The 70,599-nt window shown below is 48.7% G+C and overlaps 1 protein-coding gene across 7 annotated transcripts; it reads left to right on the plus strand.

Moving 5' to 3' along the window:
* Positions 1 to 634: 634 nt before the first annotated feature.
* RPS6KA1 (ribosomal protein S6 kinase A1) lies at positions 635 to 37,199 on the plus strand. 7 transcript variants are annotated; one of them, XM_057701157.1, is made up of 22 exons: positions 635 to 862; positions 7,442 to 7,486; positions 15,649 to 15,765; positions 16,033 to 16,114; positions 17,934 to 18,014; positions 18,196 to 18,275; positions 19,284 to 19,390; positions 20,125 to 20,162; positions 20,509 to 20,651; positions 21,020 to 21,090; positions 21,383 to 21,471; positions 22,438 to 22,502; positions 22,760 to 22,862; positions 24,317 to 24,447; positions 26,025 to 26,150; positions 26,374 to 26,463; positions 26,839 to 26,997; positions 33,909 to 34,130; positions 34,373 to 34,449; positions 34,716 to 34,833; positions 35,754 to 35,891; positions 36,245 to 37,199. In XM_057701157.1, the coding sequence occupies exons 1-22, from the start codon at positions 800 to 802 to the stop codon at positions 36,365 to 36,367; spliced, it is 2,268 nt and encodes a 755-aa protein (XP_057557140.1). In that variant the 5' UTR covers positions 635 to 799; the 3' UTR covers positions 36,368 to 37,199. The 7 variants fall into 7 exon arrangements, with proteins under 7 accessions (XP_057557140.1, XP_057557159.1, XP_057557172.1 ...); XM_057701176.1 differs by having other exon boundaries at positions 33,969 to 34,130; XM_057701197.1 differs by lacking the exon at positions 635 to 862 and adding an exon at positions 1,549 to 1,727.
* The last annotated feature ends 33,400 nt before the right edge of the window (positions 37,200 to 70,599 follow it).

Here is a 70,599-nt window from a genome sequence, read left to right on the forward strand (position 1 = left end):
CTGCAGTTGGAGAGATTCTGAGGAGACCTTGCTTGAAAAGAGCAAACATGCGTATTAAGATATCACTCTGGAGGCACTGTGGGCCCTGATGGTGGCGAAAGATTTGTACCCTACCTGAAGCCGGGGCGCAGGGGATCCCGGTGTCGCCTTCCGTGGCGGGGGCGGGGGGTGGGTCCTAGGGACTCGTAATGAGGGGAGAAGGGCCCAGGCTCCTTTCCAGCCTCTGCCTGGGTCAGGCCCAGGAGATTCAGTGGGGGGGGGGGGAGGGGGAACCGGGGTGGGGGGCGGTGGGGGTGTGTGTGTGAGGGGAGGTAGGGGGAACAGGCCCCCTGGAGGGAGAAGGAACATCTGGGGAGCTATTCCAAACGAGCTGAGTGGGGGAGACCAGTGGCCCTGGCGTGGTCTGCTCCCGGGGACCAGGTTTGGGAGGGAGGGGCCAGGAGGGCCTTTTCTGGGCGGAGCAGAGCGCGGGCCCGGGGCTCGCGGTGGAGGCGGGGCCCGCACTCCCTTCGCGGCGGGGGCGGGGGGTCCGAGCCGGGAAAGCCGAGCCGCGGGGGCTGGGGCGGGGCTTCTTTGGCCCCGCCCTTCGCGCAGGTAGCCAATGGGCGCGGCGGCGGCCGGTGACGGAGGGAGCCGAAGTGCCAGTGCCGCGGCGGCGGCGGCGGCGGACGGCCCAGCCAGAGCAAGAGGGTCTCGGCGGGGACTAGGGGGCTAGGGGCGCAGAGCCGGGGACCTCGGGCCCCGGGAGGCGGAGCGGCCCGGGCCGCCAGTGGAGCGCGGGCGGCCCGGCGGCGGCGCGATGCCGCTCGCCCAGCTCAAGGAGCCCTGGCCGCTCATGGAGCTGGTGCCGCTGGACCCGGAGGTGAGTGAGCTGGGCGGGGGACAGGCGCCGGCGGCCAGCGAGCCCGAGTCCCCGCAGGGGCGGGGCGGCCCGCGGCGCCTGTGTAGCCTGGCGGACGCCCGCCGGGACGCGAGTGCCCTCCGATCTCTTGCCCCCTCTCCGGCTCCACCCCCTTATGTCCCGGGTGTGTGCGCGCCAGGGACAGTTCCGCCGAAGCGCCGAGAAACCCCTCAGCTTGGAGAGGGAATCCCGTGATGCTCTGAGATCTGACCCCCGCCTCACCTTACACACCTAGAACCTGTACCGGGAGCTATCGGCGTTTCCTTCATTAGGGCAGGCGGCCAAGGCCGGGGTGCCAGATGTCTCGGATTCTACAAGAGACAAGGGTCACGGGACCCCCATTTCTCCTTGATGTCTCCCAGCGCCCTACCCCAAGAGCTCCCAGCTTCTCCGCTGCTGACCCTAGAAGTATTGTCCCCCTTGATCCTAGCAGCTGCGGAATTTGGGGTGACACCGCCCGTCTGGGGCTGAAACTCCTGGTTTTCTTTGCCCCAGGCTAGGGTCAGAGGACGCCGTGTCCCCTGCCCCAGGCTAGGGAGAAGAGAACGGGGAAAAGCCCGTAGATCTTGTGAAAATTATTCCTGGAGATGAGGACGTTAGTTCCTGCCCCCCTCCCATAGGAAGGGCTGGGCCCCTGGGGAGTTTGGTCTCAGCCTGCCTAGCCTCTCCCAGAAGCAACTCCTAACCTCTGAGGATTCTGTGGTGCTAGCCCCTAAGCTTGCCGAAGGCCAGCTCTTCCTGTGCCCTTTGACCCCCAGGGTCAAGGTCAAGCCCCTGAACCAGCACATGGAGAAAACTTTTCTCTCAGCTTCATTCTGGGAAGGAGGTAGGTGATACTACCTTTCCAGAGGGGATGTGGGGATCTGCAGGAAGGGTATGGAAACCTCAGTGAGCCTGGGAACCAAGGTGATTTTCTTCTCCCTTGGGCTCGGAGCCCCCACTTAGATCCCCTCCTCTGCCCTCTCTTACCTGGGGCAACCACCAAGTGCCCTGCCTCTCAGGGCCACAAGTTGAGATCAGAGTGAGGATCTCTGTTCCCCAGCACCTAGGGTGTGCTGCCCCTTTAAAGGGATGGTCTCGGCTGATACTGGCTATTGGAGGGTGGGCGCGGCAGGATTAGGTAACCAACCTGAAGGCGCAATTTGGAGTAAATTGCTCTGGGATCCCTGCCATGGGGTTTTTATGGGCCCTGCACAGCTCAGAAGTTCTCTCGCTGACTCACTCTCCGAGGTGAGGAACACTGCCCTCTGCAGCCCCTGTCCACCGCAGCCCACCCCCCGGGACTGGGGCACAAGGTGTTGGGGAGGTGCTCAGAAGTGGATTCCTTTGCCTTGGCACACCCTTGAGACCTAGGCCTCCCTACAGGAAGGCGGACTGGGAGGGGCCAGGGAGGAACTCAACCTGAGGACTTTCCGTGGGTTATGCTAGTAGGGAACGCAGGCACCCCGGAGCTCAATTCCCAGTGCAGGGCACTACTTCCTGCTTCTCTTTGGGGAATCCTGGGGCAGGGGCCTGCTTAACCAGGCGCCAGTTTTAAACAAGAAACTCAACTCAGTTTTAGTACTACTGCACCTGAACTCTGAGAGGAAAAGACTGGCTTATTTCTTAGGATTAGGGGGTTTGTGATTTCTCCAGGAGTTTCACCTTGGAAACGCTGTGTGACCCTCAGTTAGTCCTTAGCCTCTCTAGGCCTCTGTTTCTCCAGTGGCCAGGGCTGGGTTCTGGCCTCTGCTTTCTGGGTCTGAGAGGGTGCAGAGCCCTGAGGACCGCTGCCCATTTTCCTCCTCCCCACTCCACGGAGGTGCCAGGCGACTGGGTGTTATTGTTTGGGTAACAGGAGCCATGGGGCAGCCAGAGCGCAGGTTGGGCTGTTCTCACTGGAGAACAGGGCCTCGCTGTTCTTAGCCCAGGTGACATGTAAGTGATACAGCAGCCTGACCTGCAGGTACAGGCGCTGCCGCCCGCTCCTGGCTGGGAAGGAGGCAGGCACAGGGGCTGGCGGGGGCATTTGGCAGAGGCCTGGGATCTGGACTGCCCTGCCCTCCCCATGACGCTGCTGAAAATGGGCTTTTGGGAGGCAGAGCCTTGTCTGAGGTGTGGCCCAGGTGTAGTAAACCCATTGGAAGTGTGGGTGAGGATTCTGCCAGGGCCTTCTCTGGCCCTGCTGAAAGCAGTGACCTTGGTCCCAGGCCCAGCCTCACTGTATACAGAGCTTCGCTATGTTCCACCCCCCCCCCCCATTTCACCTGTGTTACCTTATTAAAATAAAATAAATTTCAAAACTTCTCAAGGTGGGGATTATTACCTCCATTTTCATATGGAACAACTGAACTCAGAGAGGAGAACTGGCCTGTGAATTAATGTCAGAGTCAAAATTGGAACCCAGATGTCTTGCTGTCTTCTACCTAGTGGAGGGAGGCTTAGCGACAGGGAAGAGCTGGGATCAAACTGGCCCAAGTGGAAGGTACTCCAAGAGAGGCTCCGGATGTTGGCAGACTCTCCTGCCCAGCCTTTGCTGAGGGCTAGTGGTGCCAGCCGGCCCTGGCACCTGGCCCCCAGCTTCCAGCAGCATGCAGGGCTGCCAGTGCTGGGCTCTGAACCCAGCTCCTGGGGCTGCTTCCTGCCTGTGGGGCACGTGCTGTCTTTGTCCATCTGCTGCCAGGCTTCTCCAGACGCTGCCCTGGCTCCTCTTCCCGAGACAGAGCTGCTTGGGTGGGAAGGAAGGCTGCTTGTTGGAACCCATCTCTGACCTCTGGGGAGGGGGCACAGTGGTCTGGGGGCCCTCTGGGGGCCTCGGCAGCTCTCCCAATGAGTAGTGCTCTCTTAGGAAGAGGGAGGAGAATGGGTCTCCATCCTCTAAGACGCCAAAACGCCTTTCCTGTACCAGACTTTTTAGATGAGGTCTTTCATTCAGTATTCTGCAAGGTCAGTATCATTGTCCTCATTCATTCATTCATTCATTCATTCAACATTTATTGAACACTCATCATGTGACAAGTACTATGCTAAGCAGCAGGGTGCAGCTGTGAACAAGACAGACCTGCCCTCATAGTACAGATGAGGAAACTGAGGCTCAAAGAAGTAATGTGACAGACACAAGGTCACAGTGAGTGGCTGGCAGAGCTAGCATTAGCAGCTGTGTCTTTGTGGCTGCAGACCTGTGTTCTTTCCACCATCTGTGCAGCAGTCAGGCCAGAGGGGCAAATGAGCCTTGTCTTCTCAAGACCCTGACTCTAGGAGGGGAAGCTCGCCTGTGGTCCTCTTTGCACTCCCACTCCCAGCCTGTTCCCCTCTAGAGACCTTGTGCATCAGCTCTTACAGGCATGGGATTCCATGAGGATGGCACTTAGGTTCCAGAGACCCCTGGACTGGAGGCAGCCTGTAGAGCCCCCTGAGTCCTCCAAGATACTGCTCTGTAAGCGCACACCTCCGGGTATACCCACCACCTCCTCTCCTCCCTAGTCAGGGATTCAGGCTTGCAGCCACGTGACTCTAGGTCATGGTCCCATGTCTGTCACCTGCTAACTTAGGGACCACAGGTAAGTCCCTCAACTCTCTGAGCCTTGTCTGAAAAATGGAAGTAATAGAACTTTCTTTGGAGAATTCCCTGGTCCAGTGGTTAGGATCCTGCGCTTCTGCTGCAGAGGGCGCGGGTTTGATCCCTGGTCGGGGAACTAAGATCCCACAAGCTGCGCAAAAAAAAAAAAAGAACTTGCTCTGCCTCCTTGCTCTCTTTGCTGGGTTGAGCTTTCATTTGACAGGCTACGTGCTGGACCCTGAGCTGGGTGCCAAGGAGATGATGCTAGACAAGTAATGGCTCCTCCCTGAGTTAATCTGTGGTTTGCTCAGTGCTGTGAGGCCCAGAGGAGGGAGGAAAGGACTTGAGGCTGTGCAGACAGAGATGACATTTGAACTAAGTCCTGAAAGAAGACCAGCAGTTTGCCAAAGTGACCAGGTAGGAAAGGTTTTCTTGGTAGAAGGAGCCACCATGCAAATGCTTGGGGATGTGAAACAAACTGGTCTGTTCAGGGTCTCAGATTGTTCCATTTACCTCCAAAATAGGGCCTAATAATGGAGATCATTTGTGGACCAGTTATGTGCTGGGTGTATATATTTTATAGACACTATTTAGCTTGTTTCTTATAGCCACTCAATGAGGTACATTACTTTTATCCCCATTTCACAGATGAGGAAACTGAAGCCTTGAGAAATGAAGTAACCTCAGGGTCATGCAGGTGGTAGAAGCCAGAATTTGAACCCACAAGGTCAGGTTCGAGAACCCACATTAATCACCTATGTTGGGCAGTTGGAGATGGCGACTTTGAATGCCATGCCAAGGATCTGGGACTTTATCCTGCAGGCAATGAGAAGCCATGAAAGGCTTTGGGACCTGGCACATAGAAGGTTCTCAATAAGGAGTGAGTGACCAAGGGAGTCGATCACTTAAGTGTAGTGATTACAGTTGAGTTTTAGGAAGGGTGAAGATTTAGAATGGGGGACTGGTGTGTAGGCCGCTGTTAACCATCTGAGGGAATTATGTCAAGAGTCTAGAATGCTGGGTGAAGTGGCACTCCATCTGCAAATGCATTGCGCCTCCCCGTCCCCCCAGCCCTGGTCGACTGGTCCTTCTCCCCAGGCTTCTGAGACATATAACACGTATGTGTACACGTGCGTGGTGGGGCCTGTAGAACACTGGCCCCTGGGGAGGAGTAGGGGCATTAAAGGGTCTCAAGGGGCAGAATGTCCTGCGAGCGGCAAGTGGGGGGGACTGCTCCAGGGGCAGGGAGATTATGTAATGGGCAGAGCACAGCTGTGCCTTCTGCTGCCGAGCAAAGCCGCCGCTGGCCTGTGGACCTAGCCCCTGGCTCCAAAGTCCTGGGTCTTCCTAGCCTCTCCACACTCTTGCTGTGCGGGAGGGGTGGGGACAGTTCCTTTCAGCTTCCCAAGGCCCGGATGGGGTAGGTTACTCACCTCATATCACACAGGAGAGGGATGGTATACCCCAGGGTGAATAGCATCCACCTGAGGGTGAAGTCTAGGGGTTGGAGGTGGCCCAGGGTTGGGCTCCAGTGCCTGCCTCTCTGCAGGTAGTTCCCCTGGCTGGGCAGTGGGCTGCTCTTCCTCAGTCCTCTCTGGAGCACCTCCTGGTGTCACAGACCGGATTTTTGTTTGTTTGTTTGTTTTGTTTTTTTTCTTAGCAAATTTTTTTTCTTTTTCATTGAAGTATAGTTGATATACAATGTTGTGTTAATTTCTGCTATACAGCAAAGTCACTCAGTTATACATATATATATATACTTTTCTATGTTCTTTTCCATTATGGTTCATCACAGGATATTGAATATAGTTCCCTGTGCTATACAGTAGGACCCTGTTGTTTATCCATTCTACACATAATAGTTTGCATCTGCTGATCCCAAACTCCCACTCCATCCATCCCCCGCCTCTCCTCCCCTTTGGCAACCACAAGTCTGTTCTGTGTGTCTGTGAGTGTTTCTGTTCTGTACATATGTTCATTTGTGTCATATTTTAGATTCCCCATGTAAGTGATATCATGTGGTATTTGTCTTTCTCTTTCTGACTTAACTTAGTATGATAATCACTAGTTCTATGCATGTTGCTGCAAATGGCATTATTTCAATTCTTTTTTATGGCTGAGTAGTGTTCCACTATATATGTGTACCATATCTTCTTTATCCATTCATCTGAGAGACCGGATTTTGAATCCCCACTTACTAGCATTGTGACCTTAGGTGCCATCACTGGGCCCCTCTGCGCCTCAGTTTCTTCCTCTCCCAAGTGGAACCAGGGCCTATCTCCCAGGTTAGGAGGGTTTAATGGTGCCACAGGTGTGAGGCACTGAGTCCAGGGCTGGGCATGAGGCAGGGGCTTGGAAGAGAGCAGCTGTTAGCACCAAACCCTAATCTCTGCCCTCCCAGGGCTCCCCGTTTATTAGGAGGGGCAGGCCCACATGTAAATAGTCCCTGCGTTGTAACACGTGGTAAAATGAAGGCTCTCAGGGCCATCGTGGAGCAGCAGTGATTCTGCAAGGGCAGCCACCATCAGTGGGCTGGACACCCTCCCAGACGTGGTTTCCTTCAGCCCGTGCATCAGCTCTGGGAGGTGGATGTAAATACCCTCACGTTACAGGTCAGGAAACTGAGGCCTCTTGAGTTGCTTAGTTGGCACACAGTTTGTCTGTGGCAGAGCTGGGAGTCCTTTCCTTCTCACTGGGAGGAGGTGACATTTGAGCTGAGCCTTCTAAGATGAGGTATTTGCCAGGCAGAGAGCACGAGGGAGAGATGCCGGGAAATGGTCTGCCTGAGTTGTGAGGGGCTGTTGCAGGAGCCTTGATGCCTGTGCCCTCCCTGTGAGAGTGGAGGTAGAGAGGATTCATCCAGAACCCCTGTCCCTGCCTGCATGGCCCCCCTAGCTACTGGGAGCAGGCAAGGGCGCAGATGCCTTATGGGGGTCTATCTTTGCTTTGTGCCACTCTGGTAAGTTCTCACAGTGTTCCCCAATCTCCCTTTTCTTTTTCAGAATGGACAAGCCTCAGGGGAAGAAGCTGGACTTCAGCTGTCCAAGGTAAGGACCAGGGCTGGCACCAGAGTTAGGGACTATCAAGGGTGGGGGGACTGTTTGCATGGAGCGGAGGAGGAGGGAGGCCTGCCCTCATCCCACCTGGGTGTGAGGCCCTTCGGCCCAGCTCAGCCTTCCTTCTCTGGTCCCGCCCAATCCTCGAGGCAACCCCGTGTGTCAAGATTACTTGCTCCAATCGTCCTGTTTCTCAGGTGAGGGGACTGTGGCCCAGACAGGGTCAGAATCCAGGCTAGAACTCAGGTTACCCGTCACCCAGATCAGGACACTTCCTCAATTAATTTACTCATGTCAGCTTGGCCAACAGTATTGAGAGGGTGAAGGGGTGATGGGAGAGGCTCAAGTCCGCTGGGCCTGACGAGGGCCTGGAATCATCTGGACACTTGGCGCTGGAGGGAACCCGGCGGCCTCACATCTAACCAGGGCCTGTTTCTCAGGGCTCCCACCGCCCAGCCCCAGGCTGGCTCCCTCACCTCTGCTCTCTGCACTTCCCCTGGGCTCCTCCCTTCAGCCCCTCAGCTCCTGAGGCTGGTTTTGTGTGTTGACAGAAGTGCCAAGGCGGGGCCACAGTTGTGTGACCGTAGGTGGGTCCTTAGTTCCCTCTGGGCCTGGGCTTTCTTATTGCCACGCTGGGAAAGACCACACCCAATTCTCGAGGAGCCAAGAGGTCACAGAACTGCTGACTGTGGAGGGGTTTTGGAAGCTGCCAGGCAGGACAGAGTGTGGGTTCTGGCAGTAGAGCCGACCCAGTGTGAGTCCTGGCTCCACCATCACCATTTGACCAGAAGCTTCTCCCTCTGAGTCTAGTTTCCTCAGCTGTAGATTGGGAATAACAGTAACCTACCTCTCAGGAGTGACGGTGAAGGACAAATGAGGTAGGAACTTCCTGGCACACAGTGACCTCAGCACCGGCAGCCTGAGTGCGCTGCTGTGTTGCTTAGCTCCACTGCCTGTTAGTGGCCACACCCTCCCGGCCTGGGTCTGCCTGGGCACCAGACCATGAGCTCAACCTTTGAGACAGACCCTGGGCTAGTCCTGATGTTTGCCTTGACTCAGCCTCCTAAGATAAGGGAGCTGAGCTACCCAGGGTGGGGCAGGCTGACAGAAGTAGGCTCCCACCCTTTTGTGTTTTTTGATACTGTGGCAACCTTGGACCACCAAAGGCAGGCCAAGTGATTTGGACTGGGCCCCTTGGCTTATCTCAGCCCCGTGTCTGGAGAATCTCTTCCCACAAAGGGGCTGCCCCTAGTTGCCTAGTAACAGAATGAAGGGGCTATAGGTCTCCAGTGAAGACCCAGGATGTTCAGATCTTGAGACTGAGGTTCTGGGGGTTGCAGAGATGCCTGCAGCTTTGAGGGGGCTGGTGGTGAGTGCAGCTTCTCACCTCAGAGCTGGAGGGGCTGGTTGGGAAAGGTCAGGAACTTACCCAGGCAGGCAAACTACATTTGATCCCAAGCCTGTGACTCCTTCCTGCTCTAGAGCAGATCCTGGGCAGGGAAGGGAGATGAGGCTGGACATGGATAGGACAGGGAGAGCCTCGAATGCCACGTTAAGGGAGAGAAAGCACCATATCAGGAGCTTTGCATTTGGTTCTCATAACACCCCCGGAGGTAGAAATTGTTAACTCTCCCCATTTTACAGATGAGAAAACTGAGACCCAAGGTCAAATAGCTGGTGGGCGATAGAGTCAGGTCTTGCTTGACCACAGAACCCACACTCCTCCCAGCCCAGGAAACATACTGAGTGCTGAAGAGGGGGAGCATTGGGTCCCCATGACCCCAAGTTCCATCATTTCTCAGAACCTGCTCATTCACCTCTGTTGCTCCAGAACCTCACAGCATCCCCAGTGCCCACTTCTGGGCTCAGCACACCAGGGGGCGCTCAGCCTGTGGTCAGGACCTCATCCCTTTGTGCAGTGGAATGAGCTGGCAGCAGGCTGGTTTAGTTTTTGCTTCATCAGATTTTCGTTGCACCCTGCTGTAGCACTGGGGACCCCAAAATGAATTCCTCCCCCCACCCTCAGGGAGTTCCCAGTGTTGGGGGAAGGGTAGTGACAGGAAAGCTGTGTGGAGGGTGCTGTGAGGGGAAACAGGCTGTGGGCACCTAGGACCTCTGTTTTGCACCAGACCTCATAGTGGGCAGTGAAATATACCACCTTCCTACATGTCTCTTGGGGGCATGATGAGATGAATGCATCCTGGGGAACCCAGCCAGTGGCATCTGAATTCAGAGCTGACCGTGGACCAAATGGACAGTCACTGCTGTGTGTGGCAGAAGAGGAAGAGTTGGGGTGGGCTGTGGGGCACCAGATCACCTTCCCTGCAGAGCTGGCGTGTGGCTGGGCTTTGAAAGGCAGGATTTGGGCAGCTGGAGAGAGAAGTGGGACTTCCAAGTGGAGAAGAGGCCTGACTTGGAGGGGAACTTGGGAGGCCAGTGCTCTGAGTTCAGAATCCTGCCTCTTTCTTGTTTGCTGTGTAACCTTGGGCGAGTGATTTGCCCCTCTGAGGCTCAGATACCTTTTCTGTAAAAGGAGAATAGAGTCCACCTCTCAGGGCCACCCAGAGGAGGGAATGTAACATGTATAAATTGAAGAACCCAACAGGGTTTGAGGCATCATATTGGTGTTTCATGCTTGTTTATTTTATCCATTTCAGGCAGAAGAGGGGACTGGGGTTTTAGCAGCCATAGTGAGGACTGCAGTCTAGGGTGAGAGCTCCCCGCGTGCACCTGGTGCCCGCAGGCATGCTGGGGCTCCCTGCACCCTCCTTCCCTTCCTGGGGGTGGACTGGGCACCCCAGGCCCCCTCTGCCGGCTGTCTCCGGAGCCGGACCCCTGTGAAGCGCCTGCAGGTCTATTTTGAGAGCTGAGCCTCTCCCCCCTCCCCTCCTCTCTTCCTGTTTATGAAACCCTGATCCCTCCCGGATCCCTCATGCTCCCCTGGCTGGAGCTCAGGCAGGATGTGACTGTGGACTTCAGGGAGCCTTGGGAGCCTCAGGTGTTGGGGGGCACTTCCCTGGGACTGGCTAGCCCACCCTGCCAGCACCCGAGACCTGTGGGACTCTGTCCCTTCAGCCTGTCCAGAGGAGACCCTGCGGCAGTAAGAGTGCCCATGTAATCCAGGGAGTTCTGTTTCCCATGTCCCTTTGTTTCTGTGGCCCATTTTGCTTCTAGAAACAACCTTTTGAGGGTGGAACATGTAGTTTTGACCTCTGTTTTACAGATGAAGAAACTGAGGCTCAGACAGGGAATGAGATTTGCCTGGGAACACTTAGCTAGTGAGTAGGTAGTTCTTAACTTTCCATGCTGTACTTTTGGCCTCAAGCCTCTTTTCCGCGCTGGTCTCTTTCTACATGGAGTGTCTTTTTTCCTCCTTTCTGCCTGACCAGCTCCTGTTCATCTCCAGGGTCCAGCTGGGCCCCACCCCAGGCAGGGAGTTAGAGCCTCTGGGTACCTGCAGCGCCTTGACTGCACTCTGTCGCAGGACAGTTGTGTTTTGTTATTGTGTATTTTTTTTAGGGAGCTTCCTGAGGACAAGGCCAGAGTCTGCCTTCACATGTGCGCCTCCTAGTGTCTGGTTCCTGGCCTGAGGACAGAGCAGCGGGCCAGTAGCTGTGAGTGCTGTCCAGAGGGGAGGCAGACTGGCAGGCCTTCTAAGGAAGGTGATAATGAAATGCTTAGAGTGTAGGCTTTGGAAGAGTTTGCCCTGAGCTCTCCCCCTTTCTGGCCATGTGGCCTTGGGCAAGTCATTTTCTATCTGAGTGTAGTTTCCTTCTCTCTGAAATGGGATGACAGTACTTCCCTTGGAGCTGGGACACAGGGCCTGGCAGAATCCACACCAGCAAAAGTTGAAGGAAGGAATGACTTCATGCAATAAATGCTCAGTTAATAGGCACGGTTCTCATTGTCACTCCATGCCAGTCCTGGCCTCGGGGCCAAAGCCAGCTCCCCTACCAAGGATGCCTGGGAAATGTGGATCCCTCCTCCGCTGCCCATTGGCATACTGGGAGAGGCATCTGGGGACATCTGTCCCACCAAGGAGGGGGCAGCCCTGGGCGGCCCTGCCCTGCAGGTGCTGCCAGCTGGGGGACGGGCTGTTGGTGTCCGTTAGGGCCAGAGATGAGCAGGTGGGCTTGGGCTGCAGCTGCTGGAGGGAGGCCCGGGGTGGGGACCCTATGGGCCAGGGATCAGGCAGCGGCGGGGGGGCGGTGCTCTGGGCTTCTCTCCAGCTGCCTTGTGGGAGGAAGTAAATAAGAGGAAGCATCTATAGGGGAAATGGGGCAGGGACCAGGAGATGGGGTCTGGTGCTGTCCTCCCCACTTCTGCCACCAGCGGCCTCAGAGGCCCTGCACATTCCCTTCAGTGAAGGCAGTTCCGAGACGGTCTCCTTCCTGTTGCCCCTGCTAGCCACAGAGAGTCTTCCTTTGCTTCTGAGAGATGCAAGGGTTGGGGGGGCGGTGCCCAGCTGGCACTGGACCAGAGAGCTTTGGGGCCCTCAAGGCTGCCCCAGCCTCCAGACCCCAGACCCTCCAGAAGAAGCTGGAGTGCAACGAGAGGCCTCAGTCTAAGGAAGCATCTTTCACAACACCCAGCAGGCCGTCATCAGACTGTTATTGAAGGCCCTGTGAGGACTGGAAGGGGAAGTTCGGTGTACGTGGGGGCGTTTCCACATAGGGGATGTCTGTGGAAATGGTTTCCGATCATCGGACTGTGTGCGTTTGTGTTTGTGTCAGTTCCTGTGGGTGTACTGGTGTGAGTGATGTGGTGAGGCCATGTGGCAAAGGGCTGGGCCTGGTCAACCCCCGCCCCGCGGCTACCTGCTCCTCCTCTCAGGCCTCTGTGAGGTCCATGCTAGGGCCTTCTGCCCCCTCGGCTGTCCCAGGGCCCTGGGCTGGCAGGCTTCTTCAGGGCAGGGCTGGGTATGGTGGTGCCTGCTCTGCGGACTGCCATTTTGGGTGGACCCAACCATGGGAAGGTCACTACGGGGGAAGGAATGCCCATGCTCTGGGCCGGGACAGTCCGAGATGGTGGTCTTGGTGACTTCTGCCCCCCCATTCTCTCCAGAGGATGTTTGCAGGTGTGGGGTGTTCCGTGTATCACTGCCTCATCTCCTTGTGACTTCTGTCTGTGTTCCAGTCTCCTTTCCTTAGGATCAGAGGAGATGAGGAGGGGTGTCTCTCCGGGCTCCCTCTGGAGCCCTCGGCTTGGGGTCTACAGTGTCCCCTCCTTAGCAGGGGAGCCTAACCCATCTTCTGTCCCTCCTCCCTGCAGAGGGGGAAGTGAGAAGGAGGGGATCAGGGACCCTGCCTTCTGGGCCAGGAAAGCTGAAAAAGCAGAAGTAAGGGGAGTAACTGGGCCCTCTGGCTACCGGCTTGGGCCCCACCATGCAGACCCCGGCAGATTTCCCCAGAGTTGAGAGGGACTCACTCCCCTGTCCCAGAAAGGTGAGCAGAGGGCGGGCCTGCCTCCAGCAGGGTCTGTCATGACTCTGGGCAAGGAATGGGTTTGGGGGTGGCTGTGTCCCCTGGGGTTTCCGGGTGACTGCCTGTGTCCCCAGGGAGTGTTCTCAGTCAGAGGGAGACAGACAGGTGGAGACTCAGACCTCAGGGTGGGGTGGGTAGAGGTTGCTTGTGGTCTTGGCCATCCCCAGCCCCTCTCTGAGCCAGGCTGTCTGCTTGTCCCACCCACAGGGTTACTCAGGGGCCTGATTAGCCTGCAGCTTTTTGCGAGTGCAGCTTTTGTGGCTGTTCAGGGTCCCCTGAGGATGGGACTGTGTCTCTGAGGGGCAGCATCTAGAACGGGAGTCCCTAGACTGTCCCTGGTACTAAGGCAGGGGGAGGCTTGGAAAGGCAGGACGTGGCTCTGGCTGACTTACCTGCCCAGATCTCCTGGCACTTGAGGCAGCGCCCAGGGAAGGATTTGGGTTTGAGCAGGCTCTGCCGCTGGTTCCCTTTGAGCCTGGGTGAATCTCTGTTCTGGGGCCTCAGCTTCTTATTCCGGAAGTGGCGGATGACAGCTTTGGGATATTTGGATCAGAGTCGAAGCCATCAGTTTGCACTCAGGAGGTGTCTGTCTCGGTCTCCAGTGTCTTGACCCTGGGCCCCCCTCAGGCCCTGGCATGGGAAGGAAACCCCAGAGAAATAGGATTCCTCAGAGATGAGTCCGCCACAAATGCCAGACTGCTCTCCCAAGTGCTGGGGTTTGCAGGTGATGGCCCCTCACCCCTTTCCTGCCCCCAGGCAGACCAGCAAGAACCCGGAGGTCTTCCCTTGAGTCCAGGGTCTGACTCTCTGGGTGTCTGTGTGTCTTTCCTGCCTGTGTGTCTGCCCTGGGTATCTGCTCGTCTCCTTGGGCCTCACTGACACTGGCCGCCTCTGCCCGCTGCCCACCTGCCTCTGTTGTTGGTTTCCTGTCTCTGTCTCCACTTCATGAGTGTCTGTCTTCACCTGTTGGGTACATGTCATGTGCTGGGCGCCTGTTGGGTCATGTCCCCGTCTGTCTCTGCCTGTTGAGTGCATGTCCTCATCTGTCTCCACCTGTTGGATGCAAGCCCCCATCTGTCTCTGCCTGTTGGGTACGTGTCCCCATCTGTCTTTGCCTGTTGACTATGGGTGCCCGTCTGCCTCTGCCCGTTAGGTATGAGTCCCTTCCTGCTTCTGTTTGTTGGGTGTATGTCCCCCTCTGTCTCTGCCCGTTGGATGCGTGTTCTTCCTACCTCTGCCCGTTGGGTGCATGTCCCTCTCCATCCCTGCCTGCGGGACATGTGGACTCTCCTACCCGTCTGTTGGATGCCTGCCTTCATCTGTCTTCACCTGTAGAGTGCCTGCCCCTGCCTGTTGGGTGTCCCTCTTTATCTGCCTCTACATGTTAGTTGCCTGTCTCTGCCTGTTGGGTACCTGTCTACTCCTTAGCAGCTGGGTTGGCACGGGGCTTTCCCTTTGCAGGCCCACAGGGAGGATGGGGGCAGGGCCAGAGGGCAGCCCTCAGGCAATGGGGAGGGGGAAGAGAGAGGAAGGGAACGTGGTAAGGGAGCTGGGAAACCACAGGCCCTGAGTGATTGGCGGCCCTGGGCTGGGCCCAGCCCCCGCCTTCACCCTGCACATCCGCCTTGGGCCTGGCCACCTCCGCAGCAGCCCCGGACGCTGCCTGCTCCTGCCATGGTGCCTCGGCCTAGCCGGGCGGATGGAGCAGGATCCCAAGCCGCCCCGTCTGCGGCTCTGGGCCCTGCTCCCTTGGCTGCCCAGGAAGCAGCGGCCCAGGATCAGCCAGACCTCTCTGCCTGCCCCTGGCCCTGGCTCTGGCCCCAGGCGGGACTCGGTGAGTGTGCCCAGATGTCTCGGCCTGGCCTGACTGTGGCCCTTGGAGCAGGTGCCTCGGTAGCCAGTTTGGCCTCAGCTGGCTCTGGGCTCTCCTTGCCCACGCGTGACCCTACTGGGTGATTGGATCCTGCCCAGACTTGCTTCCTGGAGAAGTGAGGAGGCACTTCGGGGCTCCAGGGCAGTATCGACAGATTGGAGGGAGAGCAGAGGGTTCCTAGAATAGCTGGGACCTGGCGAGGGGTTTCTAGTAGACTTGTATGAAGGAAGTTTCAGAGGGTGGGGCATAGATTCTCTGGCCTTAGCTCCTACCCACCCCAGACTGGAACTTACTGGGTTGGTGGGGGAGTCTGAGGTGACTCTTGGGTTCTTGTGTATCTCAGCTCTGTCCTTCTAGCCAGAGAGAGCCCATCTTCCATCTTGACCAGGAATAAAAGCCCAGTTGTGCCTGCCTAGTGTGAGAACAAACCCTACTTCCTATTGTGGCAAAACTAAAACTTTTGCAGCAGGGGGAGGGGAGCCTCACAGAGAGGACCTGGGGAAGGTCTGTGGGCCTCAGCCAGAGCCTGGGATTGGCTCAGCGTGGCCGTGCCTGGGCACCCCTCTGGGCCTGACCAGACTGGAGCAGCAGGGGCCATAGGAGCTCCCCTGACCTGGCACCTTGGTAGTTTGACCCTCCTGGCTTTTGATATTGATGAACTGGGAGGCCCTGTCGGGGTAGCTGGCTGGTTTATCCTGTAGGACCCTGTCTGCTGAGATCCAGCGGGAGTAGACTTGAATGGGGGCACATGCCCTGGATGGGGCCCGCCGTGCTCACCTGCTCTGTTCCTCCATCAGGATGAGGGTGTCCTCAAGGAGATCTCCATCACGCACCATGTCAAGGCAGGCTCTGAGAAGGCCGACCCATCCCATTTTGAGCTCCTCAAGGTTCTGGGCCAGGGATCCTTTGGCAAAGTGAGTCCTGAGCCCACAGCTGGGAGGGCAGCGCTGGTCACGTCAGAGGGTAGGTGGGAGGATCACCCTGGAGCTCAGAGGATCAGAGGGCAAGGGTTGATGGGTCTGAAGGGAGGAGGAGAGCCTCACTATGGTACCCAGGGGGTACACAAGGTCAACTTGGTACTCAGGGAAGTTGGAGGTCAGCCTGGGACTTGCAGCATGGGCGCTGACGGCTTCTGCCCCCTGCCCAGCTTCTCCCCTGCTTTCCCCCCTCTGCATTCTCAGGTCTTCCTGGTGCGGAAGGTCACCCGGCCTGACAGTGGGCACCTGTATGCCATGAAGGTACTAAAGAAGGCGACACTGAAAGGTGAGTGGGGGGTATACCTACCTATGCGGAGCCCAGGCTGGGCACAGATTGCCGGAGATGGCCCAGCTCTCAAGGGCCTTGGGTCTGATGGAGGAGATAGCTCTGTCACCAGGAGTACCTGGTCTGGAGGTAGAGAAACAGGCCTATTCTCAGCTGCTCCTTATCCCCCCCTCACCTGATGGCAAAGACAGGGCCCATCCAGAACAAAAGACTTCTGGGGATTAACCCCACCGCTTCCCGCTCCCCCTAAGCCAAGTGCCAGTGACTGTAGCTGAAGGAGACTGGAAGGAGGCCGGGGGTGAGTGCCGTGTGTTTGGGGGGGACCTTGTTCTGTCAGCAGAGTTGCTTTGTGATGCTAGGGGAGGCTGAGGGAGACCTCTCAGGGTGGAGAAGGACGTGAGAGGAGAGGCAGGAACTCGGGAAGGGGGCAGCTGGGAGGGTAGGAGGGGGTGGGTCAACGCAGGGCCACAGAGATGGATGGCAGAGAGGTTGAGAAGGGAGCTGAGCCCAGGTCTAGAATTCCAGGATGTACAGAGGGCATGAGGGTGGTTGGGAGTGGGCTTTGGTCTGGGCGGTGACTCTTTGACCAGCCCGGGAACCAGAGTGGCCGCTGACCATGTGAAGCCGGCCGCAGCTGGGGTGATGGGGGAGAGAGTAGGAGGTACTGGCCTTGGGGTCCATGCAGCCAAAAAGGGCTGTCTGTGGGGTGATGTAGCTGTGGTGCCCCAAGGCCAGCCTGGTAGGGATGGGAGTCCTTCCCCAGGAGGGATGCTGGGAGGAGAAAGATGCTGTGAAGGGCTCCCAGCCCCGGGCGGGAGAGGCTGAGCAGACCCTGCAGCGGTGCAGTTAGTACTGTGACCAAGGAGCCTGGGAGAGTGGGGATTGTAGCCTCACAGGGGTTGGGCTCACATGGGACTAGCCATTTGAGCTGTGCCTTGAAGGGTGAATTAGGCATTTTCTCCAGACCGAAAATGTAGAAGAAAAATACCCTAAGAAGGAGTAACTATGTCTGAACAGAAGTATAGAGGTGGTTTGAAAATGTTAGGTGTATTTGGGAAACAATGACTAGGGTAGTTAATCCAGCATGGTCCCAGCCATGTCTGGTGAGAGAGACAAGAAAATTAAAAGAGGGTGAAAGGTGCTCTGAAGAGGGAAAGCACAGCACTGTAGGGGTCCAGAGGGCTCCAACTCAGCTTGGCAGGTTAAAGAAGGGTTCCTGGAGGAGGGAAAGCCTAAACTGAGGCAAAGAAGAACCTGCCGATGATAAAAATTGCCTAGCGACTTTTATTCTTTTTCTTTTCCCCTGGTGCACTGCATGGCATGTGGGATGTTATTCCCTGACCAGGGATCGAACCCATGCCCCCTACAGTGGAAGCACAGAGTCTTAACCACTGGACCACCAGGGAAGTCCTGGGACTTTTATTCTTTAAAAAAGAAAAAAAGAAAAAAAAAGTGTTTGTGGGGTGTCTGCTCAGACCGCTGAGTCTGAATTTCAGGCCCATGGAATCTGTCCCAGACTGGAATTGGGGATTTTTATGCCAGATGGAGAAGGGGCTGATAAAGGCATTCCAGGGGGAGCCACAGGGGCAGGGCTGAGGGCACACAAGGAGCAGGTTGCTTAGACTGGCTGGATTGAATGGCCTCCTTAGGGCATGGCAAGAGACAGGACTAGAGAGATAGGCAGGGCACCAAGGCCCAGCCCAGGGCACTGCCGAGAGATGTGAGAAAAAAGTAGAAAAGAGAGCCCTTCTTAGCCAGGGCTGGGGGTAGCTGTGTTGGGTGGCCAGGCCCTTGGTAACCACCTTCTTCCTCTGACCAGTGCGTGACCGCGTTCGGACCAAGATGGAGAGAGACATCCTGGCTGACGTAAACCACCCGTTTGTGGTGAAGCTGCACTATGGTGAGGCCACAGATCCTACCTAAGCCCCCACCCTACCTGCCAGCCTTTGTCCGTGCCAGTGGGCTTTTGCCTTCCCTGTATGTTACCTTGTCTGCGACCCAGCAGGCCAAGAGGGCTGGGGTCAGAGGGGCAGGGCCCAGGGCCCAGCTGGCTCCACCGTGGCCTCTTCCCCTCTCCTCAGCCTTCCAGACTGAGGGCAAGCTCTACCTTATTCTGGACTTCCTGCGCGGCGGGGACCTCTTCACACGACTCTCTAAAGAGGTGAGCTGACACCCCACTGCCAGGGCCCCAGGAGAGAGCTGGCACGACAGTGAGGCCTCAACCTGGGACTCCCCAGGCCTGCCCAGCAGCCTCTGACCCACCATGGGACAGAACCCATTCCCTGGCAAAGCCTCTGCGAGTTTCCCCCGAGGTGGTCTGAGGAATCAGGAATCTGGTGCTGCCCTGCTTCCAGGAAGCTCAGGGTAGCTCTCACCTCTTCACCGCCAGCTGCTTTCAGGCCTTCTCTGGGCAGGGCTATGAGGATGCAGAGAAGCCCAAAGCCACCCGGAAAGCTCGATGCTTTAACATTATGTCCAGTTAACCAAAAGGGTTTTGAACTCACAGAAAAGAATTTGAGCCAGATATCAAAACGGGACCATTAATACAACTTAAACTTTAGAAGAGAACCAAACTTTTTAAATTTTTTAGATGTTACTTTAATGTTTGAATAGATAATACATGATTGAAAAGGAAAATATTCGTTGAGAAGGCTTCCTCCCACCCCAGCCCCCTCTACCCACCGCCCATAGGTAAACATTTTTATTGGTTTCTTATCTAAGCGTCCCGCCTTTCTTTGGAAATAGAAACCAATTCAATGTGTGTTCTGAATCCAGACCCCTACTTTCTTACATACAAAGTACTGTTCTGTGTGTACTGTTCTGTACCTTGCTTTTTTCACAACAGTATATCTTGGAGATGGATCTGGATCAGAACATGGAGGGATCCTTGTTCTAGTTTATGGCTGCATAGCACTCTGTTATGTGGGGGAGACATAGCTTATTCTAGTCTGCTGCTTGACCCTTGGGCTGTTTCAAGCCTTTCGCTACTTGCATTTCAATGCCACCGTGAGTGACTTGGATGTTAGTCATTTTGTTCTTCAGACCCCGTCATAAAGAGAAGGGTGTATGGCACTGGAATCTCTCAGGAGGACTGGGAAGCTGCTGACTGCCCAGTGCCCCTGCTCCTGAGGCAGAGGCGATCCCAGCTGAGGCCCTCCCCCCGTTGCAGGTTATGTTCACGGAGGAGGATGTGAAGTTTTACCTGGCCGAGCTGGCTTTGGGCCTGGATCACCTGCACAGCCTGGGCATCATTTACAGAGACCTGAAGCCTGAGAAGTGAGTGAAGGCCCTGCTTCGCCCGGCCTCCCTAGGGTGTGCAGAGGCAGGCCCTGGGGCCTCTTCTAGGACAGAGCCAGCCTGATTGGGGTGGGTGTGACTCTCCCCAAGAAAGTCCCCCTCTCTTGGGCTGCCTGATGAACGGGTGGCACAGCAGAATGGTGGTGGCAGCAGGCTCACTGTGGGCGCTGCCTGATCCCTAGTGCTGCCATTACCAAGGGCCGGGCACCTCTGTGCCTGGGTGTTGCCTACCTTTTTTGCTAATCCAGTGTGACATCCGAGATGCCGCCATTAAAGGTCATGCCTTGATATGGCCCGCTCTAGAATTTTCCTTAACATCTAAATATCCTCAAGTGGTAACCTGGGAGCCAGGGCAGGTGGAATGAGATGTGACTTTAGAGGCAGGCAGACCCTAGTTCAAAGCTTGTCTCCAGCACCTACTAGCTCTATGACCGGGGGAATAATTTAACATCCCTGATCCTCAGCTTCCCCATTGTTGAACTGGGGCCATGAAAGTACCTGCCTCACAAAGTTGTTTCAAGGATTAGCAAGAAGGTAGGCAACACACCTGCACGGCACCACCAACACCCGCTCCACCTACCCGTGCATCACCTTCTGGGCTGGGCGGATCATCTTCTTTGGGTTGGGCCCAACCCCCACAGCCCCCATGGTGTCACCTGAACTCACCAAGGGCCCGTGGCTGAGGGGCCCTGACACCCATCTCTCCGTTGCAGCATCCTCCTGGATGAGGAAGGCCACATCAAACTCACTGGTGAGTGGAGGGCACGCACCACCTCCGATTTCAGGGGAGGGCAGGATGGGTTCTTGATGGGCCTGGGCTGAGCGCTAGGGGATCACTTTTCCTGAGAAGCTGTGCCAGGAACTTGGAAGTCGTTAAAATCCCGGGCCCCAGACCTAGAATGGCCCGTGTTTGAATCCCAGCTCCCCACTGTGTAACCTTGGGCAGGTCACCTAACCTCTCTGGGCCTCAGCCTCCTGCTGAGTGTGATGGGGGTGATGCCCTCAGGCCTCTGGGCAGGGAGGATAGGTGTACAGGGGTTGGCAGCGAGGAAGGCAAGGGGTCCTGGAGATGTGTCCTCTTGTCCTCCTTGCCACAGACTTTGGCTTGAGCAAGGAGGCCATTGACCACGAGAAGAAGGCCTATTCCTTCTGCGGAACGGTGGAGTACATGGCCCCCGAGGTCGTCAACCGCCAGGGCCACACCCACAGTGCAGACTGGTGGTCCTATGGGGTGTTGATGGTGAGTGCCCAGGCAGGGGTAAAGCATCCAGCACAGGCCTTGGGCCTCAGTTTCCCCATCTGTGTAGGGGGGCGGTTGATGGTCTCTAAGGCTCTCCTCTTGTCTTCTCACAGTTAAACTGGCCTTACCCTCCATCCAGCTGTGGTTTCCTTCCTTGGAAGGATGCTAGACTTGGCGCCACCTGGGTGCCCCCAGCCTCAGGCCCCCTAGTACCGCTCCTGGTGGTCTGATTGACAGAGTGGGGAGGGACAGACACAGTTCTTGATCCAGGTGGACCTCCTAGGCATGGAGCTGAGTGGCCGGGGTGGGAGGAGGTGGAGGGCATGGGAGGTGGGACCAGAGCCTGAACAGACCCTTGTCCTCTGCAGTTTGAGATGCTGACGGGCTCCCTGCCCTTCCAGGGAAAGGACCGGAAGGAGACCATGACACTGATTCTGAAGTAAGCTCCAGCCCTGCTCTGACACCTCAGGGTCTCCTCCACGCCTGGCCCCAGCTTGAGGGCCAGAATAATACCCTGCACCCGCCTCAGATTCCCCATTAATGAGACACTCCTATGGGGCTCCCTTTTCACCCACAGGGGCCAGTGGGAGGGGAATCCCTGATCTTTGGGAGGGGAGTTAGCGGATGGCTTGCCTGGACTGAGCTGGAAACTGGACGTGGACAGAGGCGGGAAGTGAGATGGGGCCTCTGGAGTGGGGCTCAGCCCTGATGAGCCCCGGGGGCCATTTCAGGGCGAAGCTAGGCATGCCCCAGTTTCTGAGCACGGAAGCCCAGAGCCTCCTTCGGGCCCTGTTCAAGCGGAATCCTGCCAATCGGCTCGGTAAGCAGCCCCAGCTCAGGGGAGGGGAGCGGGGTACAGCTGCGACCTAGGCCACGGGGCCACATCTGGGGCTGAAAGGGGCCGTTGTCCTTTGTGTGGGCAGACAATGCCACTGGCCACCCTGCTTTCTGGCTCCATGTGTGGCATTTGGGGCAGGGGGGAGACCTGTGTGTAGGGGGAAGGCAGGAACTGAGTCATCTCTGCTCCCCCTGGGGATGAGGACAGAGGCCCGCATAGCTCCTCCGCCAAGGCTGCTGGCACGAGAGAAAGAGCGCGAGCTCAGGCGTCAGAGGCTCAGGTCCCAGCCTCAGCCCTAGGCCAGGACCCCCGGCTTGGTACACAGTGGTCTCTCTACAAATATTTGTTGATCGAATGAGTGCCATTTGTGAACGAAGTGACTCCTCCCCGCAGAGTGCGAGGCTCTCGTCTCCATGGGGGACGATGATCTTAGGCTCTGCTGGTTAAGTCACGTGAATGTGCCTCTAGCAGCTGCTCAGTATGTGTTGGCTTGTTGGCTCCTGGGTTCACCTGGATCACGGCCAGCTTTGTAAGGTCCCATCCAGGTCCCTGGGCTTAAATGGAGTGAGAACCTGTCTGGTGGCTGACAAGGGCACGGGATAAGAGCAGCAGAGATGAGGCCTGAGGTGAGAGGGAGGTGGAGGCCCCCTGCAGATCTTGGAACAGCTTCGGCCTGTCCTGACTTTGGCCTTGGACAAGTTGCCTGGCCTCTCTTCTCTGGGCTTTCCTTCTCTCCTCAGTACATTGGAGCTTGATCATAGAGGGGCTCCAGAAAGTGGAAAATGCAGAGTGGGCAGTAGGCCTCAGGGTGATGGCTGGTTGGATTTGGGGCAGCGTGAGCCCAGCCACTGGTCCCAGACTACAGTGAGGCAAGGCTGCTCGGAGGACAGGGCGGCTGTCTGGGGGTTGGAGCATCCTGGGGCAGACCCCTCATCTGGGCTCTTTCAGGCTCCGGTCCTGATGGGGCAGAGGAAATCAAGCGGCATGTCTTCTACTCCACCATTGACTGGAATGTGAGTGTGTCTGTCCACGCCAGAGCCCCAGTCAGGGCTTCAGCTGTGGTGGGAGGGGCTCCTACTGACTGGGGCCTCCGATGTGGAGCAGAGGTGACAGCATGGCCTTGGAGGCATGGGCTGGCCTCCTGAGGGCGAGCATTTATGCCCTGTCTGCATAGCCTGTGCTCCATTCAGGCCATTACCTCTCCCTGCATGGGGCTGCTGGTGGGCTGTGGGGGTGCCGAGGTGACCAGGGTGCCCACCCCGCCTTGCAGAAGCTGTACCGGCGTGAGATCAAGCCACCCTTCAAGCCGGCCGTGGCACAACCCGATGACACCTTCTACTTTGACGCTGAGTTCACGTCCCGCACGCCCAAGGGTGTGTCCTTTGTCTGGTTTGTCTTGGGCTGGTACAGGAGGAAAGCAGGGAGTCAGGGGCCTCTTGGGACACAGGGGTTGGGCAGGGCTGTGTCAGGCCAAGGTGTGTGGGCAGACAGGTGGGTGGGTGTCTGACCCTTTGTCCCCATCTCCTTCTGCCTGGTTGTCCCTCTCTGGAGCTCTATGGGCCTCTTTGTGCCTGGGTGAGGAGGTGGGAGTGAGTAGGTGGTTAAGGCCACAGTAGAAAAGTCAGGACCCCTGCCCCAGGCATCTTCAGCCCACTGGGAAGACCAGACACACCAAGCTCACACTCACGTCAGAGCTAAAGAATGTGACCCAGCAAACACTTGAAGCGGAGACAGTCTGGCAGAGCAGAGGTGACAGCACCCACAGGTCAGGGCCAAGTGTGGGAATCGGCTTTGGCTTCTCTGACCACTGGGCTTCAGTGACTCATCTGGAACATGGGCTCAGCCATAGACCTACTTAGTCCATGGGGTTACTGCTAGGAGACAAGGAGGGGGCTCCTGGGAGGGAACTTAGCAAATCCTAAAATTTTGGCCAGATATTGGGGAAGAGTGTCCGTAGTGGAAGGCCCCCTGGAGGGGAAGGTTGAGCAGAGGGAGTGCTTTTCTCACTGTGGCTTGCACATCTCTGATGTCGGGGAGCTTAGCACTTCTCCGAGCAGTCTGTCCCATCTTTGTTTATCTGAAAAATACGTACCGAGTCCCTACTGCGTGCCAGCCATGGCGGGGATTGATGGTGAGCAAGACAGCCCCAGGCCCTGCCTTCGTATGTTAAGGCTGTAGTGGGGGAAGAGGCGTGAGGACAGCCCTGGGCAGCCCAAGTGCAGCTTATTGGGGCAAGGGGCTGGAGGAGCTGCCCGTGGCCAGGTTTCTCAGAGGACAGCGTATAAGCTGAGCCTCAAAGGATGGACGCGGAGTGGATTGTCTGGTTAGCAGGAGCAGCATGTGCAGGGGCTCAGAGTCTCCCTTAAGCATCTGAGCAGCTTGGCATGGCTCAGCTGTAGAGCGGGGAGAGAGGAGGCCAAGCCCACAAGCACCTCCTTGCCAAGCTGAGGAGCTGGGCTCTGCTGAGGGCAGAGGGAAGCATTTGAAGGGTATAGGCAGGGGGTAAACTTGTGGTTGGAACCATCCCTCTGGCTGCTGTGCAGAAGATGGACCTGAAGAGGCAGGGAGGCCTTCAAGAAGGGATCAACTGCCTTGGCCTGGGCAGGTGGTGGGTGTGAGGGTCTTTCTGTTCCTTGTGTGTCAGGGCTGGGCTGGTCTAAACACACATGGGCAGATGGGCTAGCTAAGGCTGGGGATGAAGGGCCCTGCCCAGGCTCCACCAGGGCCAGCTGCTGAGGCAAGCCTGGAAGCCCTGTTGTCCACTTTGGTGGGCTACCTCGGGTCAAGGGTGCCTCCTCTGGCTCATATCCCTCTCCTGTCTCTGCAGACTCCCCAGGCATCCCACCCAGCGCTGGTGCCCATCAGCTGTTCCGTGGCTTCAGCTTCGTGGCCACTGGCCTAATGGAGGACGACGGCAAGCCTCGGGCCATGCAGGCGCCCCTGCACTCGGTGGTACAGGTGAGGGGCAGGAGACAGGTCCTCAGTTGTCTTTTCCACCTAGAAGCCACAAGGTAAAATGGCTGAGAACACAGGCTCTAGACTTGGATAGGCTTGGGGTCAAGCCCTGATGCCACTGTGGAGCCCGTTGGGCCTCCATCCTCCTTAAGCCTCAGTTTCCCCATTTGTAAAACAGGGACAACAACATGTTTATGAGGTTCCTGACACAGGGCCAGGACATTGTAGAGCCTGAAAAAATGCCAGGGAGTCCCCAGGGTGGTGGTGCTGGGGGGTGGCTGGTCCTGACAGGGGTGGGTGGCATGGCACTCTGGTCTCCTCCCACTTGTCCCCCATTTGCACACTTTCCTGGCTCTGTGGGAAATACAGAGTTGAGAGGCAAGAATGCAGACTTTGGGGACTTCCCTGGTGGTCCAGTGGTTGAGACTCTGTGCTTCCACTGCAGGGGATGCGGGTTCGATCCCTGGTCAGAGAACTAGAATGCTTCATGCTGTGCAGTGTGGCCAAAAAACAAAAAGCATAACAGCAAACAAACAAACAAGCACAGAATGTAGACTCTGGAGCTCACTGCCTGGGTCAGAGCTTCCAAGGTCAGGGGCTGTGGAAAGGACACATCTTCCCTCAGTTTCCTCATCTATAAATGGAAGTGTTGATAAAACCTTTCTCTAAGAATTGTTTCAAGGGTTATGTGAGTTAATGTGTGTAAAGTTAAGGTGACTGTGTGATTTATTATCTGACTGGGATTGTCTTGGTCCCGGACAAATGTTAAACCAGACCGGGTGTGAGGACAGCAGACGTGAACCAGGGCCGTCCACGGACTGTGTGGGTCACCTGATGAAAAGTGCTCAGTATAGTGCCTGCCACACACTCAGCACCGTAGAAGCATTTGATACTGGTAATGTCTCAGAGCCTCCAGACACCCCGAGAGGTGGGCTGTGTCACTCAGAAAGCGGAGGCAATTTGCTGAAGGTCGCAGCACGTTGCGGAGCTGGGACTTGGCTCAGGACTCTCGCATCCCTCTCAGGTCTGCCCAGGCTTCTCGGAGCCACAAACCTCCACGTGTGTGTTGTGCCTATTGCCTGCCCCCTCCAGCACCCACTAACTGCAGACTGCAGCCAGGCGCCCTGGAGCCAGTGAGTGTGCCCATAATCCAGTGCAGAAAACAGGCCCAGAGAGGGGTGGAGTCTTGCCCGAGGTCACACAGCCAACATTCTTTTAACACTTTTTTTTTATATTTATTTTATTTATTTATTTATTTTGACTTTATTTTATTCATTTTGGCAACTGGGTCTTAGTTGTGGCACGCAGGATCTTCACTGTGGCTTGTGGGATTTTTAGTTGTGGTATGCATGTGGGAGCTAGTTCCCCGACCAGGGATCGAACGCAGGCTCTCTGTATTGGGAGCTCGGAGTCTTACCCACTGGACCACCAGGGAAGTCCCACACAGCCAACATTCTACCCTGGGCCTCCAGCCTCTTGCCTGGTGCCATCTCCACGGTGCCAAGGCCTTGTGTTCTGAGGGATGACCTCTGTCTGCATCCTAGAGCACAGAGTCAGTCTCACCTCTTGGTCTCCTGCAGCAACTACATGGAAAGAACCTGGTTTTTAGCGATGGCTATGTGATAAAAGAGACGATTGGTGTGGGCTCCTACTCTGAGTGCAAGCGCTGTGTCCACAAGGCCACCAACATGGAGTATGCTGTCAAGGTGGGCCTCTCGCCCTTGTCCCAGCTGAGGCCACTTGGCTGCGGTGGAGGTGGGAGGTGACATAGCCCTGGCCCTTTGGTGGGGGAGGGTTGGTGCCTGAGGCTCTGTGGATGGGTGATAGGTGTGCGGCTGAGATTCCACACCCTGCAGCATGGGCTCTGTGGCTGGGAGGAACTCTGGAGTAGGTTCCCCTGACACCGCCACATGCACCCCCTTTCCTCAGGTCATCGACAAGAGCAAGCGAGATCCCTCAGAAGAGATTGAGATTCTTCTGCGGTACGGGCAGCACCCCAACATCATCACTCTGAAAGATGTGAGTGGGAGTCCTTGAGAGTAGGATGGGGACTGGGGCCCTCGACTCTAGGACTGGTCTCGGGGCTGCCATTCCTTTGACTTCTGATCCTCCTCCTGGGCTCATGGATGGGGAGGTCCCTTAGTGCCTCTGATCTGGCTGCACCCAGGTGCCCTCCACTTCAGACCCAGGCAGTCTCTGCGAGTTCTCCTGCCCATCAGGACAGAGCCAGCATCCTGTCTAGGGGCCCAGATAGGTGAAGGCCCTGCCAGGGTGACCGAAGCACAGAGCAGAATACATGCCCAAGCCTCATGTCATTCTGGCCTGGTGAGCTGGTGACCAAGGGGCCCAGGCCTGGCGTCTAGGGCAGGGGGCTGATGGTGAGGTCTCTGGCAGGTGTACGATGATGGCAAACATGTATACCTGGTGACAGAGCTGATGCGGGGAGGGGAGCTGCTGGATAAGATCCTACGACAGAAATTCTTCTCGGAGCGTGAAGCCAGCTTCGTCCTGCACACCATCAGCAAGACCGTGGAGTACCTGCACTCCCAGGGGGTAAGTCTTGCGTAGGGGGCACCAAGTGGGCATGGGGGGCAGCCACGGGTCATACCATCAACAGAGTGCATGAACCATGACTGGCCCAGGCAGTCTTCAACGAGCCAGACAGCGGGGAGACTTGGGATGGGTGAAGGGGTGAATGAATGGACGTAAGGAAGAGAGGGAGGGAGAGATGAGGCCACATTGTGAAAAGGAAGATTTATTTAGGACCTAGGCAGGCATCATGCTGAGTTCTTTTCTACATTATCTCAATTGATTTTCACAACAACGCTGTTAGGTAGGTGCTCACTTCACAGGGAAGAAGGCTGAGGCTCAGAGATGTGAGCTCCCTTGCCCAAGATCACACAGCCCGAAGAATGGAGCCAGAATGTCTGACTGGGGAATTTGGGTGGGGAGCTACAGATGGGGAGTGATTTTTGAGTTAGGAAGCAGCAGGACCACTGTGGGAACTGCAAGGCTTCAGGAGGGCGAATCTGGCCATGGGTTTGGCTGTTAGGACAGAGGAAGTGGATGTAGGAGGAAATGCTTCTGGAAACACAGCAGGTGCTACAGAAGAGTTGTGTGTCTGAACTGTAGGACTTGGTCTTATCATAGCACAAGGCAGAGCTAGAAAAGGTCCTTATAGGGTATCAGAGCCAAAAACAGAGTCAGCATGAGTTTCTCTCTGGATGCGATGATGTTTTAGGGTACTTCCGGTCAGACAGTGTGAGAGTTAAGGATGCAGGCTCTGGAATTAGACTGTGTCCAAGTCCTTTGTGTGAGGCTGGGAAAACCTCTCACCTCTCTGAGCTTTTTCCTCATCTGAAAATTCATGATAACAAGAGCTGCCCCCTCACAGGTGGATGAGGGATAAAGCGAGGTGCTGTGCTGCAGAAGCACCACAGTCCAGCGCAGGCCCCTGGAAAAGCACGTAAACATTAGGGGAAATAGGACCGGATCATTGCTATGCCTTTTTTTTTTTGTATTTAATTTTATTTATTTATTTTTTAGATTTTTATTGGAGTAAAGTTGATTTAACTATGCCTTTTTTTTAAACATTAACTTTTTAGTATGAAAAATTTCAAACATATACAAAAACTACAAGCATAGTATAATGAACACCCAGATACCAGATTCAAGAATCGTCAAGATTTTTACCCTCCACCCTCGTTTCTTCCTTCCATCTCCTCCGTCTTTCTCCCTCTTTCTATTTCTTACTTTTTTGTTGTCACTGAAGTATTTTGTCCCAACTTTTTATTGAGGAAAAAGTTCAGACCTATAGAAAAGTTAAAAGAGTAGTACAAGCAAAAAGATTTCCCTTTTATATTTACTACATCTTAATAGTTGGCCACATTTGCTTTATCTCTCTCTTTTTCTTTCTTTGTCTCTGTCTGTATACAAGTGTGTGTGTGTGTGTGTGTGTGTGTGTGTGTGTGTGTATTTACTTATTTATTTATTTATTTTAGGGCACATCTAAAAGAAAGTTCCAGACATTATGACACTTGGCCCATAAACACCTATAATTAAAGTATTTTAAAACCTATCTCAGCCTTCACATCGTCTTAGTTGTATATCTACAACTCTAAAAAAGGCAAACATTTTCTTTCACAACTAACGAAACTAACAATTACTTGTTCTCCCATAGTACCCAGTCAATAGCACATTTCTCCTATTGTCCTTTCAAAAATATTTTCCTGTGATTGGTTTATTGGAATCACAGTCTCTGCAAGGTCCACCCCTTTCATTCGCTTGTTATACCCCTTAAGTCACTTTTATAAAACTGAGATGAAATTTGCATACAGTAGATCTTAAGTGTACAGTGAGCTTTGTTCAGTGTGTGCATCCGTAGTAAAACCTCCCTTTTGGATGCCACTGACTTGTTGAAAAGAGCAGTTCTGTGAAACGTCCCTCATTCTGAATGTATCTTATTGCTTCCTTATGGCATCATTTTAATTGTTTCTCTATTGCCTATATTTCCTATAAACGGCAAGGTGCTCCTAAGTAGTTTTTTGTTTGTTTGTTTGTTTGTTTGTTTGGCTGCATCAGGTCTTAGTTGCGGCATGCAGGACCTTTTGTTGTGGCACCCAGGCTTTTTCTCTAGTCGTGGCACGTGGGCTCCAGAGCACGTGGGCTCAGTTGTTGTGGCGTGTGGGCTTAGTTGCCCCACGGCATGGGGGAATCTTAGTTCCCCGACCAGGAGTCGAACCGGCGTCCCCTGCATTGCAGGACGGATTCTTAACCACTGGGCCACCAAGGAAGTCCCAAGGTGTTCCTACGTCTTAATTAGATTTAGCTTTAACTTCTTTTGGGGAGCAGGGAGTCAAAAAGCACACCGTGGGAGGTGCAGTGTACTTCACACAGCATCACGTCTGCAAGCCAGTGTCTCGCTGCCCCCATCAGTCATCCGTCGCGTCGGTGGTCACAGTCTGGGGATGGGTGGCGGGTGGCTGGGCCTGAGGTGTGTCGTGAAGATCCTCTCCATCCCTCCATGCAGTGGTTCCAGTCTTTCAGGACCTTTGGCTGAGTCAATCATTTCATCAGGGTTCACAGAAATAACAATGTCTGATTCTGTCTAACTTATCAGGGGATATTCTTTTGTGAAAAAGAACTTTACCTCATAACCAGAGCTTCAGTTTGGTTACCGCATGTACTGTTGATGGTCATGTTTGAAGTGGTTTTGTTTTTTGAAATGGGCAGTGCAAACAGACTGATATGGAAATATGTCAGGTCAGACAGTAAATGTGCTTTCTTTTCCTGTTTTGTTTTTGCGTGAGTACTAGCTAATGTTACTCAAAGAAGGTTTAGAAGACAGAGCTGAAACAGCAAGTTTCCAGCAGGCCACCTAAAGCTCAGAGCAGGGAAGGGCTTTTTTTTCCCCCCACTCAACACAGCTTGCGGGGTCTTAGTTCCTCGATCAGGAAGTGAACCCACGCCCTCAGTAATGAAGGCTCGGAGTCCTAACCACGGGACCGCCAGGGAACTCCCCAAGGAAGAACTTTCTAGAATGGGAGCTGCTTCCAAAAGTAGTGAGCCCCTCCATGAGGGGTAGATGAGTTCTGAGTACAGACATCCACTAGGTGGTGGTGTCATGGGAGAATATTGTTTCTTACCCAAAGAAAATCTTTGGAATTTTGGAAATCTGTGGGTCTAAAGTTTCTGGCCCTTTCCAGATACCAAGGGCAGATGATGAGGAAATGGGAAGCTCTTGTGGAGGTATGTGGAGGGAGATTCTCTAGGCCGAATACACTTTGGCAGCATCTGTGGTCTAGAAGCTGGGAATCTCATAAAAGCTGAGGAATGGGAAGGGGGTGACCAGGAGCAGGGACCACTGGAACCTCCTGTTTGCTTTAATGTTATCTTCTTATCTTTATCTTTAAATATCGGATAAATACAAATCATCATGTATAAGTCAATAAACCTTCAAAAAGTGAATACACCTGCATAACCAGCACCCAGATCAAGAACTGAAGGATTTCCAGTTCCCTTCAACCCTCTCAAGCTCCTTCCAGTCCTTTCCCCCTCCCTGAGGATAACCATTCCAAGCGGACTTCTAATTTTATATAAATGTACTCTTTCACATCCGACCTCTGGCACTCAACACTCTCTCCGAGATCCATCCACGATGTTATGTGGCTGCAGTTCACTCATTCTCATTGCTCTGTGGTTTCTGCTATATGAACAGACCACAATTTGACTGTCCTTTCTACCATTTATGGACATGGGGTTGTTACCAGTTTTTTGACTCTGACAAATAACGCTGCCATGACATTCTTGCACTTGTCTTTCGTGAACACTTGTCCATTTTAACGCTGGGTGTAAACCTAACAGTGGAATTACTGGGTCATAGTGCAGTGTATGTTCATCTTTAGTAGATGTTGCCAGTTTTCCAAAGTTGTTTTACCTATTTATAGTCCCTCCAGAAGCATGTAAGAGTTCTGGTGCTCGCCAACACTTGGTATTGTCCGTCTTTTTAATCATAGCCATTCTGGGAGATGAGGAGTGGTGTCTCATAGTGGTTTTAACTTGCATTTTCCTGATGACTGGTGAAGTTGAGCACCTCTTTGTGGATTTATTGCCATTTGGACAGCCTCTTTTAAGGAATGTCCGTTCAGTTCTTTTGTCCATTTAAAGACATTGGGTTGTCTGCCTTTTTCATCTTATTTTGCAAGAGTTCTTTGTTTAATACATGGAGCCCTTTCAGGTCTCTAGCTTCCCTCATGTTGTTTCTGTAAGGGCCTCAGCATGCCGGGGACAGCCTGTCTGAGAACTCAGTAGGGCTTCACACTTTGACGTCTCTGTTTAACCAGATGATTTATGTAGAACTCCACCCTTTGTGTGTGTGTGTGTGGCTGGTCACAGGCGCCCTAATGCCCATCCTCCGATGATGCTGGTGGTGACAGAGGTGCTGCTGCTGCTGGCAGCCAGCACCACAGCGCTTTCCACGGGCCAGACGGATTCCAGGCCCTTTACACATGAGCTCATTTAACTGTTCTAACGAACGGTTAAATGAAGAAGGTGTTCATATTATTTTGCCCATTTTATAAGTGAGAGAACTGAGGCTCTGGGAGCTTAAGTAAAAGTCTCATAGTTAAACTGGCTCCGGAGTCTGTGCTCCTAACTTACGTGGGATCAGATGCTGCTTTGGACAGCATCTGTCCCCTCATTTTCCTGCCCTTCTTTTCCTCTAATTTTTAAGGGCTTCTGAAGAAGCACTCACTGTATCTTAATGTCCAGCATGATGGTGGGGTTCAGCCTCAGGGAGTGCTGGGGCTACTGTGACAGCAGCTGCCATCTTCCAAGCCCTGTGCTAAATATTTCTCGTATATAATGCATATGCTCCTTCCTGTAACCCTGTGGGCTGAGCACTCATCAGTCCCATTTTACAGGTGAGAAAACCAAGGGCTAGAGAGGTTAAGTGACGCATCAAGATCACACAGCTACTGTTGGTAAACCCAGGATTCACACTCTGGCCCGTCTGCCTCCTGACTGAGATCACAACTCTGCCAGAGCCACAGCCTGCTAACTCAGTGGCTGTGTTTGGCCTGCACAGTGAGGGTGTTTTCTTGCTTGGGATTTGGTTTGGTTTGGTTTGGTTTGGTAATTTGACTGCTTTTGAGACCTGGGCCTGAGTTGCTGCGTGGTGACTGTCAGCTGGAGTGAGTAGCAGCTGCCCCTTAAGCCTGTTGGCCTTGGCTCCACAGGGACTATGCAGGGACCATCTCATAATGCCAACAAACCTGTGAGACTCCGTGGATCTAACCTGAAAGGTCTCTGCGTGTTTCAGAGGTGTGATTCATTCACTCACGGCACAGAGTTCGCGTAGCACCTGCTCTGGGCGAGTCCCTGTGCTGGGTGCTGGGGATGAGAGGTGTTCCACAGATAGATATGGCTATTTATGGTGAAGGAGCCCCCACTGGCCTGAGCTCAGGGTGCTTGAGGGATATGGTGGTCAGTGAGGCTGGAACGGACAGCTGAGCCTTCCACACCAGGATGGGGACTTCAGGCTTTATCTTGCAAGTAGTAGGGAGCCATTGAAAGTTGTCTGTGCTCAGGGAGGTACCATGAGCTCATGGGAGGAGGAGAAGGAGGGTGAGAGTGAATTTACTATGTGATATGTTGGGTTTGAGGATCTATGGGACGTTCAGGGGCTGCCATCTGGTAAGCAGCCATATAAGCCTGGACTCAGGAAAGTCCTGCGTTAGTGTCAGAGACCCGAGAGTTGCTGATAATTAGGTGATAGAGGAGTAATTATGAATAGAACCATGCAGAGGCAGAGGGGTGGATGAAAAGTAAATGGAGTGGTTTAGCCCCCTCAGGTTACAGATGGGCATATGGGGCCAGAGGAAAGTCATTTGCTTAAGGCCTCAATAGTAAGTATCATTCATCCATTCATTCATCAGATATTTATTGAATACCTCCTATGTGCTGGGAACTATTCTAAATGCTGGGATGCAGCAGTGAGCAAAACACCCATGGAGCTTACATTCCAGTGAGTAGGTTCAGAAGACAATTAAGTAAATATCCAGTGGTGGTAAATGCTGTGGATGAAGACAAAGCACAATGAGGAGACTGAGGAGTACTGGTCTGTGATTGCTGTTTTGTATGGAATGGTCCAAGGAAGGCCTCACTGATAAGGTGACATTTGAGCTGAAATCTGAAAGAAGTAAGAGGATGAGCCACACAGATGCCTGAGGGAGGAATATTCCAGAAAGAGGGAACAGCAAGTGCAAAGGCCCTGAGGCAGGAGTGTGCTTGGCACGTTGAAGGAAGAGCAGAGAGGCTGGTGTGGCCAAAGCCAACTGAGCAAAGAGGAGAGTGCTAGAGGACCAGAGAGTGCAAGTGATGTGGTTGGGGGGCAGGGGAGAGATGAGCTGGGGCCACCAGGCCATTGTAAAGGCTTTTCCTCTTAAGAGGGGAAGCTTTGGAGATGACATGATCTGATTTACATTTAACAGGATCACTCTGGCTGCTCTGTTTAGAATAGGATGTAGGAGGTGAGGTCAGAAGCAGGGAGACCAGTTAGGAAGTTGTTGCCGTAATCCAGGGGCGGGGTGATAGTGGCTGAGTAGAGGGGCCGAGAAGTACTTGGGCTCTGGATATATTTTAATGGTAGAGCCATCAGAACTTGCTGATGGATTGATTGAGGAATGCGATAAAAAAAGAGGAATTGGGAATGACTCTTAAGAGTTTTGGCCCAAGTAATGGGAAGGATGGAGTTGCCATTAGGTAAGATTGTGTGATGGGCAGATTGGAGGAGTTCACTGTGGACGGTGAAGTTAGAACCGCCTTACAGACATTGGCTCAGAGGTTTCAAATCGGCAATACCCGCAGCACTAAGGCCCCTTTGCAGCCCCTCCCCCTCCTTTCAGATTCTGGGTCCTTCTGCCCCCCTCTCTGGGCCCATCTTCTAACTCTCCCATCCCCGGCAGTTGACTGGGCCACTGGCAGCCTGCCCACATGGAGAACTGACGCAGGCCCTCTGCCCCCAGGTGGTGCACAGGGACCTCAAGCCCAGCAACATCCTGTACGTGGACGAGTCTGGGAATCCCGAGTGCCTGCGCATCTGCGACTTTGGCTTCGCCAAGCAGCTGCGGGCTGAGAATGGGCTCCTCATGACACCTTGCTACACTGCCAACTTCGTGGCACCCGAGGTGAGTAGCCCGGCCTCCTCGGCTGTGAGAGCCAGGGCGCCTGGCACCGGGGGCCTTGTGTCCCTTCTGGAGGCCCCACGCTGTCCGGAAGCCCAGTCTGCGTGGCCTTGGCCCGGGCGCCCACGGAGGATCAGCCATGCCTGGGACCCTTGTCCTGCCCTTTGGGGCGTAGCAGGCAAGCACATGGGGCCACTCGCCGCTGCCCCTCAGACCAGGCCCCTCCCCGCCTGCCTTCCTGCCAGGTGCTGAAGCGGCAGGGCTACGATGAGGGCTGTGACATCTGGAGCCTGGGCGTTCTGCTCTACACCATGCTGGCGGGGTGAGTGCCCCTCTGGCCTGCGCCCCTCTGCCCCCGGCCCCTTGCTCCAGCCCTAGTGTACAGGCTGGGGTGGTGCTTGTCTGTTGGGAGAGACTCAGCCCTGCCTCAGGAAGGCCTGAAAACAGGGACATGGCTCCACCTTGAGGAGGAAGTGCCACCCTTGGGAGCACCCAGTCTGAAGGGGGAGAAACAGTCCTCCCACCCCCACCCCTGACCCCAGGATGGAGGCCAGAGGCTATTCCCAGACTGGGTGGACTTTTCTCCAGATACACTCCATTTGCCAACGGACCCAGTGACACACCAGAGGAAATCCTGACCCGGATCGGCAGTGGGAAGTTCACCCTTAGTGGGGGAAATTGGAACACGGTTTCAGACACAGCCAAGGTAAGTCTGTAAGGCCTGGACCCTGCACATTTAGGGGTGGGGAGAGAAGGTCCCATCCCAGGGCTTCTCCGCATTTCATGAGCAGGTGATCCGCAGCCTCATTTCTCCAAGTGGAATGTATGTCCCACAAATCTCTGTTGCCATATTTCTCCACGTGGAAGATTCCCAGGCAGACTGCCCCTCCACCAGCACCTGGTTTGGACCACTTGGTGATCATTCACTGGCCCTTCCCGTATTCTGGGCCCTCTAGGGGAACATTGTCACAGCGCCTGCCTTGGGGGGAATCTTAGTGTGAGGCTAGAGACAAGCTTGCACACAAGGAACCGAAATGCCAGGTGCTGAGAGGCAGGCCCTCCTTCCTCGTCGGGGGTGCAGGCAGTGGAGACACGAGCAGAGCTACAGGCCACCGAGCAGGGAGACCTTCTCAGAGGAGGGAACGTCTGAGCTTTCGATATGAGCCACGGGTTCCAGTCCCGGGAACCTCCGTGTCAGACACTGGGTTGAGCCCTTAATGAAGAGTACCACCTCACAGTAACCTTATGAGTCAGGTTATCCTGTTTCTCAGAGGGGAAACTGAGGCTCAGAGGGTTGAAGTAACTTGCCCAGGATATGCAGCTGATGAGCAGAAGAGTCAGGTTTTCAACCTGCCCGATCCCAACCTTAGCTTCTGCCCACCTTCCTGCATGGCTTCTAGAAGCCGAAAGAGAAAGGAAGGGGCCTTCCAGGAAGAAGTCCCGAAGAAGGGCACATGCTCAGGGAGGCCCTGGAGCGTGTGGAAAGTGGATCACGGGGGGCCGCCGCAAGGGTCCAGGCTGGAGATGGCAGGATGTGGCTGCCTTAGCCAGTCCCCATCGGCCAGACCCAGCTGTCTGCTCCCCTGCGAGCCCCTCCCACCAACCCCTTGCCTGCTGTTCCCCCAGGACCTGGTGTCCAAGATGCTGCATGTGGACCCCCACCAGCGCCTCACAGCTAAGCAGGTCCTGCAGCACCCATGGATCACCCAGAAAGACAAGCTTCCCCAGAGCCAGCTATCCCACCAGGACCTGCAGCTTGTGAAGGTACAGCCACCCCAGGCTGCCAGACCTCTGGGGGCCCAAGGCAAGGTTCCATGGACAAGGACTTGTGGTGGCAGAGCCAGGAGATGCCACGTGTGTCTCTCCCCAGGGGGCCCCAGGCTGACATGCAGGGGCGTTGACAGTGTGCTCACAGCCCCCCATCCTCTGGGGGGCACAGCCCCTGACCTCTGAAGCTTCCAGTCTGATGGAGGAGGCAGGACTGATGACCGTGAAGAGCCACCAAGGAGGGATTAACGGGGGCCTGGGTGGGCTGTGGAGCACTGGGAGGGGCTGACCTGGCCCTGGAGCACATGCTCCGCCCACCATTGTGAACTGACGCCCACCTTCTCTCTCAGGGAGCCATGGCAGCTACATACTCCGCACTCAACAGCTCCAAGCCCACCCCTCAGCTGAAGCCCATCGAGTCGTCTATCCTGGCCCAACGGCGGGTGAGGAAGCTGCCGTCCACCACCCTGTGAGGGGCCAGAGCATCCAGGCCGCAGAGCCGTGCGAGCTCGATGGAGACAGCATACTTCCCAGAGGGAGCAGGCCTGAGTCACAGCGCCAGAGGGAACGGAGCCAAGCAGCCCAGGAAGCAGCCAGCCCAGATCACCCCAGGGAGGGTGTGAGAAGTGCCTTCTTCCCCAGGACGGACTCTTCTCGGCTCAGGCTCTGCTGGTTGAAATCGATTCACTGTACAAACTCTTATGTTTTTTTAAGGAAAAAAATGGCATCAACCACCATGGATTTTTGCAAGATCCATTTGCCTTTCTGGGAGCAGAAACAGCCAGTTCAGCCCCAAGAGGGGCACTGAGTCACACTAGGGCTGTCTGTGGCTGAGACTCCTTAGAGCAGCTTTAGGGTCCCCCCAGGGGAAGCCCTGCGGTTGGCCATCTGTAGCCATCTGCACCCACCTCCAGGGCAGTCCAGTGTCACCTTCCAGAGCCCTTGGCTGTTTAGCGGAACTTGCTCTATCCCCATCAGCTCTTTTTCTGTTCTATTCTGCTGAGGGATCTGGAACCACTTCCTGCTAGAGGAGAGGACCGAGGCCCCGTGGCTCCCAGCTCCAGGCACCAGCATCCACATTGGCCCCACCACTGGGGTCCCCTACAGTCAGATTGGGCAGCCCCTGAGGGAGCATCTGGAAAGCACTTTTTGGCTGACTTCTGTTGGAGTCTGCCACAGGACAGAGCTCATGAGAGGCCTGTGGGGCGGGCCAAGAGGGGCAGGGGCTTTTTCATTTTTTCCTCAGCTGGTAACTCAGGGTTCATCTGTCCATGGCCTTTCTAATAAACTTACAGTTGAGTTGAAGCACGCTTGCCTCCACTTGTCATCCCTGGATTTGGCCTCCCTCTGCTATTGGGTGTTGAGGACTTTGGCAGTGACAGGTAGTGGGCCAGGGCCAATTCAACAAAGGTCAGCTGCTGATGAGACATGCAGAGTTAAATTGCGGTGAGAGATGGGGTGATCAGGGAAGGCCTCTCAGGGGAGGTGACCCAGAAGCTGAGATCTGAATGATAAGAAAGGCCCAGCCAGGACCAGGAGGCAGAGGACAGGGTCAGGACAAAGGCCCCAAAGAGGAAACAGGCTGGCCATGCTCAGGGACTGGAGAGACGCGGACAAGGCTGTGGTGTGAGGGCCAGGGGTTTGCTGGAGATGAGGTTCAGATGGAAGGCAGGGGCCAGACATGCTGGGCTTTGTAGGCCAGAGTAAGGAGTTAGGATTTAATTCTAGATGTGATGCAAGCTCCTAAAAGAATTTAATTAAGCAGGAGAGTGACATGATTTGATTTATATTTTAAAAAGATCGCTCGAACTAATTGTAGAGAGTTGATGGGGGGAAAGGGCAGGCAGGAAGCAGGGTGGCCAGATTGGTGGCTTCTGCGGTAGCTCACACGAGAGGTGGTCACCTGGACTAGGGTGATGGAGGTGGAGATGGGGAGGGAGTATACAGGGTCCAGCTATGCTTTGGAGGTAAAGTAGACAGCACTTGCTTGCTGTTAGTTTGGATGCAGAAGATAAGAGGTAAAGGAGATGCACAGATATCTTCTAGGTTTTTAACTTGAGCAGTTGAGTTCTAAGGGAGAAGTTGAGGAGGAGCTGGTTTGAGAACTCTGGGAGATGCCCTATAAATATCCAAATGGACGTGTCAACTGACAGTTGTAATTACAAGTCGGAGTTCTGGGGACTTCCCTCATGGTCCAGTGGTTAAGAATCCGCCTTCCAATGTAGGAGAAGTGGGTTCAATCCCTGGTCAGGGAACTAAGATCCCACATGCCTTGGGGCAACTAAGCCCTGCACACTGCAACTAGAAAGAAAGAGAGAGAGAGAGAAGGAAAGAAAGAAAAAGAGAAAGAAAGAACGAAAAAGGAAAGAAAGGAAGGAAGGAAAGAAAGAGAGAAAGAAAGAAAGAAAAGGAAGGAAGGAAGGAAGAAAGGAAGAAAGAAAGAAAAAGGAGGAAGGAAGGAAGAAAAAGTCAGAGTCCTGGAGAGAGGTCTGGATTGGAAGTATAAATTTGGGAGTCATTAGTGTGGAGAAAGTTTGTAGAGCCAGGAGGCTGGACTTTCAAAATGTGGTCCATGGAACAACAGCATCAGCATCACCTGGGAGCTTGTTAGAAACGTAGACTCTCAGGCCCAGCCCCAGACCTGCTCAGTCAGAATCTGCATTTTAATGAGATCTGCATGTGATGTGTGCACCTTAAAGTTTGAGAAGTGCTATTGTAGGGACGGAGAGCGGAGAAGGGGACTGATTGAGCCCTAGCACATGCTAGCATTTAGAGGTGACCTAGAGGAGGTGACCAGCAAAAGAGACGGTGAGATAACACACTGAGTGGGGACCTGCTAGTCTGGCAAGATTCAAAGCTTTATGAACCAGGGTCTTTGCCTTCTGTTATGTCTCAGCCTCCTCACTTTATAGGTAAGAAAGCAAGGGCCCAAGTGGTAAGTCAATCCTGTTATGATGGAAGGAGATTCTGACACTGGCAGCTCAGCTTCTGAGCTGGGCTTAGCTTGCAGGTTCTGAACTAGCAGTACAGGAGCAGGGAAGGCTGCACTGGAGCTCTCGTGAACACCCACTGACACACATAGTACTGAGTCCCTGACCTGGGTGTGTTCCACTTCTTTGTGCAATGAAACCAACATTTCCTGTCCCATGCACCCCCAAGATTGTCCACCCTGGACCCCATCATCCCAGCTGGAATTCTGAGCATCATCCCCGACCCCTTCCCCCACTTCCTACATCCAATCTGCCTCCTGGTCCCATCAATATTGTTCCCTAAATATTTTTGGGATCCATCCCCTCCTCTCCATTCTCCCTGTTTGCCACATTTTTTTGTTCTTTGCCACAGCCTACTAATTCCCTTCAGTCTTTTTTGTCTCCAGCATCCTCCATTATAATCACAAATCTGACCCAGCATCTGCCCTGGAGTGGCTCCTCTCTGTCCACAGAGAGAGCCCAGACATCCTAGCCTGACAGTCAGTGTCCTTTGTGATCTGGTCCCTGCTGAGCCCCAGCATCAGCTCTCACAACTTATCTCCAAACTGCTCACGAGACCTGAACATGCTCCTGCCTCCACTGGATTCTGCCTGGCTAACTTATCCTTTAGGAAAATTCAAATGGCACCTCCAGAAAACCAGCGAGGACATCCCAGACAGGGTTTGGCAGTCCTCCTTTGGGATCCCCAGACACTCTCGTTCTCCATCTCTTTGTATATCGCACAGCTTTGGAAAGAGCTGATGGTGTGTTTTCTTCCTACCCAGTCTGTGAACCCGAAGGTATGGGCTGTGTTTTATTCATTTCTGTATCTCAAGCACCTAGCACCAGGCCTGGCACCCAATATTTTGGTCCTCAGCTAGTGTTTACTGAATGGGTGAGCCAGAGAGAATGCAGGAGCAGTGGATTTGGTAGTGCTGGAGAAAGTATAGAAACTTCACCCATAGAGTGGCAGGAACCTGGAAAGGCATCTAGAGAGGAGGAAAGGAAGCTGATGCTCTGAGGCACCGAGCAGTTAGTGTCTTGCCCCAGGCACCAGAGGGAAGATTCAAGAATTAGGAAATGGTGATGTGTAGAGTCCACAATTGCTTTATTAGCAGCTAAACCTCAAAACTCAAATATTACTGCCCCTCTCTGAGCCTCAGTTTCCTCACTTGCTAAATGGGGATCATAATCTGTGCTCATCTCACAGCATAACCTGAAGACCAAATGAGCAAGTGAGTTTGAACATGTTTTGGAAGGTAAAAAGTGCAGCTTGTGCAGTTAAGCTCGTTCTAACTTTCACAAGGTCAGGACGGCCCCTCAGGAATTCAATGGACTCCAGAAACACAGTTCCCAGCCACCAGCATCTCAGCCAGGAACTTCCCTGAGCGCTGGCTCCTTGGGCAAAACCCACTAATAGAAATACCCCAGTTTGGGTAAACAAATTGTCAGACCAGATGTCCCCAAGTTCCAGAGTTATTCCTCCCTTTAATGTTCGAATAACAGTGCCTGAGCTCCCACCCTGTAGCTTGCCCCTTCCCATGAAATATCTGCTCCAGTCTATCACACAAGTTCTATGTGGATGCCAGGTGTTTTCCAGGCTTTATTTCATTTGATCCTCATGTGAAGGAGGGAGATATGCTTTTTTTCTTGGCCTGCTGCGTGGCTTGCAGGATCTTAGTTCCCCGACCAGGGATCAAACCCGTGCCCCCTGCAGTGGAAACACACAGTCCTAACCACTGGACCACCAGGGAATTCCCAGAGATATGTTTAATTCTGTTCCACACTGGAGAAAGTTGAGGCTAGGAGGTTAAATCATTTGCCCAAAGACACAGCCAAGTGGCAGAACTCAAATCGAGGTCTGTGTAGTTCTGAAACTCACTCTTTTTTTAAAAATATTTATTTATGTATTTATTTATTTTGGCTGTGCTGAGTCTTAGTTGCAGCATGTGGGATCTTCACTGTGGCAAGCAGACTTTTTAAAAATTAATTAATTAATTAATTAATTAGGCTGTGTTGGGTCTTCGTTGCTGCACTCGGGCTTTCTCCAGCTGCGGTGAGCGGGGGCTATTCTTTGTTGCAGTGCATGGGCTTCTCATTGCAGTGGCTTCTCTTGTTGTGGAGGACAGGCTCTAGGCGCACAGGCTTCAGTAGTTTTGGTGCACGGGGCTCAATAGTTGTGGCTCACGGGCTCTAGAGTGCAGGCTTCAGTAGTTGTGGCACACAGGCTTAGTTGCTCTGCGACATGTGGGATCTTCCTGGAGCAGGGATTGAACCGTTGTACCCTGCATTGTCAGGTGGATTCTTAACCACTGTGCCACCAGGGAAGTCCCGGCATGCAGACTTCTTAGTTGTGGCATGCAGATTCTTAGTTGCGGCATGCATGCGGGATCTAGTTCCCCGACCAGGGATCGAACCCAGGCCCCCTGCATTGGGAGCACAGAGTCTTACCCACTAGACCACCAGGGAAGTCCCTGAAACTCACTCTTAACAGTGTGCTGTCCCACCTCTCTACTTCCAAGATGCCCAAGATCTACTTACATGTTCCACAGACCTGTCTGGTTATCGCTCTTCCCCTCACCCGGCCATGTGGTCATAAAGGTTCCTATAATATTGGGATCTGGTCTCAATTAGGAGATATAGTTGTTAGAAAGTTGCATTTACCAGCTGGCAAACAGCAGAAAACAACTTAGGGAATTTGGGGAGTTTCCTGTGGACAGTCTCATAAGGTAGTAAGTTCCCCATCGCCTGGGCTGCACATGCAGAGAACTAATGAGACCTGTCAAGATCTTAGAGAAGATTTCTGTTCCCAGCCGGAGACTGTTTAGATGATTTTACACATCCCCTCTGAGTCAGAAACGCCAATTTTCAATTGTTGGCACAGGCATCAAAGTCCCTAATTGTTTCTTGCATTTTACCTACTTACATTTTGTGTTTTTCATGATTATTTCTGAGACAGGCACCCTCAGAGAAAAGGCCATTTTCCCCCAAATGTTAAGCATACACACATTTGGTACTTTGGTTAACACATGGATTCAATCCTTGATTTGGCCACTCATTTCATGGCTATGACAGTAGGCAGAATTGTGTTCCCGCTTTATACTGGGCGCGATATATACATCACCCCTAATACTCAAAGCAATTTCATGAGGTAAGTATGATCATTTCCATCTTATAACAGGAAAATGGAAGCTAAGAGGAAACTTGCCCATGGGTCCCCAGCAAAGAGGGGGCTGAGCCAGGTTTTGAGCCCAGGTCTATTTGGCCCCAAAGCTCATAATATGCCACCTTGCTGCATGGGCGAAATTTCATCTTACAGTGACTCATAAAATCTCACAGTTAGAAGGGCTCTAAAGGTCTAGACCCAGCCTCCACCCATGACAGGATTCTCCCATAGATGGTCATCCAGTTTCTGCTCAAATACCGCCAGTGGCCACGGAGACCCCACCACATCACATGGCAGTCCCCTGCATGGCTGGAAAGTTCCTCCACTTTGAACTGAGGTCTTCTGAGTAGCTTCCGTTTCTTGGGGGAGTTCCCACTGACTCCAAGGACTCGAGGGAGAAATGACTCAGAAGTAGAAGGAGGGAAACCTAAATGACACTCCCACCCCCAGTGAAGGCAGCTGCAGCCACAGGCAAAGGGATGGTGCTAAGGCTGTGCTGTCAAGAGAGGAGGAGGAGGAGGTGAGAAGGAGGGCCTCATGGACCAACCCGCCCCCAGTGCTGTGCAGTGGACCCTACCCACTCCTTCCTGCCCAGCTCATCTGTGAAGGCAGGAGTGGTGGTGGGAACAGCGCTGGACCTGCAGTCAGACGGACCTGCAATCATGCCCCAGCCCCAACGGTGACCTGCTGTGTGACCTTGGGCGAGTCATTTCACGGCTCTGAGGTTTCCCCAACTCTTGGAAACAGCCCCAAATGGGGCTGTTGTGAGCATTAAAGGAGAGGGTATGTCTACAGAGCCGTTTGGTTATAAGCAAATGGCAACCAGGACGTAGGAAGAGGTCTAGAGCTGTGGTGAAGTGTGGACTCTGGGGTCAGGGCTGTCCTGGTTTTGTTGTTTAACTTTTTTCTTGAAGTATAAGCATTTCTGAGTTAGAATCCAATTTTGACCCCTTGTCTGTGTGACCTTGGGCAAGTCATTTAACCTTTCTGCCTCGATTTCCCCATCTTTAAAATGGGGATTAATAGTAGTGTCTACTCTTTGGTGAAGTTAAAACTAGGCACTGCATCAGAAGCACATGGCACAGGGCCTGACACATAGGAAATGCTTAACACTCGTTGGCTACTGTCCACTCCTTCCTCCCCAAACACAGACTCTACCCTCTCAGTTCTCTCTCTCTCTCTCTCCAGCAGAGATACCGGTCAACTCATCTGAGCATCTTTGTCTCATAAGGAGAAGAAGGAGTCCTCTCATAAAGGAATGTCTCTCTCTTTTCCTCGCCTACCTCAGAGACTCTCTCTGAGTTATAACTCATGTTTATGACTCAATCTGAAACTTCTTTTTATAAGTAATTTCCTCTGTTTCTCTTGCCTTCTTCCGCTCCACACCCACTCCCCAGGCTGTGGGCTGAATTGAGAAATCGAGGGGCAGATGACATGTGTTTGAACTGGGCCTGAGGCCTGCACCTGGGATGGGCCTGGAGTCGCTCACCCATTGCAGAATCTTCTTACCAGGGGACTGGATTGGGGCAGTCATTCCTGCTGTTCCTATAGCGCTTTTACAGTTCCCAGACCGTTTGCATGAGCTTCAGAGAGCATCTGAAGGGGACTAAATTCTCACGTGCAGGAATGAATAGAGGGTTAAAATCAGAAAGCATGAGAAAGAAGTCAAATTTCAACATCAGCCATGACTAGCTGGGTGATCTTGGGCAAGTCACCTGGCCTCTCTGAATTTCATTTTCTCATCTGCGAACCATCCTCAGAGGGTTATAAGAGTAGAGGCTGTGGCAGAGATTAAGTCCGGAACCAAATGGTAGCTGTGTTGCAAGAATGCTTCATAGAATCTTCAGAGCTGAAAGAGATCCTCCAGAACCAAGGATCTTAACTCAAGGTCTATGGGCTTCTCAGGAATGTGGAAATGATATGTAAAATGGTGTACACGTGTGTAGTTTTCTGGGGGGAGAGGGTTCAGGGTTTTCATCAGATTCTCAGAAGGGTTTGTGATCCCCTAAAATATTACGAAGCATTGTGTCCAGGGGAGCAGATAATTAGACTTTTACTTTACAAGTATGTCCCGTGCCAGCACTGCGCACTAGTTCATCAGTAGACACGTACGTTTCAGGCCCTGAAGAGGCAGAGACAAATGCTCCTTGCCTTTCTGGAGCATTGGCCTTCAGAGTGGATAGGTGATTCAGCCAAGGTCACAGACTTCTGAGATTGGAAGGAAGCCTACTGCTGGGATTGGAAGCCCAAATCTCTGACTGCAAAGCTAGCCACTTTTGTCTCGGTAGAGGGGCCCCCCAGCTCTGTGGCTTGCCCAAGTTCCCTCTGGTTAGCCAGGATCCGCATTCCATAAGAAAGGCCCTGGGCTCCCAACGAGGGAGCTGACGTGCAGGCACACCTCTGGGGGTGCTGACGAACTGCCTGCAGGTGGCAAATCCTGGAGTATGACCAGCCCTGTTCGGAGCTGACTCTTGGAGTGGGGCTCCGTTCCTAAACGCCAACACAGGCTGACAGACCATGAAGCAATTCCACATGTATATTTATATCACCTATGTTGAGGTTTAATTCATAGACAATAAAATGCATAGATTTTAAGTGTACAATTGCATGAGTTTTGACAAATGTTACACTTGTGAAACCCATACCACTCTCAAGATACAGAATGATTTTATTACCTAGAGAATATCTTTGTGGCCCTTGTCAATCTCCCCCAAGGTCAGAGGCAGCCACCATTCTGATTTTTTTGTCACATAAATTAGGGTTTGCCTGTTCTAGAACTCGTATAAATGGAATCACACAGGGCATGCTCTTTTGTGTCTGACTTCCTTTGTTCAACATACTGTCCGTGAAGATTCGTCCATGTTGTTGCCTGTGTCAGGAATTCGTTCCCTTTTGTTGCGGAGTAGCATTCCATGGAGCGAATGTGCCACAATTTGTTCAATCCATTCATCTGTTGGACTTTTTTTTCCTGTTTTGGCTCATATGAATATTCATGTAGGATCTTTGTGCGGACCTATGCTTTAATTTCTCTTAGGTAAACATATAGAAGTGGCATTGCTGCATCCCAGGGTAGGTGTATGTTGTTTTGGGGGGTTTTTCTGTTTTGTTTTTTAAGTATTTATTTATTTATTTGGCTGTGTCGGGTCTCAGTTGCGGCATGCAGGATCTCTTAGTTGCGGCATGTGGAATCTTTTAGTTGCAGCATGCAGGATCTTTAGTTTGGCATGCAAACTCTTAGTTGCAGTATGTAGGATCTAGTTTGATCAAACCGGGGCCCCCTGCATTGAGAGCATGGAGTCTTCGCCACTGGACCACCAGGGAAGTCCCCGGTGTATGTTTAACTATATAAAAAATGACTAAGCTGTTTTCCAAAGTACATTTCACACTCTGACTAGCAATGTATGAAAGTTCCAGTTGCTTCGTATCCCTGCCAATCTTTGGTATTATTAGTCTTTGTAACTTTAGTCATTCTAGCGGGTGTGAATTGGTTTCCCTTTGTGGTTTTAATTTGCATTTCTCTAATGACTGTTGATGCTGAAAATCTTTTCACGTATTTACTGGTTTTTCCTACATATTTTTTTGTCTGTTCAAAACTTTTGCCCCATTTTAAAAATTGGATTTTTACATTATAGATTGTAAAGAAATCTTTGTATATTCTGGATACAAGATCTTTGATCAGACGTATGTACTGTGAATATTTTCTTCCAATCTGTGACTTGCCATTTCATTTGAAGTTTTTTGTTTTGATGAAATCCAATTTATTTCTCAAACTTTTAACTGTTTCATTTTTTTTCCTATTTTATATTTTTACCTATCTAATGATCACAAAGACTTTCTTTTAAGGGAAATCTGTAATTTTAATCCATGATTATACTTAACAACCACTGAGCCTTTGTCACCAAGCACTATGCTAAATCATCAGAGTTACCTCCATGAGGTAAATTACTCGTATTATCTCCACTTAAAAGATAAGGAAATCTGGGGCTTCCCTGGTGGTCCAGCGGTTAAGACTCTGCACTCCCAATGCCGGGGGTCCGGGTTCGATCCCTGGTCAGGGAGCTAGATTCCGAATGCCACAGCTAAAGATCCCTCATGCTGCAGTGAAGATCGAGAATGCCTCAACTAAGACCTGCCGCAGCCAAAATAAATAAATAAATAAATAAATAAATAATAAATAAATAAATAAAGATGAGGAAAACTAAGCAGTGAGAAGTTAAATAATAAATAACTTACTCAAGGACACACAGCCAGTAAGAGACAGAGTTGGGATTAAATTCAGGTCTACCTAACTTGGCACTCTCTGCTCCTAACCTTTGCTGCTTTACTGCCTCTATAATTTTAAACATAAATGATGGTTAGTCTGGGAATTTGAAAGGTCTAGAAAGTTTTTATTGTGATTGCATTGGATCTATAGATTAATTTGAGGAGAATTAATACTTTAACAATATTGAGCCTTCCAATTCATAAACACAATATATCTTCACCTATTTAGGTTTTCTTTAATTTCTATCATCCACGTTTTGTAGGCTTCAGTGTCCAGATTTTTCATATCTTTTGCTGACTTAATCCTTAAGAATTTGATATTTTGAAATAATATTGTTTCTTGCTTATTGCATTGCCTAGAATCTCTAGTACAATATTAAATTAAAAAACATCCTTGCTGGCAGAGATAGAGACACAGATGTAGAGAACAAACATATAGACACCAGGTGAGGAAAGTGGGGAGAGTTGAGGGGGAATGAATTGGGAGATTGGGATACCAAATTGTACACTCTAAATATATGCAGTTTATTGTATGTTAACTGTATCTCAATAAAAATTCTTAAAAAAAAGAAGAAAGAAAGAAAATTATGCCTTAAAAAAAAATCCTTGCTGTATTCTCAGTCTTAGGAGGAAAGTACTCAGTCTTATACCATTATTTATGATGTTATCTGTGGATTTTTCCTATATGTCCTTTATCAGGATGAAGAAGTTCCCTTTTCTTCCTAGTTTGCTGAGAGGTTTTTTTGTTTGTTTGTTTTTAATTTTTATTATTTATTTATTGATTTTTGACTGCATTGGGTCTTCGTTGTTGCGCGTGGGCTTTCTCTAGTTGTGGCGAGTGGGGGCTACTCTTCGTTGTAGTGCGCTGGCTTCTCAGTGTGGTGGCTTCTCTTGTTGCAGAGCACAGGCTCTAGGCACGCAGGCTTCAGTAGTTGTAGCACGAGGGTCAGTAGTTGTGGCTTGCAGGCTCAGTAGTTGTGGCGCACGAGCTTAGTTGCTGCTTGGCATGTGGGATCTTCCTGGACCAGGGATCAAACTAGTGTCCCTTGCATTGGCAAGCAGATTCTTAACCACTGTGCCACCAGGGAAGTCCTTGCTAAGAGTTTTTATCATGAATAGATGTTACATTTTTGACAAATGATTTTTCTGTACCTATTGAGATGATCATGTTTTGTTTATGTTGTTGTTGTTGTTGTTGTTGTTGTTTTAGTCTATTAAGGTGTTGAGTTACATAGACTGATTTCAGATGTTAAACCAACTTTGTATTCCTGATATAAACAGCTATTCAGGTTATCTATTTCTTCTTGAATGAACTTTGGTAGTTTGCGTCTTTCAAGGAATTTGTCCATTTCATCCAAATTGTTGAGATCTAATTTACTGGTATAAAGTTATTCAGAATATTCCCTTATTATCTTTTAATGTTTGTGATGTCTATAGTAATGTTTCCTCTCTCATTCCAGATATCAATAATTATGTCTTTTTTCTTTTTTTTCCTGTCTGGCTAGGGTTTATCAATTCTATTGATACTCTCGAAGTATTGGCTTTTGGCTTAATCAATTTTTTGTATTCTTTTTCTGTTGTCTGTTCATTGATTTCTACTCTTAAAATCTGCAAGGTTTATCCTGGCTCCTCCATTGGAAGCTGACTAAAATACCAACTCTGTCATGCCTCTTTCTCATAATTCACTAGTAGAAGGAGGGCAATGTGGCAACAACAAAAGGTTTAAAAGCTGTGTAAAATGCATATAATTCTTGCTTCTGAAATACTAGTTTGAGGAACTTATACAGTGGCATGCTGGAAAATTTTTTTTTTAATTTTTTTATTATTTTTATTATTTATTTTTATTTTTGGCTGCATTGTGTCTTTGTTGCTGTGCACAGGCTTTCACTAGTTATGGCGAGCGGGGGGTTAATCTTCGTTTCAGTGCACGGGCTTCTCACTGCGGTGCCTTCTCTTGTTGCAGAGCACGGGCTCTAGACATCGCAGGCTTCAATAGTTGCAGCACATGGGCTCAATAGTTGTGGTGCACAGGCTTAGCTGCTCTGCGGCATGTGGGATCTCCCCGGACAAGGGCTCCAACCCCTGTCCCCTGGATTGGCAGGCGGATTCTTAACCACTGTGCCACCAGGGAAGCCCCTGGAAAATGTTTAACAACTGGTAGGGGCAGGGAAAGGGGTCCCTGGTTTGTAGCCTTTACTGATTTTGTGATGTAAATGCTCCCATAATACCCAGTTTCAAGCATTAACACAAATGTGTAGTTGGGAAGAGATGCACACAGTTGGCTCTCATGAGCTGGGACAAATGGGCTCCAGGACACCACTAAATTTATGTCAAAGAGAGAATTGAGAATGAATATAAAAAATTATGCACTGATGCGGAGCAACTAAGCCCATGCGCCACAACTATTGAGCCTGTGTTCTAGAGCCCGTGTGCCACAACTATTGAGCCCATGTGCCGCAACTACTGAAGCCCACGTACCTGGAGCCCATGCTCTGCAACAAGAGAGACCACTGCAATGAGAAGCCCGTGCACCGCAAGGAAGAGTAGCCCCCGCTCGCTGCATCTAGAGAAAGCCCGTGTGCAGCAATGAAGACCCAACACAGCCAATAAAATTAATTAATTAATTAATTAATTTAAAAAATTATGCACAAGTGTACCCTCAGTGTTGTTTTATTGGTGGGAAATTGCTAAAATTTAAATATACACCAATGAGATAACAAATGCATATATGGTGATATATGACATGAATAAAATCTTTTTTAAAAAAAAATTATTTATTTATTTGGTTGCACCAGGTCTTAGTTGTTGCATGCCAGATCTTCAGTCGAGGCATGTGGGATCTTTAGTTGAGGCATTCAAACTCTTGGTTGCAGCATGTGGGATCTAGTTCCCTGACCACTGGACCATCAGGGAAGTCCCAACATGAATAAAATCTCTTGTTTGGGAAAATTATTAAGAACATGGGGAAACACTCATGATATAATGTGTTTAAAAAAGCAAGTATATCTTTGACATAAATCACAGCAAGTTCTTTTTTTGACCCACCTCCTAGAGTAATGGAAATAAAAACAAAAATAAACAAATGGGACCTCATGAAACTTAAAAGCTTTTGCACAGCAAAGGAAACCATAAATAAGACGAAAAGACAACCCTCAGAATGGGAGAAAATATTTGCAAACGAATGAACAGATAAAGGATTAATTTCCAAAATATACTCAGACTGGTTACAATGGGCATTATCAGAAAATCTACAAACGATAAATGCTGGACAGGGTGTGGAGAAAAAGGAATCCTCTTACGCTCTTGGTGGGAATGTAAATTGATACAGCCACTATGGAGAACAGTATGGCGGTTCCTTAAAAAACTAAAAACAGAATTACCATATGACCCAGCAAAGCCACTACTGAGCATATACCCAGAGAAAATCATAGTTCAAAAAGATACATGCACCCCAATGTTCATTGCAGCACTATTTACAATAGGCAGGTCATGGAAGCAACCTAAATGTCCACCAACAGTTGAATGGATAAAGGAGATGTGACAAATGGATAAAGAAGATGTAGTATATATATACAACTCAGCCATAAAACGGAACAAAACTGGGTCATTTGTAGAGACGCGGATGGACCTAGAGACTATCATACAGAAGTAAGTGAGAAAGAGAAAAACAAATATTATATATTAACACATATATGTGGAATCTAGAAAAATGGTACAGATGAACTAGTTTGCAAGGCAGAATTAAAGACACAGATGTAGAGAACAAACATACAGACACCAAGGGGGGAAAGTGGGGGGTGGGGTGATTTGGGAGATTGGGGTTAACATATATACACTAATATGTATAAAATAGATAACTGATGAGAACCTGCTGTATAGCCCAGGGAACTCCACTTCGCTGTACAGTAGAAACTAACACAACATTGTAAAACAACTATACCCCAATAAAAAAATAAATAACCAAATTTTAAAAATAAATAAATAAATAAGTGTGAGTACAGTATAAGATAGATTTTTCTTAATGTTATATGAATAGAAAAAAAACTCAAAATGATAGACAACAAAATATTGACAGTGATTCTTCTTTGTGCTTTTTAAATACTTGACAAATTTTCTAAGGTGAATCTACGAATTCAGAAAAAAAAGTCACAAACTCGTACATAAAAAATATGTGCATGCATATTTGTTTTCAGAACCCACTCCTGCCCTAAACATATGTCCTAAGAATCAAACAGGTGGGGAGATTCAGAAGTAGCTGGCTGTACCCTTGACCATAGTACTATAGAGCTACCTTTTTGCCTTCCGGATATCAAAGGAGAGTCTTAACTAATCCCCAGGGCCTTGCAGGGACACTATGGCAAAATGAAAATGATTTACTGATCCCTAGCATAGAAAACAAGGACGCCTATGTAGGGACGGGCAAGTGTTTCGATTGCCCTAAAAGACAACATGTTTTAGAAAGATAAAATGTATTTATTACAATGTACGTTGCAGTGATGTTGGCATCTGCTCCTTTGTCAGTCAACAAACACTTCCTGGGCACCCACCCAGCATCTAATTTTTTGGAGGAAAAAGTGATGATTTTGGTTTGGTGTTTGTTAAAAGGCAATCACTGTTCCTTCCTCCAATTTACTACATGCTTGGCGCTTAACTGGGGGCTTTAAATGCTGTAACTCATTTAATTATCAAAAACCACATCAAAGAGATATTATTATTTCACACATGAAAAAAATGGAATGTCAGAGAACTTAAATCAAATGAAACACTGAAGAACTTAAATCCTTTAATCAATAGTTCATGTTTATTGAGTGCTTATCGGTGCTACCCACTGTACTAAGTGCTTTATAAGTATTATTGCCTTTACTTACTTACCTATGGAGAGAAGGCTTTGATTACACCCATTTTACTTACGATTATGAGGTTAAATTATTATTATTCTTATTTAGCCACGCGGCATATGGGATCTTAGTTCCCAGACCAGGAATCAAACCCATACCCCCTGCATTTCAAGCATGGAGTCTTAACTGTTGGACTGCCAAGGAAGTCCCAGAGTTAAATTATTTTTGAGATTAAATTACCTACCCCAGGTCATCCTGCTAGAAAGTGGTAAAGCTGGTACCAGTACTGGACTTGGCATTAGTAGACCTTGTTCAGATTTTGTTTTTACAGTGTGATTTTAGGCAAGCCACTGAACAGCTCAGTTTAGTTTTTTGCTTAATGAGGATTGTTTTAAAGTCACAAAAGAGCTTTGTATACATTTAAGGCACTTTACACATGTATTATTATTTAATCAAAAAACATTACTGATCACCAATTATGTGCACAGCCTATACTGGTAGGCACCTGGGAGGATGCATAAATGAATAATTTGTTGCTCTTTAGTGGTTTATAGAAAGGTGATCAGATATAAATGTAAATAAGGAACACAAGTCTAAGGAATTCCATTCTTACAACTAGATTGAGCTCTGGAATCAGACAGATTCAGGTTTGAGAACTTGGCTCCACCACCCACTAGCTGTATGACTTTGGGCAAAATATCCAACCTTTCTGAGCCTCGGTATTTTTCCTCTAGCATCTTCCGTATAATATACCTACTTTACACAAGTGTTTCGGAGGACTAAGTTAACTAATTAAAGTGCCCAGCCCCATGTTTGGCACAAAGCAGACATTCAATCAGTGGCAGTTATTTTATTTATTAAGTGCTGTGGGCAAGGTCCCTTCTGCCTGTGTCCCTTCTGACTCTTTGTTTCCTGTTCTTCCTGGGCACACAGCTAGACTACACTTACCATGTCCCCTTGCTGTTAGACGTGGCCATGTGACAGAGTTCTAGCCAATGGGATGTGAGCAGACATTATCTGTCCACCAAATCCTCCCAAGAAGACCTCTCCATCGCTTTCTTCTTCCTATGGTTTGCCAAACATGGCCACGTTGGGCTTCATGTGGTGAAGAGGGCAGAGCCATAAGATGGAAAGAGCCTGGGCTAATGAATCAATCACTGCTTAGAAAAAGGTCACATGTCAATCAGGCACACCTATTCTGGACTTTACATTAGCCAGAAATAAACTTGTTTTGTGGCTTTGTTTCTTACAGCAGCAAATAATACCCTAAGAGATCAATGAAAGGTCTATTCTTATCTTTGGCAATCCACAGCCTCCAAGCCTTCCAGGATCTGTCTTTGTGGACCTAAGAAGCCCACACAGAGAGCCCAGCCAGCATAGTATCCCTCACTCCAGACCTCCTCATACTCTGCAACCCCACTAAGTAGACATAGTTATCAAATAATGGAAGAGCCAATGACTGAACGCTGCATTCAGTGTGTTGGATAGTTTCGCTGACCTAGGACTCCTGAAGACATATGGTCTCAAACTAAAAAACTAAAGCTCTAATGATAACATTTTGGGGTTGGCAGGTTTCCAGAGGAAAAAACTCTGAATGGATGGTGGGGTGCCTCCCAAACCATATTCCCATGAAATCTACCTACTACCCTGCAGTTAAAATCTCTTGCTCACAAATATAACTATGGCTGTCTTTCCAGGTTTTCATCAAAACCCATCTCCTCCAGAAAGACTCTTAATAATTTGAGCCCAATTGCTTGCTCTTGTCTCCTTTTATGTTTGTTGCTTACAACACTCATTTGACTATTGCCTTTCCATCTTTTTCCTTACTCTTTTTTTTACTCTTTTCTCAACTCTATGATCTACTTTTCTTAACTCTTCGAGGCAGAGAAAAATGATAGAATGAGGTGAGAAAAAGCGTCTCAAGGAGAAATCATAAGAACACTGAAGCAAAGTTATTGTCCCAGTTCTGTTATTTACCAGCTGTGTGATCTTGGGCAAGTCACTTCCCTGTCTGGACTTCATGTTTCCCATCTTTAATATGAGAGACTAAGACCCAACCAATGGTTCTGTTTGTTTGAAAACCACTAAAGGCCCCTTTGTGTTATTTTTTTCCTTCACTAATCCTGTGTCTATAACCAAACCACATTTGCTCATGTGAGCAGTGGGAAGAGACTGAGATTTGAAGTCAGTTAGCTCTAGATTGGGATCTTAACTCCACAGTTCATCAGCTGTGTGACCTTAGGCAAATTACTTTCCCTTTCTGAGCCTGAGTGTTGCTGCTTCTCCCTCACCTCCTCTTTCCTCTTCTCCTACTTCCTCTGCTCCCTTTTGTCTCCTTCTTATCCTCCTTTTTATTATCTTTTTAAAGAATTTTTTTGATGTGGACCATTTTTAAAGTCTTTATTGAATTTTGTTGCAATATTGCTTCTGTTTTATGTTTTGGCCTCTTGGCTGAGAGGCATGTGGGATCCTAGCTTCCCGACCAGGGATTGAACCCACACTCCCTACATTGGAAGGTGAAGTCTTAACCACTGGACCACCAGAGAAGTCCCTTCTTTTCATTTTTAAAATCAAATGTCCTGTTATAACTTTCATTCAATAAAATACGCCCACTTAAAGTATACAGCTGGATGAGTTTTGACAAATATACTCATGCAAAAACTCCCCAATCAAGATACAGACCATTTACGTTAACCCTCTAAATTCTCTCATGCCCTTTTGCTGTCAGTCTCTCCGCCCCCAGAAAATCACTGATATGCTTTCTATTACAATAGTTTTGCCTGTCCTAAAATTTCATGTAAAAGAGGGTAATATAGTATGTACTCTTTTTTGTCTAGCTTCCTTCATCAGCATGATGTTTTTGAGATTCATCCTTATTGCATATTTCAATAGCTTGTTCCTTTTTATTGCCAAGTAGTATCCCATTGTATTATTATACCACAACTCATTTATTCATTTACCTCTTGATAGACACTTGGGTTATTTGCAATTTGGGGCTATTATGAATAGAGCTCCTATAAACATTCATATACATGACTTTTTGCAGACATATGTTTATGTTTTGATTTATCTTGAGTCAATATCTAGAAGTAGAATTGCTGGGTCATAAGTTAAGTGTATATTTAATTTTATAAGAAACTATCAAACTGTTTTCCAAAATGTGTACTACTTTATAATCCCACTGGCAGCATATGGGGGTTCTGGTTGCTCAGCAACATCACCAACACTTGGTGTCATGTCTGTTTAAATTACAGCTTTTCTGATAGATGCATATAGATATCTCATTGTGGTTTTAATTTGCATTTCCCCTGATGTCTAATGATGTTGAGCATCTCCTCATGTGCTTGCTAGTTGTACATGTATCTTCCTTGGAAAAGAGTCTGAACAAATCTTTTGCTTCTTTTTCATTGAGTTTCCTTATTATTGAGTTGATAGATTTTTAAACATTTTGGATACAGTTCCCTTGTCAGAAATATATATTGAAAATATTTTCCCCTAATCTGCAACTTGCCTTTTTAATTTTTTAAGGGTGTCTTTAGAAGGGCAGAAGATTTTAATAAATTAAGTCCTATGTCAAGTTTTTCTCTTGTGGTTAATGTTCTTTTTTAGTTCTAAGAAAGCTTTTTCTATCCCAAGGTCTCATAAATTTTCTTTTATTTTCTTGCAAAGTTTTAGCTTTTATGATTAGGTCTATGATCCATTTCAAATTAATTTTTTTTGTATGGTATGAGACAAGGGTTGATATTTCTTTTTTACTTATGGATATCCAGTTGTGTCTGCACCATTTTTTGAAAGACTATCCTTTTCTGGCACTTTTGTTGGTAATCAATTGACCATACACATGTGGCTCTGTCCCTTAACTCTCTATCCTATTGATCTATATGTCTTAAAACAATACCACACTGTTTGACCCACCTCCTAGAATCATGGAAATAAAATCAAGAATAAACGAATGGGACCTCATGAAACTTAGAAGCTTTTGCACAGCAAAAGAAACCATAAACAAGACTAAAAGGCAACCCTCAGAATGGGAAAAAATAATTGCCTATGAAACAACAGACAAAGGATTAACCTCCAAAATATACAAGCAGCTCATGCAGCTTCATACCAAAAAAGCAAATAACCCAATCCACAAATGGGCAGAAGACCTAAATAGACATTTCTCCAAAGAAGACATACAGATGGCCAACAAACACATGAAAAGATGCTCAACATTACTAATCATCAGAGAAATGCAAGTCAAAGCCACAATGAGGTATCACCTCACACCAGTCAGAATGGCCATCATCACAAAGTCTGGAAACAACAAATGTTGGAGAGGGTGTGGAGAAAAGGGAACTCTCCTGCACTGTTGGTGGGACTGTAAGTTGGTACAGCCACTATGGAAAACAATTTGGTGGTTCCTTAAAAAACTACAAATAGAACTACCATATGATCCAGTAATCCCACTCCTGGGCATATACCCAAAGAAAACCATAATCCCAAAAGAAACTTGTACCATAATGTTTATTGCAGCACTATTTACAATAGCCAGGACATGGAAGCAACCTAAATGCCCATCAACAAATGAATGGATACAGAAGATGTGGCATATATATACAATGGAATATTACTCAGCTATAAAAAGGGATGAGATGGAGCTATATGTAATGAGGTGGATAGAACTACAATCTGTCATACATAGTGAAGTAAGTCAGAAAGAGAAGGACAAATATTGTATACTAACTCACATATACGGAATCTAAAAATGGTACTGATGAACTCAGTGACAAGAACAAGGAAGCAGATACAGAGAATGGACTGGAGAACTCGAGGTATGGGAGGGGGCGGGGGGTGAAGGGGAAACTGAGAAGAAGCGAGAGAGTAGCACAGACATATATATACTACCAACTGTAAAATAGTCAGTGGGAAGTTGTTGTATAACAAAGGGAGTCCAACTCGAGGATGGAAGATGCCTTAGAGGACTGGGGCAGGGAGGGTGGGGGGGACTCGAGGGGGGGGCGTCAAGGAAGGGAGGGAATATGGGGATATGTGTATAAAAACAGTTGATTGAACCTGGTGTACCCCCCCCAAAAAAAAAAAAAAACAATACCACACTGTTTTGATTACCATAGCTTTATAGGATTCACAGTAAGTCTAAATATTGGGTGAAGTCCTCCTCTGTTGAGTATTTTTGTATTTTCTCTTCCTTGATTTTGTGCAGTTTCACTATGATGTGACTCTTCTTTTTTAAATGTTGACTCAAGAACAGAATTACTCAGACATAGGATAAAGCCAAAATTCATTTGCCTATGTACTGGCAAATTGCTCTCCAGAATGGCTGCACTAATCTGCATTCCCACTAGAGTCCCTATATCCCCCCCTTTTGGCTAACACTTAGCATTCCCCAGCTCTCTATGTTTTACCAGTCTAATGTTACAACCTGATATCTCCATGTTGTTTTTAAAAACAGCTCTATCGAGATAAAGCTGGCGTACAATAGACTGCACAGTGTACAGTTTGATGTTTTGACATTTGTATACGCCTGTGAAACCATCTTCACAAATAGGTGATGATTCTATCCTTCACCCCCAAAACTTCCTTGTGCCCCCTTGAGTTTGAGCTTTTTCATCTGCAAAATGCAGCTGCATTGTAAGGATGTATGATGTGAGCTTAGCTTGGGGTCTGGCATGTAGTAGGCACTGGGGAAATAGAGCTGGTACTACTGCAACCATACAGCTGGGCAGTCAGGCGAATAAATAGGCCCTGGAGCCATACTGCCTGCGTTCAAACCCATCTCTGCTATTTGCTTCCTTGGACAAGTTATTCAATGCCTCTATGAATCAACTTTTCCATCTGTAAAATGGGAGTGATAATGTGGCACCTACCTCAAAGGATTGTTATGAGGATTAAAAGAGTTAAAATGGGTGAAAAATTTGTTCTCTGTCATAAGTAAATGAACAATTTTAGCTAGACTTTTTGAAATTTTGAAAATATTCATTAGACCTTCTCTGACATGTAGGAGTTTGGGACTCTAGCCTGGTCACCTCTGAACTAAAGTGGTCTCTCAGTGGTCTCCAACAACTGCAAATTTGATCCTATAAAGTCTATGATTTATTTCAGCGGTAACGGTAATTCTAGGAGTCACCACAAGAGGGACTAGGAATTTACTCTTGTGGACTGTGAGAACAACTCAGTAATATTTTTTAGCTACCCACTTGGAAATAACAATATTGATATCTGAGCAACCAGATCCTTCTTAGTAGGTGACATCCAGGGCCATGTGAGTGACTCATTGTTAGTGTTTTGTCCATCCTGAGTCTCTATACTGCAATGTACACGTAACCAAAAGGACTTCCAAACAGCCTTTTGGAGAATAACCTGCTTAATAAGTAGCAGTTTTAACAACAATAATAATAGAAACCAACATTTATTAAATGCACACTTTGTGTCAGGCACTATTCTCAGTGTTTTTCTTTAACCTATCCTGTAAGGTGGGTATTCTTATTGTCTTATTTCTCCAGTTTAAAGATGATAAAATTGAGGCCCAAAGAGTTAGGAAACTTACCAAAGATCACAAGTTATTAGAATGATTTATAGTTAATCTAGAGGAATCCTGTAGGAGAAAAAAAAAGAGAGAGCCTATTTCGATGAAGGTCTTTTTGTCTCTTACCTGCTTTTGCCACTCATCTGACATTACTAAAAATTACACAAACAGGCAAATGAGTCAACCAGATGTGTAGATAAAGCTCCAAAATAAAAGAGTTCCCACCAAATGATTTTACCTTAGTCAGCCTCTCATGCAGCCTGCACAGAGAGAAAAACATTGAATTCAGAGTTACAAGAGGCAAAGGACAAATCTTTGGAGTAAAAGCAACTAGGTTCAACTTCTGACCCTTCCAATGACTGTGTGACCTTGGATAAATTACCCAGCCTCTCTGAGTCTATTTATTCAGGTGTAAAAAAATGTAAATATATACACTGCATTCACAGAGTTTGTGAGGTATAAATAAACTAGCTTTTGTAAGAGCACCTAACAGGTTCTAACATATAGTAGGAACTAAGGACATTCTTAATTGGATGCTTTGGGAACCTTAGAAACAGACCCTGAAATAATGATTCCTGTATAGGAGATTAATTAAGGAAGTCCCCCAAGAAGCCAGTAATGGCACAGGGGAAGCAGGGTGAGGAAGGGGAAGAAGCAAAGCAAAAATGAGATTTCAGGCAGTCACAGAGAGAGTAGCTTAAGCCCTTAGGGAACTCAGGAGTATAAATTCTACTGCGGACAAGTAAACTGGTTTGCAAATTCCCACATCCAGTTAGTCATTTGCTAGAGACTAGGGAAGAGAGAAGAATCAGTCATTCTGGTAGCCTGAGGAAAATCCTCCTCAGAAGAGGAACAGGTACTGGTTATTGGAAACAAAAGCAAACAGCAGCCAAAGGAGGTGGGGAGGAACTGGTAAGAGAGCTGAGAGGATCTGAGATAAGCAAGAATAGTATCTGCTGCAGGGTTTGGTTTTTTTTTTTTTCTTCCTTTTAGAAAACCTGGATTCAAGTCCTTACTTTGCCATTTACCAGGATCAAATGGAACATTATAATGAAAGCCTCCTGGAAGTTAAAATGTTAAATGTGGGAGTTCCCTGGTGACCTCATGGTTAGGATTGTGGGCTTTCACTGCCGTGGGCTGGGTTCAATCCTGCTCGGGGAACTGAGGTGCCGCCACATGGTGTGGCCAAAATAAATAAATAAACAAAATGTTAGATGCATTCTTTACTCAGCAAGCATTTGTACAACTTCTACTATAAATCAGGCACAGTACTAGGTGCTGGGATATACACCTTGACACAAGACTCCTAAACAAGGAGCTTTTAATCTAATGAGGGAGTCAGATGAGGAAATAATAGACGAGATCGGGCGCATTCAGGGTGGTATGGCCGTACACGAGGAAATAATAGAAAAGTACCTGACCGTGTGATAAGAGACGTTACTAAAGTGTAGTGGGGGAGGGGAGCCACTGGTACAAAAGAGGGTGTGGCCAGTTTTGTGGAAGGGCCAGGTTTCAAGAAAGGTCTCAAGAGGGGCTGATGCCTAAACTGAGTCCCAAGAGATGGGGAGGAGTTCAGTCAGGCAGATAGTCAGAAAGGGCAACCCTGGCGCTGGGAACAGCAAATCACAGAGGTGCGAAGTAGCCTGGAGTTTGAGCTTAATCCCATGAGGCAGTGGGAGCTATTGAAAGATTCTGAGCTGGGGAATGGCCTGATCAACCTTGCATTTTAGAACGATCACTCTGGCTGGCAGTAGTGTAAGCAGTGCCGCAGGGGAAGAGAGACCAGACAGGCAGGTCAGGTGGGAGACTCATGGCCAAATCAAGAGCTCAAGGGATGCACCCATAGGACTTGGATTATCAGGTGGAGAGTGGTGTCTTTTTCCAAGATTATAAATTATTATTTTGCCAAGAGTGAGGGAAAATAAAAGTTTTTATAGTTTCCCTATTCATCCCAGGCAAGAAACCAGGGATATGGGTAAGACTGGGGAGAACCTGTAAATAAATTATTAATAATAAATCATATGGAATATCATACTCTTCAAGGTCACGCAGGGTTTGTTTCTTTGATGCTTTTTATGTAAAATATGGAATTAGAACCCAGTCATCTTTTAGGGGAAATAAGTTTTTCCTCCATTCCACAAGTTAATACATGTTGATTAAAAACAATTAGGAAAAGACTAAAAAGTAGGAAAAAATGTTTAGTCCATCATGGCCTCACAAAGAACTTCTGGTAATATTTTGGTTTGCCTTTCCCACCCACCTCCACCCCCCCAAATACTTATTTTTCATGCTTAGGGTTTTTTTTTTTTAACTTTTATTATATTTATTTATTTATTTATCTATTTATTTATTTATTGTCTGCATTGGTTCTTCATAGCTGCTCGCGGCTTTCTTTAGTTGTGGCATGTGAGGGCTACTCTTCATTGCAGTGCGCGGGCTTCTCATTGTGGTGGCTTCTCTTGTTGTGGAGCACAGGCTCTAGGCTCACAGGTTTCCGTAGTTGTGGCATACAGGCTCAGTAGTTGTGGCACACGGGCTTAATTGCTCCATGGCATGTGGGATCTTCCTGGCCCAAGGACCAAACTCGTGTCCCCTGCACTGGCAGGCAGATTCCTAACCACTGTGCCACCAGAGAAGTCCCCATGTTTAGGTTTCAATCTGCTCTTTTAATCTGTTTTATTTTCATGTTGCATTATAATACAAACACTACATGATGTCACAGATTTTTAATATAAGTATTTACAGTAGCTTCAGAATTCCACCAAGTAGGTTGTTCTAACCATTTGCTAGTTGGTGGACATTTGAATTGCTTCTTTAAAATTTTTTTCGATATAAAATGATCATTGTGATAAACATCTTTGCACACATGGCTTTTTCTGAATTTTGGATTCATCAATTGGAAGAGGTTTCTAGGAGTGGAGTGACTAGGTCAGGGTAAAGAACACTCTATGACTCGATACAATATTTCCAATTGTTTTCAGAAAGGCTTGTACTCCCATTTCTTGGGCCCTACCATAAGCAGTTTTTCTCTACCTCACAATAATAAAAACAGAGAGTGATACCCTTAAAAGAAGAAAGATTTTAACGGTACTGAAACCCTTCATCAACTGAGCAACATTGTAGCTAGTCCAACCTGTTTCCCTGCTGTTGTTTCTCTTTTGAACAGCAGATGGCAGGATAATCCCACAACAGGTGGTCATGACTTAATTTAATTGCAAGAAGAAAATTGCTTCTTTTCCCACATGTATTTCTTTCCCGAGATAAACAGCATGTAGGGCATCTGCGTCTTTATTGGAAATAAGATATGTAAGAAGGTGGCTTTTCAGCAAGGAATATCAGGTAGTCAACATAAATTCTGAGCCTTAGGTTATCACACTGTGCAAAAACAAATTTCTCAGAAAGAAGCAAATGGAGGTTGAAAGCTGATTGTTAAAATTCCACATATTCTAGATTTCCCCAGTTAATAATCATAAAAAGTTTATAGCCAGAAAGTCACAGAGGCCCTTCTGTTGTAATTGTTAGAGCTTAGAGTCAGTGGGAACACCCTCTTACCCAGGGGATTCTATAAAGCCAATCCCACCCCCTCCCCACAATCCTCTCCCCTAGCACTCATTTCCCATCCCTTCACAAAATTGCCAGGGTAATTGACTCTTAGATGAGATGAGTTTGACTTTCTACCCTGATTTTGTAACAGAAGTTCTTTTGGTGAGGTTCTTTGTTTGAAAATGCACAATAAAAATGGCTTTAGAATGACTTCAGAGGACTCTTTCTTTTTCTGGTGCCAACAACAGATTCCAAAGCAGCTATTATTTGAGGTGGGTGATAGGATCCCTTGAGACTGTTTAAGTATCAGTTTTCAAAGTGCTTAGGAGCCTGAAATGTCCTGTATGGTATATTTGCAGGTGCATAATTGGCCAAGTGCTCCAGGGGTTATAAAGACTGCCTTCCTGTAGTGGGAGTAGACAGATTTAGACTCTTACTGAAACTGAAGGCTGCCATGTTGATAACAAATCTGATTCTAACTCTCCTGTGTCACTGCAGCCCAAAGGTGCCTTTGTCTCCCAGGAAAAAGAGGTTGGAGGTAAGTGAATGGCCCTTCACCAGAGCCATGTAGAAAACATTGCTAAGAAAAACTTTTGTCCTGAGAGAGTAGGTTTAGGGCTGTTGCCTGTGAAGCACATTTGCTTTGTTTACAGCCAACCTGCCTGAATGCAAATACTGCGAGGTGACTGCAACCATGGAGCAGCAAACTGCTTTAAAAGCAGGCTTTCAGTGGGAAACTTTAAGCATTCAGTGGCTTTTGTTGTTGTTGTTGTTAGACATAATTCTCTAACCTGGCTTTTTTATTGCACTAACCAAAATAAATCTGGATAACCTTAAAAGGCTGCCTTGATGTCAGAAGAAAATGGATATTGTCTCTCCTGAACACGTTTGAATGGTAGTACATAATCCTAGCTACATCCAGATAAGAATACACCTCCTCCCATAGAAACCTTTTCTGGAACAGAATATCACCAAGAGTATTCACTTCGGGGCTTGATGGTTCCAGCCTGTCTTACTAAAACTTCTAAAGAAATAGTTTTCCTGCTCTTTCACTCTTCCATTTGTAGTTAATACTTATGTGTATTTAGTGGTGTTCTGAACTCCTTTTATTTCTCAAGGCCCCTGGCATTTGATGAGACCTGTGCAGCAGGAGCTTTCATCATACCAAATGCAGGGTGGTGTTTAGCAGAGGAGCGGCCGGTGCGGGTGGGTGTGGGGGAGCCTATGCTTTTTCCTAAGTCACTTGACTTAGGAAACCAGTGGGCTGTTTTTAAGATTAAACTTGTCTTTAAATATCAGGATCTCGGGTTATGAAGGTATGGGTGAAACTGCTTCTCTCAGACAAACCTGAGGATGTAGGTGTCACATTCAAATCAAAGAGGTGCCTCTCAACAGGAATGATTTAATCAGCTCTCCTTCCCAGGATCAGCTGCCAGGTTTGAACGTTTACTTGTCTGTGTTCCAGGCAGGAGACACTGCTAATTATGGGAGCAATTCCCATGGATACAGAGAAGAATTGTCTGAGCTGGGGAGTCAAAACTCCGATCAAGAGGGGGCTGAGAGGAAAAATGCCCCCAACATTCTCAGGGAAATTCCAGAGTCGTCAAGGGACATAACTTCCCTGCAGGAATGCCCCTATATCTGGCATTTGATGATTTGGAAACATCCTTTCCTTCACCTTCCTAACTCATGTGTTAAGAATCCCTTTGTTTGAGAAATGGAATTTAAAAAGTGGTTTCTTTTATCTAAACATTATCTGATAAAATTATCTGGGAAAAAATCTGGGCTGTACCAAGAGTGATTCTCATAGACGACATTACCTGAAAAGAGGCAGACTTGGCCAGCAGGATAGCCAACACGGCACAAGCACCGGAAACCTGTTGCCTTATCCTTGGCAAAGACACCACTGGATCCTTTCTGCTGTGTGTAAAGTAAGCTGTGGCAAAACTTACCTTTCTTGTGGTACAAAACCTAGACTCACAAGTGAGCTGAATTTATAGTCTGCCCCTCTTCTTTCTCCATTATGCAGAGCACCTGCTCCCTGTCCCTCCCCCACTGCTCCAGCTGTCTGTCTGTCTCATTTGTGTCAATTAAGAATTCAATACTGCTTGATTTAATTGAATGACTTTCCCTGTATAGAATCCCAACCACAGATAGGGACCAACCATCCCTCCCATTGCCTAGAATAAAAACTCTAAAAAGCCAAAGGCACGTGAGTATGTCTTAGAAGAGAGAAGGGGTCCTCACTAGCTTTGCCAATGAACCAGAGAAGGCAAGTGGGGCAAGACTGGGCTCCCTGGAGATACCCAGTTATGTCTCTGGTAGCCTATGTCACTGGTAGTCAGGACTGCATAAACCAAGACTATTTGGGTCCACTCAATTTAGTCAAGGCTTTCAGAAGTGGTTCTTAAGGCTTAGGAACCAAAGAACCAACTGGAAAAAATAAACATAACTATAACGTAATAATCTACATAACTCTAGTTTACAAACTGCTTTCTCATCCTCAGAATAATGATTTCGTCTTTCTGTTCATTCAGTCATTGCACAAATAGGCTCTGTTCGTTAGTCACCTGCCTCTGCTCATTGAGCCAGGCATTGTTCTAGTTGCTGAAAACTGCGTCCTAAGAACAGAAAATAAAGTCCCTGTCCTCATGGAACTTACATTCTGAAGGGTGGGGGGAGGCAAACAATAAACAAATAAGTAAACATAGAGTCTACCTCATGGTGATAAGGGTTATAGAGAATCAGACAGCAGTTAAGGGAGCTGGGGATGATGGTTTGGGCAGAGTTTATTTTATAGAGGGTGATCAGAAAGGACTCCCTGAGCTAAGACAGAAAAGAATGGAAGAAGTTTTACAAATATAAGAGGGAGGAGAATTCCTGGTGGAAGGTACAGCAAATGCAAAGGCCTTGAGGCGAGAGTTTACTTGTCGAAGGAGACTAGTGTAGCTGAGTAGAGTGAGCCAGGGAGAGACTTAGAAGACAGGCCAGGGAAGTGGGAGTGCAGAGAGCAGACTTTGTAAGGCCTTGGAAGTCATTAGAGGTTTTTATTTGAGTGACACGGGAAGTCACTGGAGGAATGACATGTTTTACCATATGATTTATGTTTTAAGAGGTTTATTCTGGCTGCTGTGTAGAAAAAAGAAGATAGGAGTGCAAGGGCAGAAGCAGGGAGAACAGTTAGGAGGCAACTGCAGGAATCTAGGCTAAAAACAATGATGGCTCAGGTCAGGATGGCAGCAGTGGAGGTGGTGACAAGTGGTGAGATTTTAGATGTAAATGTACCAGGATTTGCTAATGGATATCAGCAGTGGGGGTTGGGGGGTGTATGAGAAATAGAGGGGAATCAAGGATATTGTGGATGCTTGGGCCTTAGCAAGTGTAAGATAATGTGGTGGAATGAACAGAGGCCTTGAATCAGAGGTGAGGCTAAATTTCAGTCCATAGCTTTGGGGTTATATAATCTTGGCAAGTCACTGAACCTCTCTGAGCATCAGGTTCTTCATCAGTGAAAAAGTGGTGTTGATATAACACCATACTCACAGATCTATGGTGAGAACGGAATGGGATGTTAAAATGCTGAGAAGAGTACCTGGATGGAGATATTCAATAAATGCCAGTTGAATCTGGGAGCAAATATTGCCTTTTGAAATATAATGGATCTGGGGTCTTCTCAATTCTCTCTTCATTAACTTATTATTCTCCAAGGGCTCCACTATATTTATTTACTTTTAATTTTATTTATTTTATTTATTGGCTGCATTGGGTCTTCATTGCTGTGCGCGGGCTTTCTGTAGTTGCGGAGAGCAGGGGAGCTACTCTTCATTGCAGTGCGCAGGCTGCTCATTGCACTGGCTTCTGTTGTTACAGAGCACAGGATCTAGGCACACAGGCTTCAGAAGTTGCAGCATGCGGGCTCGGTAGTTGTGGCTCGCAGGCTCTAGAGCACAAGCTCAATAGCTGTGGCGCACGGGCTTAGTTGTTCCGCGGCATGTGGGATCTTCCCAGATTAGAGCTTCAACCCATGTCTCCTGCACTGGCAGGTGTATTCTTAACCACTGCCCCACCAGAGAAGCCCCTTCACTATATTTAGAATAAAATTCAAACTCTTTCCAAAACCAAGAAGACCCATCATGGTATGGCCTCAACTACCTGTCCAAACCACCAGCCACATTGACCTTCTGTTCAGCTGCTAAAAGAACTTAACGACTTTCCAGTTTCAGAACTATCACATACTCTCTTCTCTCTGCCAGCAATGGCCATCATCCGAGTGGCTGGTGCCTTCTCATCCTGCAAGAAACTTTACTTCCTCAGAGTGACCTTTCCTGACCATCAGTTTTAAAATAGCTTCCCACCATTATTCTTTCTTTCAGGGTTTGTTCTGGGAATTTCCTAGCAGTCCGATGGTTAGAACTCAGCACTTTCACTGCTGGGGCCCGGGTTCAATCCTTGTTTGGGGAACTAAGATACTATAAGCTGCATGGCAAGGCCAAAAAAAGGGGAGGTGTTGTTCTTTTCATTCAGAAAAGTTAATCACAACTTATAATTCTGGTCACATGTTTATTGTCTGTCTCTTCCACTAGACTGTAAATTCCAAGATGGCAGGGGCCACCAAGTGTATACACAATGTCTGGCACAAGCTTGACTCCTCATAGGCTCTCAATAAATGTTTGCCAAAGAGCTGAGTGACATATAAGACTCTTATTGGTATTCTGTTGCTGTTCTAAAAAAAAAAAACTCATTTTTTCTGCATTTTGTATATTTCTGTACTGCATTTCACTGATGAGTGGAAACACTTCACTTTGTTGAATCAGAAAAGCCCTTGACTATTCTTTTGTGTATACTATGCTGGGCTTAATGTCTATGTATAGTACTAACACTGATTTATTTTCTGTGTTCACTTCTCAAGGCTCTACTTGTCTTCAGAGGCACATGACAAAAGAATAGACCTAAGTTTCAGATCATCTAAGAATCCTCGCTCTTATCCATCCAAAGTACCGGTATAGGTAAAGGGAGTGGGGAGGTAATTCCAAGAAAGAGGAAAACTGTCAGCAAAGGCATGCAGCATGTTGTGTGGAAGACAATTAGGAAACATGCATAGTTTTTGGTGGTTGGGGCAGGAGTATCAAAAATCAGATTGGCTGTATAAGGTCAAATGAGTTGGAAATATTCCCTCCTCATCTGTTTTCTCAAAGAATATGTGTAAGATTGGTGTTACTTCTTTCTTAAACGCTTGATAGAATTTGCCAGTGAAATCATAAGGGCCCAGAGCTTTCTTTAGGGAAAATTTTGTATAACAAATTCAATTTCTTTAAGAGATATAGGGCAATTCTCATTTTCTACTTCATCTTGTGTCAGTTTTAGTAAGTTGTATTAGATAACGTCTTAAATGCTAGACGGAATCTTATTTTCCTGAAATAAACTATTGGAGTCATTAAAGGTTTTTATGCAAAAGAGTGACAGTACTGAAGAATGTAAAATAAGGTTTTGGGAAAGAGGTCAGGGAAAGGGGAAAAACAGGTGTGGGAGAACTGGATAGTAGGCTTTTACAGAAATGTGAGAAATCAGTGACAAGGGCCCTGACTAGAGTGGTTTTGGAAATGAGGGGAAAGAACCAAATTCCAGAAATATAACCACTTCTTTATCTATGTCTCCTTTCACCTGAACTAGGGTATTGATAAATTTTAGTACTTAATGGAACATTGTGCTGCTTCTCAGCAGCTACTCTGCCCTCAGTGGAAAGCATTCCTTGTACCAGAGCCCAGTGGTAGAAAGGTATAATATTTCTGCTGTGATTTAGACTTCCAGCCTTTAAGACTTAGGCCTTAGGAACTGGTGCCAGCTATCTGTCCTTTTGGTTTTAAGTTTAACTTCACAACTAGCTTTTCCAATATACTGTTGTTATTTCTCTTTTTTATATGACAACTGTGGTTTCACAGGGCATCTAGAGGTTGCTTAAATTCTGTAAGTAAATATTGTACTGTAGCTGTTTTCCTAATTTGGGAACTGAAATGGCAGCTGTGATAGAGGACAGAAACATAGGATTTACAGTCAAAAGACCTGAGTTTTAAAACTGGCTCAACCACTTATTAGCTGTGTGACCTAAGGCAAGGCACTTAATCTCTCTGAGCCTTAGCATCCTCACGTGTAAACTGAGCATAATACCAGTTTTGCACATACCACAATTTGTTCTGAAAACCAAATGAGAGGAATTATTTTTCATTTTTAAAAACAAATAATCCTGGGCTTCCCTGGTGGCACAGAGGTTAAGAATCCACTTGCCAATGCAGGGGACACGGGTTCGATCCTTGGTCTGGGAAGATCCCACATGCCATGGAGCAACGAAGCCTGTGAGCCACAACTACTGAGCCTGTGCTCTAGAGCCCGTGAGGCACAACTACTAAGCCTATGTGCCACAACTACTGAAGTCCGAGTGCCTAGAGCCCGTGCTCCCCAACAAGAGAAGCCACCACAATGAGAAGCCCACGCACCACAAGGAAGAGCAGCCCCTGCTTGCCACAACTAGAGAGAGCCTGCACACAGCAACGAAGACCCAACACAGCCAAAAATAAATAAATAAATTTATTAAAAAAAAAAATTTAAAATCCAATGTCTAATTGTTTATGTGAATTTTTTTAAAGACATTAATTAACATAAATGAGAATCTTTCAGCTAAAAATTACAAGGAACTTTATTCTTTGGTCTGTTTTGTTTTTAGATGGACTTCCATGCCTCTAAGTGACTATGACAGTACTGTTTGGCTTTTGGGAAAATTTTTTCTTTTTTTTTGCTTTTCAATACAAAATTTTCAACTAAGACTTAGAAGACTATAGTTTTGAGGACTGAATAACTTTCAAAGGGAAAGTTATTGTGCATTTAGCAAAGGCACTAGAGTTTGATTAGAATCTGCAAGACCTAACTCTTAACCTATGATTTGAGAGGTATTAAACCAGTTATTGGGAATTCTCTTTTCCCAGATATCTACACGGCTTTCTTCCTCACCTCCTTTAGGTCTCTACTCCAGTGACACCCTCTCATAACTTCCTTGTCCATCCAATTTAAAACTTAACCCTTCCCCCAACACTTCTCATTTCCATTCTCTGCTTTTTTTTTTCCTCCATAGCATTCATCATTTAACATATAATTGTATACTTACTTTATATCTTGTCCTTCACCACCGCTGTTTTTCACTATAATGTAACCTCCACGAGTTTTATCTATTAATTGTTGTATCTCTAGAATATAGCACAGTACTTGAGACATAATATGCACTCGAGAAATATTTCTTGGATGAATAAAAGAAGACTTCAAGGATTTTCTCTTTTGAATTTAATAGTGTAAGAATGTGAAAAATCCAGAAGATGGTGTTTTGTCAAAACAGTGATGGGACTCTGACTCAGATGCTTCTTCTAACACCAGCTGCAGCAGACCAACATATCCACATTTAAACTGTTCTCAGCTCTGAGAACGATGGATATTTTATGGTCACTGTTTACTTTATTGACGATGGTAGAGTACAGGAAGAAGCAGAGGGGTGCCCAGGGGGTCATCTTCAATAAAATGCTCACCCAAATCTTGGGCTCTGGCAGCTTGCCTGTCAAGTCAGTTTGGGAGTCTTTAGGATAATCCCCTCCTCTTACTTCCAGAGGATTCCCTCTGAAACACAAGTACCCCAGGAGGGGATCACAGCTTAATCCTTCATCATTTAACACTCGAGTTGGATTTAGGATATGTGGTATTTTACCAGTCTTGCAGTTGTGCCTGGAGCTTTTTTTCACATAGCAAAGTCCCCTTGCCCTGAGATATTACTCCACAAACAAATACTAGTGATTGAAGAGGATGAGAAATGAAGATGGGAATGTTTCCAACAGCTACAGTTCCATCAATTCAGTCAACCTAATCTCTGTAATTGTAATTACAAAGAGATCATAAAGTGGAGAGGAGATCTGGATTCCAAACATACCAAACTGACTTTGTCCACCAAAGGTAAACCAGATTATCTGCCTCCAAACCTGTGCCCTGAGGTGTACATTTGGCAGTGGAAGTGCCCATCAATTAGGTCACCATGTGCTAAAAATAACTACATATATTGTAGTTTATACCCAAATGTTCATAGTCAAGTTGAGTGACTGCTGTGTCATGTGCTGTAAGTAGTTATTCTCCAACTACTATCAGGGACTGGGCTATACCTGAAGTACTTGCAAAATATACAAACTCCTGGGTCCCATCTGAGCCCTAACAAAATAAAACCTCAGGGAGGTTACAACCTGATAATCTGTGTTTTACACAAGCATTGATAATTACCATGAATGGCCATGTTGGTATACCAAGGAAGTATATGATATGGACCCTGGCTTTCAGAACTTTACAGTTTACTTGGAAAGTTAGGACTGAGATAAAAAATAACTGAATATGGTTTCATCAGAATGGTCAACAAGTGGTACATTATATAAATGTTACCAATGTGAAGACAGAAGGGGAGAAGTTAGTGGTGGGGAAGACTGAAGGGAGGAAATAAGATCTTGGTGGGCCTTGAGGTTCAGAAAGGATTTAAATAAAGAGGAGGGACTTCCCTGGTGGCCCAGTGGTAAAGAATCTGCCTTCCAGTGCAGGGGACACAGGTTCAATCCCTGGTCAGGGAACTAAGATCCCACATGCTGTGGGGCAACTAAGCCTGCGCACCACAACTACTGAGCCCACGTGCCACAAACTACAGAGCCCACACACCCTGGAGCCTGCGTGCCACAACTAGAGAAGAGAAAACCTGCATGCCACAACTAGAGAGAAGCCCGCATACCACAATGAAGAGCCTGCGCGCCGCCACGAAAGATCCTACACGCAGCAATGGAAGATGCCGTATGCCTCAATGAAGATCCCACATGCCGCAACTAAGACCCAGTGTAGCCAATAAATAAATAAATATATAAAATATTTTTAAAAAATAATAAATAAAGGGGAGAGGAGCACGTGGTGGAAAATCAGTAAGGAAATGAACAAAGGTTCAGAGGCAGGAACATAGCAGCATGTTTTCAAACATTGAATCTGGCCAAATTAGAAAATACACATTGATAAAGAGTTAGAAATAGGGATTAAGAGGTAGGGTGAGGCCAGACAGAAGAGTTAAACCTGCCTGAGGTGGGAAAACTGGGAGTAAAATTAAACCACCAACTGAGCAAAATCCACTCTGAGTAGTAGAAAGGGTATGGGTTCTGGTGCACACTCAAGGGTTAAGCCTACCCTTCCACCTCTTACTTCTGAGACTCTCTCCAGCAATGGCAGGCTATCAGAGGGATATGTGGCAAGAAACTTGTGTCTTTCTTCTCATCCAACTCTCTAATACAAATCTTTTCAATCTCTGATACAAATTCCCTTTTCCTGTTCCTTTTGAAATCAGCAGAAA

The sequence above is a fragment of the Hippopotamus amphibius genome, chromosome 1, assembly GCF_030028045.1.
Source record: "Hippopotamus amphibius kiboko isolate mHipAmp2 chromosome 1, mHipAmp2.hap2, whole genome shotgun sequence".
NCBI lineage: Eukaryota > Metazoa > Chordata > Mammalia > Artiodactyla > Hippopotamidae > Hippopotamus > Hippopotamus amphibius.

Bases quoted from the DNA above. Each gene is read 5' to 3' on its own strand.
- RPS6KA1 (XM_057701157.1), top strand. From the start codon at position 800: ATGCCGCTCGCCCAGCTCAAGGAGCCCTGGCCGCTCATGGAGCTGGTG. The intron at 24,448-26,024 runs GTGAGGGGCAGG...GGTCTCCTGCAG, and splicing joins CCCTGCACTCGGTGGTACAG to CAACTACATGGAAAGAACCT. The intron at 34,834-35,753 runs GTAAGTCTGTAA...CTGTTCCCCCAG, and splicing joins CGGTTTCAGACACAGCCAAG to GACCTGGTGTCCAAGATGCT.